The 72,089-nt window shown below is 38.2% G+C and overlaps 1 long non-coding RNA gene across 1 annotated transcript; it reads left to right on the forward strand.

Moving 5' to 3' along the window:
* Nucleotides 1-16,882: 16,882 nt before the first annotated feature.
* Nucleotides 16,883-32,462, forward strand: LOC135295468 (uncharacterized). Its single transcript, XR_010357579.1, has 3 exons — nucleotides 16,883-17,015; nucleotides 30,989-31,060; nucleotides 32,378-32,462. It is a non-coding gene; the product is annotated as an uncharacterized LOC135295468 (long non-coding RNA).
* Nucleotides 32,463-72,089: the final 39,627 nt, after the last annotated feature.

Here is a 72,089-nt window from a genome sequence, read left to right on the forward strand (position 1 = left end):
CAGGAATGAAGATGTTAAATAAGCCTTGATTTACTACCAGCATTGCAACAAATGACTGTGTATCTCCCTTCAACTTGATCCATCAATATTCTTTGTTTATGGCCTTTGAGCTAATCTTCAATCCATGTGACAGTCCACATATTTGTCAATTTGAATTAATTGCATGAGCTTTCATGGATGCTATACCAAATGCTTCACTTAAGTCAAACTAGATTAGGTCAGCCATTTTCCTCTCATTTGCTTATTTGGTAATGCTATCAGAAGAAGTAATCAAATTTGTCTGATAAGATTTATTTTCATAAATCATGCTGCTTATTTTTCATGGTTATTTTATCCTCCATCGGCTGTTCTGTGCCAGTAAGAGCTGGTTCTTCTACACATTGACTCTGACTTTACTATTTACCCCCACAAAAAAGCAAACTCACTGATTAGCATGCTATTCTTGATGCCCAGCACAAGGTTAGAGATCTATTTCAGCATTAATCAGCAACAGCCTTTTATATTTATTTAAGTGAATTTTAGGTTACATCACTGCACCAAAGGTTGGGTTATTTCTCCCATGCACTATGTGGGGTTTATTGTGGGTTAAAGAAAACCAGCAAAGCTAGTAGAACCAAGAGGCAAAGCACAATGTGTCCCTTTTGTAAATTACAGAAAACACATCAGCCATTTCCAGCTAAGACTCCTAGCATTTGAAAGGTTCATTGCCCAGGAAATAAAATCACAATCATTTCAAATACCAAGGGTTGTTCACAGCCACTGCTTTTACAGTTGCCTCCCTTTTACCTGACATAGCAGAGATTAAACAAGAGACCTCCAACATGGAAATAGATTAAACAAGATACTTTATAAAGCCAAACTCTGTAGTTAGAACTGTTAACATAATTACAACTTGTGCATTTTGATTTTCAATACACAGCACACTTACAGGGAGACATCTTTGCTGTTACTTTGGCAATACTACAACTATCCTATTTCTTAGACAACAGAGAAACAGAAAATCACAGCTAATGTCCCAGTAAAATTTTATATTCTCTGTACAAAAGTCATGTGGTCACTGGTCTGGCTGAGTAAGGCATGGGTATTTTGGGTTATTTCTGCTGAATTTCATTTGTTTGTGTCAGAATAGCAGTCACCAGACAGGGCCCTTCAGTCACCCACCAGCTCTATAGGTTCTTAAAACATATCTGCCCCCAGTGTTCCACATCTGCCCCCACTATGTATCTTCCAGCTCTGTCCTTCACAAATATATATTTATTTCTACAGTGAGTTTCCAGTTCTCACTGATTTTCAGTTTTTCTGTTAGGTGAGACAGATGAGAAGAGAGGCAGGTATTCTGGGAATCATCTTATCTAGCTTCAGACATCTAAAGGACAGGTGATGAAGCCCGAATTTCCTCTCTAACTACTCTTATTGCCAAAAGTCCTTCTAGTTTTTAGCAGACAATGTGATCTGTCCCAGAGGTCTATTTTGTACTAAAAAAATCTCTGCCTAGAATTCAACTTATCCAAAAGATCATGTCTATCTATTTCACTATAGTGATGCAAAGGAACTTAGAACAATGAACACAGTGAACTACATTTTATATGCCAAAGTTATGGTGCATGAATCCTACACAATGTGTCATAAAAGCACATAAAAATAATGTCATAAGATAAACTATAAAGGTCTTTGTGTCTCAGAAGAGCTGCTCCGAGTAAATGATCTCAGCTGAGTGGAAGTCTCAAATGACAACATTTGCCAGCTGCACAAATTCTGTGGATATGTCATTAAGGGGTGATGCTATCAAATTATCTATCTTGTGGTATTAGTCATACCTTTATCTGTTCCACTAGGTCTCTATTGATTAATACTTGCTGAGAAGTGATTTGCATGTTTCAAATGTGGTAATGGTCTTTATTAATAACACTACTTCTTGTTAAGGAACACAGGTGTTTCTCTCATTTTTTGTTGAAACAAAATCAATTTCATTATTTACCCTAAAATTGCATTAAATGACAACTTACTTAAAGACTTTTAAAAATAATTTATAAATCTGTGGGTTTTTTCCTCTCTGAAGCCTAAACATACATGCTGAAACAGTTTGCTTCTCCACAATTTATCCTGAAAGTGGGTTTGTGGATCTACAAAATTTCTCACCCTTTCTTTCTCTGTCGCCTTCGTTGGTTTTCATTTCTATCCAAAAGGGACTTATTGTACCTGTCTAGCTTTAGCTCTGAAAATGTATGGGCCAATCTAAAATATATTGCCCTTTCCCCCGAAACAACAATTGACACAATGTAGTCCAGTTCTACTTACACAGAAGTGAGAGTTTCGTAGTGATCCATGACCTTGTAAGGCTCATTATTAGATAGATACCAATTTGTCATGCTGCGCCTAGCTATCAGCTTTTCTAGTCACTCACTTCATGCTTCTTGTGGCAAATTATATTTGACTTTCAATTTAAAATCCGGGGTACTTTAATGTAAAACCTCAGCATAATAATGGTGATGAAGCAGCAGGGCATGCAATTTGACAGAATGGATTTTTCTAGTTTATTGTGGCAGATTCCCCTCCCCCAACCCCGAAGATAAGAAAAGAAGGAAAGAAAGAAGAAAGGGAAGAAGGAAAGAGAAAAAGAAAGCCAGCAACACTCTCTTGAAACGCTCGTGGAAGCTGGGAAGACTGTAGATACAGCAGCAGGGTGTAATTTAAAAATGGAACCTCTACTGTTGCTCCCTGAGCACAACTTAAAATACATTAGGTGCATCATGACAAGCTATAATTCATGAATTCATGAATGAAGATTTAATTCCTTTTTAATGAAAAAAAAAAGTTCCAGCTTCTTTGGCTGAATTACTGAACTTAATATATGTTACACAGTTCCTGTCAGACATAAGTAATGCTGATCTCTTTTGTCTCGATGCCAAGCACCTACTATTAAAGGTGTCATAGGCATGAAAACCCTGATACAAGGGATGCTTTATTTCCGTACTTTTTAATGAGGATTTGCTTTTAAACAATACCTTGTACAGGATACTGGGGAGGGGAAATTTCCCACTTCAAGCAAAATTACTGTGGTTTGGGATTTATATTTTTATTATAGGAAGATATCATGATGTGAATTCTGACTGGACAGTATGGCACATTGTGGAACATGTTTAATCTACAGGATTTTTTCTCTTTTCTTTTTCTACATGTAGCAAAAAACATGCATGCATTTAAAATCTGAGCTTCATTTTGAAAATAATAATCATAAAATTTGGCCACCTAGACATTAAATAATCCTGTAAAGCTAATTCTCTAAACCCATTTGAAGAGTCAACAGAAAAACAATAACTTTAAGAATAACTCAGCCTGTGTATTTTAGAGTGGGATTCATCCCAACCAGTTTCAAGCTTTTAATACTTATGTATTGAAGTTCTAGCAGTACCTTAAAGCATCCTTCTTAGTAAACATAAATAGAAATATGCATTTTTAGAAGATTAATCAATTGAATTACTATACAGACATACTTTAGGATAAAATTAATTGCCCTTTAGGCATATTTCTTGCTCTCTAGCAAGGAAAATATTGAGTGCTTTGATCAGACTTGCACATCCAGCTTCAAGTCACACAGGTTAACATAGGTGTTTCCTCACACTTCAGCTCCCAAAATCCTGATAAACTGACTGATTTTTCAGACATGTGTCTTGTCTTTCCCATGAATATCAATGATTTGCTATGGATTATTAAGTTTGAGAGAAAGATTTTAGACAGCAAGATTTCATTCTAATAACTCACCCATGTAATTTCTGGAAATAAAATGGCATACAGTAATGATTGCCAGGCCTCAGTCTTTAACTGCTAGACTCAAGCGTATTCACACTGAAGTAGTAAAACTTTGGTTTGTCAATGAATTTTTGTTTCTGAGCTACTGTGTAGTGCACCAGATTGAGGTATGTCATTAAGGTTGGAAAGGACCTTAAAGTGCATCCAGTCAGACATAACCTATCACTGCCAAGTCCAACACTAAGCTATCTCCCAAACTACCACATCTATATGACTTTTAAGCACCTCCAGTGATGGTGACTCCACCACTTTCCTAAGCACCCTGTTCCAATACTTTGCAGCCCTTTCTTGTGAGCAAACGCTTGCTAATATCCAGTCTAAATTTCCCTCTATCTAATTTGCTCTGAGTCTGTAATTTGCTGGTAAATTGAAACCTTCAACTTACAGAATATTTCATCAGCCTATTCATTCATGTTGGGTGGGCTATAACAGACTCCCACCAAGATATCTGCCTTTTTGACATTACCCCTGATTGTGACACATAAACTCTTGACCCTATCAACTCTATCATCAAGCCCTAGAGAGTCAAAACACTCCCCCACACACAGGACTCTCTCTCCTTGCCTATCCCTTTTGGAGAATTTACAGCCACTCCAGTTGTCCAAGTGATCCCTCCATGATTCTGTGATTGTGGCTCTATCACAGTTTTCCTGCTCCACAGTGGCTTCCATTTCCTCCTGGTTGCTGTGTGTTTTGGCATAGATATTTCAGTAAAGCTATTGATCCTGCCACAGTTTTTGAAGGAAAAATCCTTAATTCCTACAAGACCATTGTCAGGTGGTTCCACAACTTCTAACAATTGGTAGTAAAAGCATTTCTTTCCTAGAAAATAGTAAAACACTGACACTCCAAAAGAAGAGACAAAATATCTTTATTTTTTAACCAGGCAGCTGCAGCTGAAAGGAAAGGAGACAGTAAAAGCAAAATTCAGAAGGAGCACACTAAATGTGCAATTTAATCATCTAAACAGGGCTATTTTCTGTTGCTTTAAGTTCCAAAAAGCATCATTTCCTCCCTTTAGCTTCCATCAAAGAGATATGGATCTGCCATCTGTGACAAATTTACAGCCTATGTGGATATTCTGGATAATAAAAACTGTCAGTGGTGCTAAGAGCCTACATATAAGCAACTGAATCCCATTCTGTATGTCTACATCTCAGCTAGTTGTCCTATGTTTCCTTTATAGTCATGAGGCACTCATAGAGAATAATTCATCTGATCAATTTTAAGTGTCTAGTGTGGAATGAGTTGCTTCATTCAGTACACAACTAGATATCTTCACTGACTCTAAATGGAGTCCAGGGTTTCTCTTTTTAGCATCTCCACTGTAGATACAGCCATTTAATCAGACAATTCTCATCCTCAATAGAACATAACAAGCTCTTCTGACTTTTCAGAAAATAGTAACACAGGGTGGCAAACATCACAGCTTCAGTCTGTTTTCATAACATAATTCACAAAACACCCCAAACCACCACAGCTAAGGACTTTGAGTAAAAGGGATGAAAAGCCTTGAATCTAGTGTATGCTGCAGGGAGAAAATATAAAGATTACATGTGCCACTAATGTTAAAGGCCGTTTCTATAACAGAGAGTGTAGCAGATGACAATATCCAGATGACAGGTGTGGACGACAGTCCAGCCTACAGAGGAGAATGAAAACCTCCTAAGCTGTGTCTGGAAACAGGATAAATTTTCTTCTCGACTTAAAATTTGACAAAATATTTGACATGAAGGAGATAATAAAAACTTTTAAAATTAAATATGTCTTTCTTGTAATAGGGATAGCCACTATCTGTCTGTAGAAATGTCCAGTTTCTGGTTCTTCCTGAGAAAAAGTGAGAGAAGAGCTATGCATCTCAGTCCTTGCAGGCAGACAGCTGAAGCCTGGATATACCTGCGTTATTTCGCTGCTATACAAATCAGGTACAATATATTTCTGATATTGAAACTAATTTTTCCCCTCCATGTGCATACAACTTAGCTTGGATGAGGATGTTCTCTTTTCTTATTTTCAGTCTGTCCCTTGTCTCTCTGACAGAGTTGGATAGCTATAAATATTGTAGAAAATTCTCTAAACTGAAAGACACTTGCATCATAGTAGTAAAAAACCAACCAATCAAACCAAAACAAACACCCACACCTTAAATTAAATACATAATATAGATTTTAATAAATCACAATAAGTAAATAATAAATTAGAAAGTAGTTGGGTTTCCATATCAAAGACAATGAGGACTGGGATTGTAAATGGGATAAAGCAAAAAAACTTTAATGATAAAAACGCACAGAAACCTGCCATTACCTCATCAGGTATAATCTACTTGCCATGACCAATGCCTAGAAATCTGGGACACAGTCCGGTTGCTGCATATGACAAGCACATGGAGTCACAACTTACTTTGACACATCTACCTCAATATGTAAAAGTTTTCTGAAAGAGAATTTTTGTATATGCCATTCTTACAATATTCTATAATATTTACAGGCAAAGACATCAGAGTCTAAATAATAAAGAGGCAAGTGGGTCCAAGTGCATGCAAATCTATCTGGTGGAGCCAGGAATGCCAATGGATTATGACAATATGAGCAGTCTGAGATAAAGCTCTTCATCAACAACAAAAAAGGTAACTAGAAAAGACTGGAGTTTCTCGGGTTTTGGTGTTTTGGTTTTTTGCAGGTAATAACTCACAAACTTGTGTGACATAGCTCTGTGTAAAAAAACTATGTCACACAAGGGTCTTTAAACTAATTGGTTGTGATCCCAAATTATGCTATTATATTTATACATGTGAGTTGAATAGAAATGCTATTGTGGAAACAAATCAAGTAACAGGCAGTATGACTTGAAAACAGACGTGAGATTTCTAGAGCTAAACTTACTGTTTTAAATAAAATAGACTGTTTGGTGATGTCCAACTAGTAATTCACTTTATAGGCCTCGGTAGTGTTGCCTCACGTCTCTGAGTAGCAGGACTTTACAAAAGTTTAGTCTGAAATTTGTTAGGTATACAGTGTTATTGGATCAAATGCATCTTATGACATAGGGGGTGCTTTCATAAAATTACTTTTCCATTCCAGTACCAGAGAGGCACAGTTTTTCTTGTTCTTTCCCATATGCTATGGGGCAAGACTGCTAAAGATTAGAGACCTAAATATGAATTGATTTTTCTTTCATGTTTATTGTGGATTAGTATGCAAAACATTTTCTGTGTTACATCCTCCCTCCTAGTAGCTCAAAATTCTTCACAATGCCGCCTGGTGAGTTGCCTGGTTACATTTTGTTCCTGTTGTCTTTTTTTCCAAGCATTAGCTGAGCAATTAATGAACAAATCAAATAAATTGGAGCTGCTGTATTTTCCTCTAGATGCAAATGTGAAGGATAATTTTTAAAGTACTTTTATATATCTCCCACATCCTCTGGGGAGGAAGAACAGGCTTCAAGTTCTAAATTACTCATTCCTGCTGGCATCAGATGTATGCCCCAAGGAGTTCATTTTCGGCTCAACAGACAAGAATTTACTTACGTAAATTCATTTCTAAATAGAAAATAATATAATATAACACTTTCCAGACAATCTCTCACAGGTACTTTAGCACCCATAAGGGAAAGAGCTAAAAAGGCTCAAAGAATTGATACCTTCTTTTCCATGCAGATTATCTATGGGGCTGAAATTTTCCCCACTGGCTAAAGACTTTTACTAGTGAAGGATGCTTAATCCTAAATTAGATCAAACAATTTTTGGCATGAATCAAGACATTAATATAAAGTTCTTCTCCAATTAACTTCAAACCTTCCTATCTCCATGTAGCAGTATTGCTTCAAATTCTAGCTAGGCTCATAACAGCAGGTTTCATCATAATATCCAGGGGTCTTAGTTTTGGAACTGAATAGAAAAATGTCATACTTTTAAAGTATATTGCTACCCTATTAGGAGATAACAATTTAGAAAAATAAACCAACTATGCTATTAAAATCAAGTCATTTAAAGTAACTCAGATGTGTTTACATAAACAGTCTCCAGCCCCACATCTCCCAAGCCACACTCTTAATATCAGATTTCCTTTTCTTCCAAAAACAGAACTTGTAAAAGCAGCCCCAGGAGGAGAGCCCCAGGTTGTCTGGGAATTTCTGCTTATCTCATTTGCTGTAATTACCAAATTAGGTGACTATATCATGAGACACATCAGAATACAAACAAACACAAAAATAATCTGTCAACTCCAGTGGGTTTATAAAGACATAATGGAAGAGAAAGGAAAAAGAGAAAAAAAGGTCACACCCACCCTGTACTCCCATGCTCCTGAGACTGTTGTTGAAGAAATGAATAGATGCAGCCAACGAGATGAACCCTGCTGCTCTACACAAAACAGATGTTTAACTATTTTCTTGGTGTTAGAACATGCGCACCCATTTGACTGCAATGATGATTAAATTCCTCCTGAGTTATTCTGTCACAGGAGGACAATTGCATCTTATGATTAGTTTCTAGCTCCATTTAGTGCAGTGAGAAGCTTGTAAACTAATGTGATGGGCCCCAGTCTTGTAATAACCCAGCCATGAGGATAACTGGCTGCAGGTAACCAAGAATGTCAGCTGAAGTGTGAATTCACTCCACATCTACATGATTTCCCTCAGCATGATTTCCTGCAAGCCGGGAAATGTCATTTAGTTAGGATTCTGCAAGCTATAAAATACTGTGTTCTTTGGTTTTGTTACAGGAAACTCAATTTTGCCAATATCATTACCATTTTTAAATCTTTTCAATAAATATTTAGTTCTTCCTCTTACTTTGTAGTTTCTTCCACAAGGAACTACATAAAGACTTCCTGAACAGGACTAATTGAGAAGGAAAAAAAAAAGGATCTTGATTGCAATAATCTTTCACTCGCACTTTGCTAAGCTAAACCAAATTCAACCAAATTCAACATTTCAAAACATTTTATATGATCTGGGTCAAGAACTAATGATGTTTCCCATCTACAAATCCCAGGGAAGAAAAGAAAGATCAGGATTAGACCTAAGCATGAGAGTGAGGAGACTTTTGGTCTTGGGAAAAAGCCAAAAGTGAAATTTTGCAGGTGGTGTATGTACAGCACTGACTGGAGTGGGATTTTAAACATATTGTTGACATATAGATAAAAAATGGGCAACTGAGTCCAGATGACTACCCCTGCAGTGAATCACTCCCTGAAAGCTAGACAAGGTGATTCCCACTTCAAATATTAAATTTAACTGCAATTGATTTCTTCTTTTCTTCTGTATTTAAAGCCAATCTAGCTAATACAAGACTAGTTAATATAAAGCAACTTTCCAGCATTTAAGGCTTTTTTACTGCATTGTATTCAAATTACAGGCTAGCCAATCCTCTTTGGTCTTTCTCAGAATAGTGCATTTCCAGCACTCCTTCAGTTTCTCCAACTGACAGTATTTTCAGTGTCTTTGTCTGACTTCAGGATCAGTTCCAAGAGAGGTTCCGACAGTGGAAGAATTCAACAAATACTATCTCTACTAATTTTATACAGTCCATTGATTGGCTACATGAAACCAAGAGATTTCATTGTTCATATTACCACCATAGGTAATATGGTCAGACTCACAGGACTAGGCAGATATTCCTTACTTGTAGTATTAACATTTACACAAAGACTAATCTGCTATCCAGAGTATTTTAATGACCACAACATGATATTTAAATCCACCCTCAGATCTTAAGCGGAAATCTTTCTGCTGGCATTACTTTTCTGCATGTTGGGCATTGCTACCATAATGTTATTTCAAACATTGGAATAAACAAGTGACCATAATGACTAGTGTTCAGGTCATGTCTCAAAGCCACCTGATTACACTGAAAATATATTCAAAATAAAAGGAAAGTATTAAATAGACTGTGTATTCTGGCAGAAAGGAAGGAAAAAAACTAAAAGCTGCAGCCAAACCTGTCATTCCTGAAAATTTTATTTTCTTATTTCCAAATAAGATATGCAGGTTGGATTAGTTGCAGCTAGTTTTTATCAAAAATTTTGCCTCATGGCTCTTTATATGGATTCACACACTGTTAAACGATTCAGTGTAAAGCAAATGGAAAGATTAATTTTGTGATGTGGCACCAAGACAAACAATTTAGAGCAAGGATTAGGGATTGGACCATCTCAGCAAAACTTCTGGAACAAATCCATTATAACTACAGAACATTTCACAATAACTGTATCAGTGATCACAGGAAAGATGGACTTTTTAGAATTGAAAAAATCAATACAAACAGACTTTCTTCCCCATATTTTTCCAAAAGAAATGAGAATGAGAGAGTTTTCACAGAACTGAAAAAAAAATCTTGGAAAAAGAATAACTGTAAATTCTGAGTCAGACACTACTAATGAGACAACAGACTGGTAGACTGATATGTATACATTAATTTAGAACAAAACTAACAACCCAGTGGTCATAATATAGTAACAAGGGCATGATATTCTGGCAGTAAGCATAGCATTCTATGTACCTCTAAATCTGGTTTATTTTCTTTATTATTAAAACAATTCAGACAGTAAGAAATACATGTTTCCTTTTTCTTCATGCTCATGCATACATTGCAAAGGTTATTTTTACTAAAGCAGAATAGAGCTGAAATATAGTCTAAAAACAACAATGGCAATTTCTACCTCTTTCATATGCCTCTTTCATTCACAGAGAACTTTTTCAACTAATGGCTACTTATGTCCTGTGCCCCCTTATACAGCAGCTGTTAAAAAATCATATTATCCATTGCATAGCTCCATTGCAGTCTTTTTCCTCCCTCCTGTTACTTCTTTTCTGTCTTCCTTAGCTGCCTACCAGTCAGCTAAGATTTGCTCATTCAGACTTAGTGGTATGATCTGAGCAGGAAATCTCCACACAACCAGCCATGATGCAACCAGGTCATGAACCTGGACATCCAGCTCTGAAGATAGTGTTTTGAATTAAAGAAAACCTCTTATAGCTGGCCCCTTTTTCTTTCTAACAAGTGAATACTGGGTAAGACAGCCCTGACCTTAACAGTAAAAATCCCATGCAAATAATTTCACCATCCCATTAGCTCCAGGATGAATTGCTCTCAGATTTTCAGGGTGTGCACCTGATATTGTCTGGTCACTATTATTTTGCTGTCTCATGGCAGAATCTCACCCAAAATAATAGTTTATACATAAAGTCATATTTATCTCATCTAACATCAACACAAGCACCTAAAACAGAAGCATAATTCTCCTAAGTTCCATGTACTCAAAAGATATAAGGAATTCTAAATTATCATTACAGTACAGATCCATGAGATTAAGGTCACCCTCAACTTTTTGAGGTCACCCTCAACTTTTTTTAAGAGAAAATGTGAAAGCCCTCCAAATATTAGACTATATTAACAACTGAAGCACGGAAAGGTCTGAGAGTGATTATTTCATACTATTTCACATTCAATTTCATTCTATTTCTAAAATAAAACAAAAGGATAATAATTTTTAAAAAACAAACATCAAAACTTCGCAAATTAATGCTATGAATTAAAAGTCCTCCTGGTTTTTCACAGCATGCCTTCATATTTTTTGATGACTTAATTTCCATGCCTTCACGATGATTACTCCTAAAACACCTGGTAAACAGGATGTAGCATATTCCATTCCCTTTTGCAAGAACTTAAAGTCTGAGCAATTTAATCTCGGAGTAGAAGAATCACCCCAGTACTGCTCATTTCTGTTGAAGATTAATTTTTACTAGCCACTTAGAGGGCTAAGGAGTGCATTACAACGAACACAATTATTCAAGTTCAGCAGAACAAAATCCATCATTTCTGAGCAGGGGAAAATGGTTTTTATTAGAGCCATTCACACAGCTCCATAATTCAGTGGCATACACCATCTCTACTTATTCATTTTCCATTGTAAATTTTATCTTGCCCAAGAAAAAAGAGTTCATTAGTTTGCTCAAAATGGTTCTTAATAAGTGTGCTAATTGAGAGTGTATAAATGCATTTCAGTGGCTTCCTATATTTGTTTCTTGAGAAGTAACACGAATTTGTTGTCCTTGTATGTTTAATGCTAGTAAGATTTTTACAGCAGAGCAACTCTGGTATCCATTGTGCTCAGAGAGGTTGAAATAGTAAAAACTACATCACTTAAACGTTTTGTGAACAGTATTGAAAAATTAGACTAAAGGGTGTTAACTCTCCCTCTGTCTTTTATGGGTGAATAAGGGGAAGAAGGGTTCAATCCTATTAGGAAACATTCTCAGTTGTGCCACAGACCCAAAAGATACTTAATGGCAACCCACTTTCTCTTTCTTACCCTGATTCAGCTTCTCAAGTACCACCCTCATTCTGAATGTCTGGTTAGTGCCACAGAAGACATATGAAATTATCATCCTAAGGTGGGAGCCTTCATTCATATATAGAATGGCCAAACAAATTTGGCTAAGTTTGAATTTTTAAAGCCATTAACTTCTAAAACCTCCATATTGTTATTCTAATGGTTAAATCTATCTTCATGGACTTATGCAGAAGTTTGTCCATTATTAAATATGAAGAGCTTTGCTTTTCAGTCAGGCAGCCCATACCCTCTCCTTATTAGCAAGTCATTTTAACAAAAGGTTTTTAAATACCAACTTCTCCCTGGAAGTCTACTTTGAAAAGAGAGTCAAAGATGCATGATGAAATGTATGTTGTTTTTCACAGACCCTGCTTGGAAAAACAATGCTTCTTAGATGAGAGGTAGGAATTGAAGGAACCTGAGTCCAGAAGTAAATTACTTCAAATTTTTATGAAAATGTAGCAGAAGAAAGGGGAAAAAAGACCCTTCATGTGATGGAAATGATTTTAGTAAGAACAAAAACAGTGCCTCATGCCCCCTTGATTCAAGAATAAATTTCTCCCCCAGTAAAAATAGCTGATACTAAATTATTCCAACCTTAGATACATCTGACTGATCCCTTAGAAAATTCTCAGTTTAAACAGAATTCTCCGAACACCAAAAAATGTGAAAAATTTATTATCTCTGACATAAATATAGCAGCAGAAAGCAAGGTCCTATTTTCTTTCCATTCAGGATAGCTGATATGTCCAACAAGTGAAAGGAAAGCTGTTTTACACTGGCCTTTAATTCTCGGGGAGTTGTCCCTGTTCAGCATCCAGCTCCAGTCACAGCAGCTGGTAGGGAAAGCCCCTGAGGACAAGGCTTGGAACCAGGAAAATGTTGCTGAGACAAAGTGGCCCAGAACTGTAAACTTTGAAGTTGTACCCATTTATCTTTCAAATCTCTTTAGTTAATCTCCATTCTGTCACGTTGTTTTTAAGTCAATCTTCACTTACATGTCAGGTTCTAAATGTAAAGAATATATATACCAGGCCAGTGCAAGCACTCAAGGAAAGCAGGAGCCAAGGAGGCACAACAGCCTTCTACAACAGATTCTTCTAAATAATTGTGTGTGGAAAATAAAGAAATAAAAAGAAGTATTAACAATCACTTTCCCACCCACTGATTCTATATCAACATTAGTGATTAACAGGCAATTTTCAGTTTCAATCACTCAGTGCTAGATTCTCATTTCTGTCTCATGAACAAAACAGGTCTCTTAAGTTTTACAAATTCATTCTTGAAATGTCATGAAGACCTTCTGACTCCACCTAGATTAGTTTCAGTAGGGCAGATTCTAATAATTTCACTCTCTATTGCTGAGAAATGCTCGACAATAAATCCTGCCAAAATTTGCATTCAATACAAGGAAAACAGATTAAAAATGCAACCTATGCTCTTACAGTCAGCATTAGAAATATGAAAATGCTGGTATTTAAGCTTTATCCCAAATTTAATGGTTTTAATTCATGACAGTAGTTTTTTTGTTGTTGGGGTTGGGGTGGAGTTTTTTGATTTGGAGTTTTTTTGCTTTAGAGCAGAATCTCAAGGTGGGACACACATTCATTATAGTCTAAGGTGATGCAGAAAATATATTCCTAAATATTTTTTATTCCTTCCTGCACTCTACCACATCACACTTTCTATATTTAGAAGTGATTAGACTTATTTACTTTGCACTGCAACTCAACTCAAACAAGTACAGAGCTGAACCTACTCTTGCAAATATCTGTTTACACACCCTGATTTCCATTTAAGTAGTGGCCAATTAAACCTTTGTAAGTAGAAGGAAGCACCCACAGCCTTTGAAATTTGAAGGTAAATATGCAACATACATGAGGATTTCAGATTATTGCTCTCCAATTAGAGCTCAGAGCACACTATCATTGTCCTTTTGCCAATGAGACCTGCCAGTCACATTTGCAAGTACACACATGAATTAAACATACCACCTAAGCATAATGTTTTTGCATCTTAGAATTGGGTCTTAGAGCTGTTCAGTCTAATGCATTATAATCATGACAAGAAGAGCTAACACACTGCTTCAGAACCCACCGGTACTGCAGGCATCATGCAGAGGAATCACCCAAACTGATGGGGCTCCTCCAGTGGCATACAGCTGGGAGATAAGTCCTTGTTGAGTGACATCCAACATCTCCTCATGCACTGGCAATGTCCAGCTGCCCTTGCTGCCCTTGGCATCTTGTTGCAAGTTAGTTAAGGCTGTTTGCCTGCAGACCACTCTCATCTACCCAAGGGTATCAGTCAGGCACTCAACCAACCACAGATCAAGGAAGAGATTAGCTTGATTCCTCTTTCTCAGTCCAAATCCTCAGCTGCACTTTGTGCTTTCTGACAATGGCAGAAGTACTGAGCCAGAAGCTGAAACTCCAGGGCAATGTAAGCACTGTTGTAAGCCTGTGTGTGGGAGTAGCTGACTGTGAGTCAGTGGGAAACAAAGGCAGGGTAAAGGAAAAGGGAACAGAAAAAGGACTGAAAGGACTATGCATAATGCAATATTCTGGGGCAAAAACATGCTGTTGGGTCTCCAAAGCTGCAGCTTTGCTGCTGGAGACAGGGAATACTGTCCTCAGAGCCCCACTGTCAGACTGGCGTTCAGAAGCATCAGTGCTGTTTTGAATGAGAGCACATTGCCTCCTGCTGGGCTGCACACGTCAGCACTGCTTTGAGCCAAAGCAATGACGTTGTGCATTCTCTAGCCCACAGATGTTCTTAATTTGGTTTGATTTCTCTCAGACAGGATTAAAAAGATGGTGTTCAAGACCTCATGCCTCATGTCGACACCACTGTACTTCACCTCCCTCTTACTGCTGTGTCACAAAGGTTGAAGATCTCTCTAGCAATGGGACAAAGAAACAGTAAAACAGGAAGCCCATATGCTTTTCTTTCAAAGCTATCACTTGCAGAAAAAATACATTTCCGACTTCGCCTGCTGTGTTCCAAAGACAGGAAACTTAGTTCACATTTGCAAGTTGTTCAGTGTGGCTTTATAAAAACTTCTCCAGCAGAATGAACTCGCTCAAAATCAGCTCCTCTTTTGAAAATATAATGCTTTTCATCTGGGATGAAACAAGCGTAGGCTACTTTCAGTCAAAAAGCTGATATAATGCAACACATAGAGTGTGCACTGCCTTTCTCTGTAAAGTTGTATTTCTGAGCAATTACAAAGGAGACATGTAAAACCAAATGTGGAAATCTGTCCAACTGCTGAATGGATTGAATTTTTCCCTCACCTTTTGGTGAGGGTCATCACTTCCTGCTATTATTAGGATGCCCACTGGGTGCAGGGTACCTCTATAGAAAATGGTATCTGTTGGAATTAATCAGCGATGCTTCCTTGCCAAAAAATCTTGAATCAACATTGCTGCCCATTTCCAAATGTCTCCCATGTCCTTATTAAATGTGGCTGTGCAGCAGAAAGAATATCTCTCTTAAACAGCATATTGTAGCATTAAAAAGAGCACAGATGTGCTGAGATTGTCAGTCATGAAATTCAGTTTGAACAAAGCAAGTCTTCATAGGGAGAAGCAAGGGCAAGGTCTGGTGGATTCACTGGCAGTTTTGTTATAGCAGGGAAAGATCTCCAGTAGCAGTATCTAAATAAGAAAAAAATCTGTGTTTTTAAATAGCTTTGTAAAACCCATTTGAAAAATAACTCCTGATGAACAGGATAAATAAAATCCTGTAGAAAATATCCTTTAGCAGCACTAAGGCAGGCAAAGAGTTAAAATCTTGCATTTAGGTAACACGACGATAAAGCATTCTTCACTACCTGAGATTACTAATCATTTCAATTAAAATTTTGCCCCATAAAACAAGAAGGATGTTACCAGCATTGATTCCTCAGGTCCAAAGGCTATTTTGCATGCTTATAGCACTCTCATAAACAAAATCTGTGTGAAGGTTGACGACTGGAGCAGAGGCTGCTATGATGTCCTATGCTAGTAGTTATCTTTTCCTGGAGGGGAAGGACATAAGACATCTTGGTTTTGCAACAAGATGTAAGCCATTCTGAATAGTGGTGGTGGTCTGCTAGCTCTTTGCATAGGTCAGCTGAGCCCCAGAAAGCCTGCTGCCTGGCTTAGTAGCTCACTGCTACCTCGAAGTGCAGAACCAGTCTTGGCTTGACACATGTGTAAGACTAACCCATGAAGGCCCCAGTGTGGTGTTGCCCCAGTGGGACTGTGCACATTCAATGCCATGTGTGAACATAAACCATCTAGCAGCATTCAGACAATACAGCAAGGCTCAGTCTCCCCCAGAGCACTCACAGCTGCTGATTCTCAGTTAAGTTCTACCTTGCTAAAGTCAATGCATCTGTCTGCTGGTGCTCTCCTTTCACAGGCTGTGTCCACACATTGTGAGCAATTTTGAGCAGCCAGGACTGGGCAGCAGCTGAGCCCAGGCTGCAGGTGAAGGGTCCCAGGAGAGTCATTACTAGGTCACTCCTTGATCTCACCACCCAGAGGAAAGCCGGTCCTGCAGCCTGGGTGGAGATGCCCATAATTATCATCGTTCATCAAACATGATACAGCCACCAGTTCTTCACCATGCCAGGGAAACCCATAGGGATAACAGTGGAGAAATTGTTAGAAGTTGGGTGTAGAGAAATCTAAACTGCTTTAACTTACAAGCATATTTTAGGCCTCTTTTTTTCTTTTTGCTTTCAGGTTTTCCTAGCCTTGTTCCCTCTAAGGCTTTCATGCAGGCCTTGCTGTACTTCTTTGCTGAAGGCATGTCTCCAACAAGATGCAAGATGTAGCCTGAATCTGTCTTTAATTTATGGTGTTGGACCTTATTTCCCCAAAGGTACCAGTTTAAACACACTGTCAAATTCATCTTTACATTTCACCTCTTGTGCAATGTATTCCACCTTTAACACAGCTCTGATAGCTGTGTATTTGGGATATGGAAATATCTCGGAGGAAACCAAATGTTTACAGAAGTTCACTTGGCTACTGCATAAAATAACTCTCATTTCTCTCTGCCAAATAATCTGTGAGGTGAGAACAGAGTTGTTTATTGTATAAATGCAAACCCATGCAACCCAAAGAGGAAATAATGGTGGAAGAAAATTTCGACCTGAGCACTGCTTGAAGTTGCACAGTGGTATATAAGCAAGTTAATAAAATTTGTTGTCTAAAGGAAAGAAAACTCTTTTTAGTGACTTGTAAATGTAGAAAATAAAACAGCAGATGCTTATTCCAGAACACTTTTTCTCTGTATCTGTGCCCTGTGCAAGAACTCTGCCAAAGGTTTTATTTGAGACATTGGCAGATTAGTAAAACTGTAGTGAGTGTTAGTGCTGCAGATCCCTGGCACCATCGGAAATTGTTTCCAGTTCATATGCACAATATGTCATGCTGTGATGCATGCACATGGAGAATATAGGGCATATTTTGGGGTCTTCACTTCCATCAATCTTCACTCTTGAGCACACACAGATAAGTTGTTCTATTGTGAAAATATTACGTACTTAATTACCTATTTGAATTTTACTAAGGTGTCTTGGGGATTTGTAATTAATTTTAATTCAAAGAATTCTAATTTTAAAGCAATTCTAGGCAATATTTCAGTCATTCTCTACAGACAGATTCTGTATGGATGGCAGATGTGAGATCATTCATGTGCTCAAATCTAGATCTCAGCAGGTCAAAAGTGGAGGGAAATCAAAAATTTTAATATTCATTATTATGCTCAGTACAGTTTTATCCTGTTTTCAAATGTAAAAATAATTTACATACATAGCAGGAGCTTAAAGTGCTGCTGGTATAATGATGCTCCACAATTTCTTTTTTTATTACCACTGTAAGAGCTCATGTTATTCATTGGTCCCTTGCCTATCAATAGGTTTACTAAGTTTCAGAAGTGTTCCTTGGAGGTTACCAGATGGTAATGGCACTGAGTGGATCAGAACAGCAAATATCGTATCATCATTGATGAGAAGCCAGTAAAAGCATAGACATATCACTGTTGAACTGTCAAATAAAAAAAACAGAGGTAGACTTGAACATGAGGTAAATGCTGAATCTTAAACAGAAGCAGCTTACTTTGCTTCCTACTTCTAAGTTAAGAGAATACTGGTTTTGCAGTATTAGTTTTAGGAATACTTAAGAAAATTAATTTTGAAATTTAGTCAAAAAATTCTAGATGAGCTTCATTTTTAGACAGCTAGGCCTTTGATTATAAAATGGAATGAAACTTCTGTATCAGATATACATTGGAGGTCACATTTCAGTTTCAATTCTGGAATGACTATGGTTGTCCATGTTTTATTTCCCCTACCAATCCATAAAATGAGTCAATCATCTGCGTATAAGATAGTGCCAATTATATCAATAGATAACACAGTATGTAAGAGAAAATTTCATTGAATCACTTTGTGAACTCCACGAAGGATATGTGTATGCTCATAACAGTGGTCAGTTTATGCTAGGGTACATGGTGAACTTCAAAGTGAAGTTTCACTGCAAAAGGAAGTTTCAGAAGATAAATTGTATAACTAGTTCTTTGCATGCACATGAACAACTAAACAGTCAATTCATACTAGGGCTCATCACATTTGCAATCCATCCTGTAGGGGGTCAGTGCTAAAATTAAATTATACCTGCCTACCATTCTCAATCAAATCAGGCTGTGAACTGAAAAATAAAACAATTAAAATTAGAGAAAGGACAGCCTCCCACTGTTTATGATCTCATTCTATTTGTGGAGAGTAGGTGGAAATTCACCCATGGTGAGCATTTGGTTTATGTCAATTTTTTCTTGTTATTACAGCTGGGGCTTATTTTATGAACTGTTGGCAGCTATTTCTGCTAAAAATAGGTGGATACCAATTTAAACTTCCTGGCGATATTTCAAGCCAAAGTATCATTAGTAGATAGTTATTATGCTGCACTTTATTGTAAGAGACCCTGCCATGAAGCCAATCTATACAAATATAAATAAAGACAGTTAGAATTACCTTCCAAATGACTCTATTGGAGGTTATTCATGTCTGGTTTAGCAAAACAAGCTAAGCTATTTGCAAGAAAATTTAGTAGTTGTAGGAATGCTGAGTTAATGAGACTTTCTACAACTCCTTATCAGGTTAGACTGTGACACTTAAAGAGAGATTTGGGATCAATTTTGTCTTTTTGCCTCAGTCCTAAGTAAGGGAAACCTGTAGTCCTCCCTTGGTTTCCAAGGAATATAATTTCTTCTTATCACTACTCTCTCCTCTGCTATGCAGTTTTGTAACAAAATAAGCTTCTCAAAACACATTCCCTTACAAACAAACAAACAAACAAACAAATAAAGTGACAATTAGATACAAAATTCCTTGTCTTCTACTGACAGCACTAGCTGATATGTGAGGTCACATAATGATGATTTGGTCATCTTTCTCCATAACTCTCCTAGTTACCAATCACAGGGTTTTTATCTCAGCCTGTGAAAACTGTCAGACCCAGCTGCCACAAAAGTTTTCAACAGGAATCCCAGAGTCTCAGGGAAAATGCTTATACCATTTCCTTTATCTCCATCTCAAACTTATGAGCTGATAGTGTGGCTGCAGCTGTTACACAGTTGATATTTCATTCCTGTATTAGGAAAGATTTCAACACTGATATTGTTGTCAAGCTCTGGAACAGGCTGCCCAGGGAAGTGGTTGAGTCACCAGCCTTGGAGGTATTTAAAAGATAATGTTAATGTGGCACTTAGGGACTCTGTTTCAGCTCTGGAGAAATGGCTTAGTGGTGGATTTGGCAGTTGCTGGATTCAACTGGATGATCTTAGAGATCTTTTGCAACCTAAACTATTCTGTTATAGGTTTATGATCCTATCTGCTGTAATGTTATGTGACTTTTGACACCAGTATGGAATATCAAGATCTTGTATTGGCTGTGAATCTCAATGCTAAACATGTCTATCTATTGTCAAAGCCAGTAACATGTTCAGGAGTGCCCAGCAGTGAAATTTTACAAGGTTACTAAAGTGTGACCACTGAATGTTGTGCTGCGAAGGGTTAGTTAGGGTAGCCCCGGAGTTCAAGATATATCATTAAGGAAATTACATCCAGCCACATCTTCTGGTCCCAAACAGAAGATACAGCAGTGTCTGAAAGAGCAACTCCCTCTTTGGCCCTAAGCCAAACCTGATAAACAGTATAGACAATCATTTGCTAGGGCTTGTGCCTTGTGCACTGGTTCAGTCTAGTCTGCTGGCAAAGCCACAGCTAGAAAGTTTCTATATGGATGACACAAGGCATAGCAGCATTAGTCCAAGGTTCATTGACCCCATGAAGAATAAAAGTGCATTAGCAGAGTTGTAAGTTATGTTACCATAATAATAGAGTTTCAATTCTTCTTGTTTGTAGTTTTTTAGGCAATATCCTGTTGAAATAATTGTAATGCCCCATAATGATGTCTTTCTAATTCATTTGACTAACTAGACAGCTACCTGTCTAAAATACAGGGGTTTGGTCCAAACTAATTGTCAAGTTTACTTTGTCGCTCTGTCAATTCTTCCTGCCTGATTTAACTACTACTTTGTAGTCTGGAAAGCATCTCTAGATGTCTTTGTCCATCTCTGGTCACTATCTAGATGCTGACTTTCAGATAATTAAAAGTAGCTGAAATGGGAAGAGACATGGGGAAAGAAATGGTTCTGAAAAGATGAGAGGAAGAGAATGGAACCACTCTGGTTCCACAGCTTCAAAATCTAGCCTGTTAGGCTGGTATCCAAGAAAGTCTTTTAAAAGTAAAAATGTTTCTTTCTAAAGATCTGAAGGTTAGGAATGCAAATCTAGCACAATTAACTCAGACATTTAAGCAGAATGGTTCAGATATCTTTTTTCTGGCAGTGTAACACATAAAACCAAATTAGATGCCTGGAGATTAAATACATAAATGAAGGAAATTTACTTATCCAGTTGGGAATTACTGGATTAATTCAATAAGAAAACTTACTGAAGTAGAGTAAGAAAACTGCTGTTTACTCCTTTAGTTTAATTTGCTCCTTTAGTCTTTACTACCTGTTTTTTAAAAAAAACACCTCTGCAAAAATGACACTTAAAATGTATCTTATTCTCTCAGTGCTTGCTTGCTTTCTTTCATCAGGTGCTCACACCACCCACCCTTAACCTGGAAGACGTGGGTGCTAGGACCTCAGCTACACATGCAAAGCTAATATTCCTGTAGACAAAGAATTTACTCATTCTCCACCATTCACGAAAAAGCTGTGATGAGATTAGATTCAGGAAGGATTAGGAGAATAGACATCTGAAGCAGGCAGAGAAGCAGAGAAGCAATTATGTGAGTCAATAGGAGCTAAATAAAGAAAATTGTTGGGGGAAATGTTGTGATTACACAATTCACAGAAAAAAAAAGTTATAGAATTCCTAAGGAATATAGCAAGAAAGATATAACAAGAGCCCAAACTGTTTAATGTGTGTGAATGTAGGTGTAAAACAGTGGTATCAATATACAGACAAAAATGCTCTCTCATGTGCAAAGCAAAAGCAAGAGAAAAGGAGGGTCTAAAACGACCTCCACAGTTACAGACTCCATCAATGAGTTTTATTAGCACTAGTGAGGACTTAGCAGCTCACAGGGCTTCAGAAAAAGAGTAAGTAATTTGCTTTTATTTCTATTACATTTTGAGGGGGAGGAACATAACAGAAAATCTTATGGAAGACAATGCAGGCAAGTTTGATGAAAGGAGAGACGGCAATGGAGATGTTGATATGAGAGGGAATGATATAAAAACAGTAAATGAAATTTTGTCTTCAGCTGGTTTCTTAAAGAGGTGTTAGACCTTAACAAAATCCTGCATCTAACAAAGGAAGGAATGGTGTGTTCTTTTCACTAAGATAGTGGAGAAGCAGCAAGAGAAAGTAAGCAGGAAACCAACAGTGAATAATAAAATATCCTACTAAAGGATATAATACCACAAAGGAAAATGTGATCTGAAATGTAATGAAGCTTTAGAAAGAGAGTGAGGAATGGGGACAAAGAAGAGAGGTCAAAGCAGTCATACTTAATCTTCTTTTTTGAAAGAGTAATTAAGATATTCCATGGAGAAGGTGAAAGGCTGGAAAACAGGAGTGTTTTAAGAAGGTGTCAAATGCTGTAATTAAGCTAAGGACAAAGGCAGGCGTATAACTTGATTTCATGATATTCTGGTTGCAGGAAGTGGCAAGGTGATTGAATTTTTTTTTTTATTACCTTACTAGCAACACAATTTACTTTTTAAATTTAAGAAGTAGTAGTAGCTCCATTAAATTTATTCTGCTCATTCTAGTGCAGAGCACATCATATTTACATAAATATGTTCAGATGATTTAGCCAAATCTGTCAGGCAGGTGATATGCTAATACTTCAGTCTTCTAAAACTTTGTATGGATGTGATGTTTTAGCTTACATGCCTACAGTTATAATTTAAAACTGATAAAATGGAGTATAGGAACTACCAAACTGGAATTTTTACTCCTTTTACTTTACTAAGTAACCATGTACAATTGAAAGTTACTATAAAAGGTGAGAAACAGAAGAAATCTCATTTGTACCAAAATGAGATTTCAAAAAACAAATGATGTATGAGTCAATACAGTCAGGTGGCCAGAACAACCCTAAACCCATGGCTGAAATGCAAAGAATAAATTTATTTCATTGTCTTGCTAACTGGAGGACCCCCAAAGGAACACCTGGGCAGCAAGGACACATGAGGGGGAGCACAAGCAACACCAGGCTCATGGCATACTCTAGGGCTGCTGTTTGCACCCATTTACCAAGGACCTGCACACACATAGTTTACCATCATTCTCTGATCTCCTCTATGCTTTTTATGATCTTTGATGCCTCTCCCAAAAGGGAGCTCAAACATGCCCGTGAGAGTGCCTCCAAGTCTCTGTAAATACCTGTGTTATCTCTAGACTCTACTTCACAAAACAGACAGAGGATTAACAGCAGTAGGTATAATACATGGGGTTTCCCACACTCTTACTCTCCGGGCTTCAGCATTCCCAAGGTCACTTGAGCTAATCCACCATCTTCCTCACCATTCTTCCACATTTGACCATTTCCTCCCAACAGATGATGTTTTTTTAAGAGGATGGAAAGGCCTGAAGAATACTAAAAATGTATGTAATTTTGCAGATGATTGACATAAGTCAAAAGAATGAATACCATAATTAAGGATGTCCCCAGACATTCTGCTATGAGCAAATCACACTCTTGGAAGGGGTTGCAAGAGAAACTTAGTTGTTCAGCTCCATCCTGATTCTCATAGACTTCAGTCATCAGAAAGAGATTCCATCTGACAGCTTTGAAGATGTGACAGCTGTGCCTTGGGTATTCTTTACACATTACCTGCCTGAACCCTTGGAAGTCTAGTATGAAGAGGACAAATTTTGCAAGACACTAAAGCAAAACAAAAACATGACACTCTCTAACTTAAACACCCTGATCATTTCAGAGTGATGTTACACCTTAACAATTTCCAAATACTTTTTGTCTTAGAGTTTCAATAGCTGGATGATCGTCCCTCCAAGAATACTGCTTGCTATCACTCAGTTTTGTCAAGATTAAACCACCCAGATTAACACCTTTTTTCCCTTTTTCTTTTCTTTCTGCAAGCAGCTGTTAATGACTTTTTTCTCTTGACAATGTTGATAAGTAAGTTACTTTTAAGGAACTGCAGATCTGCATGTGGTTATTTGGCAACATAATCAAGTTGCGTTTATATTTTAGAAAGCAAAATAATGGGCAATGAATTCCACTGCTGCCGGCAGTCAAAACTTCTCTAATACACTTCTATTTCTGCACTAGTTTAAGGTGAAACATGACCAAATCTCTTCCAAACAAAAGGTGTTTCTGTCAGTGGACTGTTTCACTGAGATAAGAATAAAGGAAAAATAAGTCTTTATGCTTTTAGCACAGATTGTTTGCCTTGTGATAGATGTAGGCAAGTCTGTCATTGGAGAAAGTTGCATTTCAGTTGACATGATTGAAAATATATTAAATTTCTTATTTTCTTTTTTTTTTCCTTTTTTTTTAAAGCAAATTATGATCAGAATTAACTCTTTCAGTTAAGAACTGTTTTAATGCATTGGCCTGGCTGTTTCTGTTGTTTGGTTGGGTTTTTACAAAAAAAAAAAAAAAAAAAAAAAAAAAAAAAAAAAAAATATCTATAGCTGTAAAATGCAGTCTCTTTGCTACCAGCTTAGTATCAGATTTTAGCAATTACACAGTCATTTCTCTTCACTGACAGTTAAAGTTACAGGGCATAGCTGCCATTTACTTTACTGAGACCAGGATATGAACTGCTTTGTCTGGACTGATCCAGCCTGGAGTGTTCTGTGTTGTCTCTGTTATTCACCTTTCACAACCACAATTCCTTCCAAAGCATGCCAGCACACTCCTAGGAAGCTTCTGTTATTCCTAAGTACAAGCAGTAGGTTTAGAACCACTTCTGCAGAAAATAAGGATAATCCATGCTTGGAAGATCATGAAACTCTTAGGCTTCCAAATTTAGAGATCTCGGACTTAAAGTTTAGTGCTAAATCCTGCAAACGTTCTTAGAATTTTACATCCGTCAGTTCTGTTGGCTTCAGTGGCTTTACCGTTCTTAAGTTAAGCATATCAATGTGGCTTTACACAGTCAGGGTTTGAAAAGATGAAGTGAAATTGAAAAATTTCGGAAGATGAAAGGAAGCGTAGGTTCTTACTAAATTGTGTAAGTACATAGGTGTCCATTCGGATTTTTTTGAGAGAGCATGCACAAGTGTACCAGTGGTGGATGAAATATGTCACTCCATGATCCAACCAGAATAGCCAGCCTGCCTCATCTAACTGCTAACAAGAGCAGATTCAGGAAAAATCCTCTGTGTCTCCTGACCAGTAATGCTCACAAGGTGGGGACACTTCAGGGAATGTACCTTTCCAACTCTACCAAGCTGCTCTTGATTTTTCTTAGGGATGTCGAATCAAGCAGATGGAATGTTCCCAACACATAGGTTAGTCCACTGCTTAAATTCAAATATGTGCTCAAATATAGCACTAGAATTCACCTGATAAACTCTAGGAGAATTTGTAAATAATAGGACAATGTATTTTCCTAGCCCCTTGCAGAGGTTAAATATTGCTGATGATGATTCCTGAAAAACAACAGTCTGACATACACACTGGTAATAGAAATACTGGGGTCAAGCAGTAAGAATGTGGTGAACTTGCAAGGAAAGGATAACTTAGCGTTTCAAAAAGTATCGGAATATGTTCATCATATAAAAATGTTACATTTCTCTTTGGTTTCACAGAAGACTGCAACAGCTTTAAGAAAATTCCTGTCTTTTATAGGGCATTTGACAAAGCATGGATTAATGAAGCTAGGAACCCATCCAGTGATTTACAACTACAGCTAGAACAGAGATAAAGAGAAGAAAGACAAAAGGTTTACATCAAAACCTTTATTATCAAACTGAAAGCAAGTCTGGAAGTTTTAGTAATACAAGGAGTTATTTTCTCTCTGTAGTCAAATTCACTATTATGATTTTGAGAGCAGTTTGCAAAGTCAACACACAAAGTCAATTCAGCTTTCTATTTCCAGGTTTTATCTGAAGTACATATTCAATAAGGCAAAACTTCCACTGACTTTTACAGACAGTTTTTCTTGACTAAGGCACTAGAAATTGTGTTATGCTAATTACTTGGAGCCTAAATTATCATCCCACTATGCACTACAGCTACTATATCTCTAGACTTGTTTTGTGGCTCTCTGACACCACTGCATGACAGATTGATTCATTTTCATGTGGCTTTGATATTATGTCATATTTAATACAATTTAATGCATTGTAGTTCACTTTAAATATGTTTAACGTCATTAAAGATGAAAGGGAGGGAGTTTGCCACAGAGGTTTCTCATGTTTTGTGGCCTGCCAGGACACTTCTTCCAGTATCTTGCAGTTGTCCATATTGTGGTGTCTATGTGGTGCATGTTATACACTATATATATTTCTTCAGCAGAACATGGGCCAGAGAAAATCCTGTCTCTAATAAAATATCTGGTCCCCATGCAAAGTGACGGAAGAGTAAGCTTCTGTGCATAGAGAAAATATTGGCTTCCCAATCAACCATCTGGTGTATAGTGGGAATGGTCTGAGTATCTTTCTCAGTTGGAACATTTGGAAAATGAATATACTGTTGCTAGAGCTCAGGCTGTTGGCCATGATGTTTGTGATAATGTTGTTGATTTACCAGATGTCCTGCAAATTCCTGGTGTGGTAGTGTTTCCTGCTCCTACTGAAGTCTTCATTACATGATGGGTTTATGATTGCAGTCATTTCTCACAGAGTAGGAGGGAGCTGGGAACTGTGTCCAAGCACAGCATGGAATCCATCATCCACTCAACATTCAGTTTGAAAATCAAAATCTATACCAACATGTTGCTTCTAGATCTCAAAAATTACATGGAAATATATGTAAAGACATGAGTAATACAACTGCCATATTTTGCCATTTTTCTAAATCACTTAATGCCTAATACAGATGTGTGCTTCCACATCTGTCTTCATGAATGCAAGCCCATTACTTTTCCCTACTTTCCAACTAGCAGACAGGAATACAAATAAGAGTACTGGCTTGCTGTGTTCACTCATTATGCTCAAGAAGTGCATCTGAGGTTTGAAAAAGGATGCTTCACCACTCTGCTCCTGCTCTGTTACAGTAGATTAATGAAGATAATATATGATGTACAGCTGAGCACCTATGCTTTGACTTCAGCAATTAACTAATCTCTTTTACTTTCAGAATGAATAAACACATGTGCTGCTTTCTCTATTCTGTTTCATGTTGCCAATTCATAGATAAGATACCTATTGGCATTACCTATCTGTTAATGGGGCTCTGAGTAACCTAGTCTAATGGAAGGTGTTAGAGCTAGATGATCTGTGGCTTAAGGTCCTCTGTAAACCAAACCATTCTGTGATTCTATATAGGTACCTGTAGGGGAAAAGCATAATGGAGGCCAAGACAGATACACACAGGAAAAAAATTCTATTTCACAAGATTAGAAAATGTATCAGTCTATTTTTATCATAATAACCTCACCATTCTTGTTTTCCTGGTGTGAACACTGCTTAGTCAGCATACTTTGGACATAATGACACCTTAAAGGCCTGAAGTAAAAGTGGTGGTCACTGGTTGAGAAAAAGTCAGAAAATGCACAAAGTCTTATAAATCCCATGCTGACTCTGTAACAAGAAATAAACAAGAAAATTAAACATGTATGAAAAAAATAAAAACACTATTTTCAAGTTCAAATAGAAAGCACTTTCTTCATCATTTCCCTTATTTTGTATGAATGTTTACAAGTTAATTTACTCATTCCAATTCAAGGAGTCCATATTGCCTAATTATTGAGATCCCTAAACTACCTAATGGATATTGAAAAGATGGATGTACCTTTCTCACGGGCTTCTCAAGGTATACAACACTTAGCTTGGCTGAGTATCAAAATAAGCAGTACTTTTTGGTGGCAGTGTGTAAGGAACCAAAGAGCTGCTGCTGTGAAATGCAGTTCAGGCAGCATAGTCCTGTGCACACCACAGAATTGTGTTCCATCACAAGTGCAGATAAGTCTTGTTTCAGTGGATATTTATGGAAATTAATAGAGAAAATTCCAACATATCTATGATTAGGTAGATCCAAAGTCCACAAAATCTGATACGGGAGTCTTGATATTCCAGACTTATTATGGCACAGCAATAATAAAAAATTTCCTTCACAGCTCAATTTCTTGGTACAGCTAGGAAGGGGAATTCTGTGGCAGAAAAAATCTCAATAAGAAGCAATATTTTTCATGCCTCATGCTTCATGCAAGGGGGCATCATTTTCTGTGTGTGAAAATAGGTCCTAGACTATACATTGACTGTGGGCTATTAATCTCAAACCAGGAAATGGCATAGTATATATTATTTGTGTTATTTCTACATTCAGAAGCAGGCAGTCTTTCTGAGATATATACAAATTCCTTATAAAGGAGCATATGTTTTCTCATGAAAGTTTCACCAGTGCTTTATTCAGACAGATTGGAAAATCTCCTTTCTTTCATATAATGTTTATCTCCAGGCTATCCAGATCCAGCTACAGTGAGAAGCTATAAACCAAGTTCTGTCAGTGAGAGGAAATTTTACAAAGCCTCTCTTGTAAAGGAAAATGAAGATAGAAAATATTCAATTTGTACTGAAAAGATGGTGATTCCACATGGCTGATCCCACTGACTTTGCCCTGTGTGAGATCTCTCATTCCTCATCTAATTGCCAAGAGCTGTCTTTTAGCACACATAATTTCCCCCAATATTCTGGCTTCTTCCCAGGTGAGCTTCACACAAAAATAGGAGAGGCATGGTACAGCTGGTCCCTGATTAGGTAACTAGCAACATTAAGGTAGGAAACCTGAAAACAATTATGTGTCTTATTAAGATTCATTTTATGTATCACTCTTGAAGGTTGTTGCTTCAGCTCAGAGAATCAGTGGTAGCACAAAGAAATGGTTATTTGAAGACCTGTCCCAGGTGATTTGCACAAGCATTCACACCAGCACACAACTCTCAGAAGTAATGTTTAAAAGACTGTTATGAGCAGCAATTTCCAAGTCGTTTCCAATTGTGACTACACTTCCAGTTGAGATAAACTTGCAGAAACCGTTTAATTTCTTTCAGATGAATGCTCCTTCTCACAATGATTATCTACAGAATTTCTGCCTCTGCTGCATCCCACTCCACAACATTGTCAGTAGGCAAGACTAAGGCAAAAATTTAAAAAAAAACAAAAACAACAAAAAAAGCTCAGGGTTGTTATGTGCTACCTCTTATAAGTCTGGCTGTGTTTAAAATGTTGTTGACTCAAATAACTCCAACACCTACATCTCTGCTGGCAGATATCACCTCAGTAATAAAGTCTTCAAAGGGCACAGCTTAAGTATCTTAGCCAGACTAGTTTGAGCTCTCTCTGCTGGTGAAGGTGGATTTAACTAACATGCCAGAATGTAAAGCCGTGTAGGTGGACTGCTGGCAATTCCTTTTGCCAACTCCCATGAGGGCAGTATCTTCTGGAAAGAGACAGGACAGAAAATTGAAGACTGTAACATCTTAGGTTATCCCAGCAAGACTTGCCAGAGATTTTGTGCCACGGTTCATACACGACAACAGTTTCTGTTCAAAAACAATACCGTCTAAATTTAAATATGCATATTCTAAGGGGTGAATCTGTTAACCCTTAACCTATCTCTGGAGGTAAAAAAAAAAAGAGGAAATGAAAATTTCAGCAGGCACTGAAATTGGATTTCAGCCAGTTTTATAAACTGAAGTCGCCCCCTTAATCAGTTCCTGTTTGCCAAAAATTTTGAGTCAGGTCCTTTTATTTCAGAATTAACACTGCTACTCCTAATATTTTCTTCGAAAATAGTGAATTTCATGCTTATTTCCAAAAGGAATTTCTTTTCCCCCGGAATCTGTGTGTACAGCAAATGGAGTTTAATACATTTATGAAATCTGTCCTTTGTAGGTCTTGAATAAGTAAAGTGTTTAAAAGCATTAAGACTAATCATTTCATTCTGGGTAACTGTAGGTCATATATTGCCTGTTGGGACTGTGAAACTTCAGATATACAGCAAATCTTTCTTTGGATACTGTAGCTGGTTGTCTTCCTCTTCTTCATTAAGTGATGGGGCTGATGGAGGTCAGCTGCTTCCCTTTGTAAGCGGTTAGCATCCTCTCACCTGCTCTGCATGGCTACTGAACTGATGCATGTTGTGACAGTCTGCCCACTCTTCCCTGTTCACATTAATGAATACAGCTTTAACTGTTAATTCAAAGGCAGTCAAGCTTATATCCAACAATTAGAGTACAACTCTCTATTCAGATAGTGAATATGTAATTTGGCACAGCCTTTTGTACCAGTTTGGGGTTAAAAAAGTGTGTTTCTGTGCTGAAAACTGACTTTGTAAAAACAACTTCTGGGGGCTCTGTGCTTATTCTCCCTCAGAGGCATCCAAGGTAGATTTCCTGTTTCCTCACACAAGGATGTTTTTTTTCCAACTGACAGTATGCAGATTCAACCTGTGCTACCAAAAAAAAAAAAGTTCTTTTCACAACATGCATAATTTCCAGATATAAAAATACCGCAGCCCAATTTTTGCCCTTGGTTACATCTGAGCAATGCAACTGAAAGCAAGACAAAAAATATATTGTCCTGTGAGGGATGCACAGGTAGATCCCAAGAGAGAGCACAAGCTCAGCCCTTGACCAATCAGTGCTGCCTGAAATGAAGCTCTCACAAACCTCTTCTTCCCCATCCTGAGCACATGTAGGAAACTGCTCATTTCTCCATATGCTATGATACAAATACACTTCTCAACATTTGCCTAAAATGTAAATTCATTCATTCATGACAGCATTTGAGTCAGATACAGGTTCCACAAATGTCAGAGGTAAACTCTTCCAGTTAATATGACATGTTTTTTCTCTTGCTCTTCCCACTTCTTTATCACACATTCATGCTGAAATGTGGAATCTGACTTTGAAATATCAAGTCTTTTAAGGCTCTCAGGAAACTTGTGCATCAACTGTAAAGTGCCTATTTTTACTTCTGAACAGGATTATTTCTGCAAAGCAAAACTCCAAAGATGTGAATTCAGTGCCTAGTTCTAACTTCCATGCACTTAGCATTTTGCCATGAAATGGTAACCATAACACCTGAGTTTCATAAAAAAGCTTTAATAATTAAAATTTGTCTCTTCCAACAGATACATAGATAAGCTGTCACTGCAGATCCTTAATTCAGATGATGTCTCCAGGGGGCAATATAAATATTAAAGGTAACAAGTGAGTACTTTGTAATAGGCCTATCTCCAAAGCTCCATTGAACTACTCCAAAATGTACAGTGGGAAATATAATCCTCATAAAATGTGATTAAATGGTGGCAAATTTGAGACCCCTTTTAAATTCCAGAGACACCATCTAAAAGAGCAAGTGATAGTTAAACAAGAAAGAAAAGTTAATACCGATATAAATATCTGAAAAGCCAGGAACTTTGCTATGTGACTGTCACCTTCTGCCATCTCTTACTTGGTGGACCTTAGATCAGGAGGAGGGCTTGGGTCAGAGACCTATGAGAACACTTCTATGACAGAAAAAATAATCAAAATTTTTTTCTTCAAATTTTTCTACACTTTTAAATCGCACTCAGAGTATTTCATTCAGGTTATGTTTCAGATGCTAGGAAACTTTGTGTTTCAAAATACGTGTCCCAAACAAGCAGAGTGGACCTCAGGGTTTGGCATGTGAGTCAAAATTGCTGTTCAGAAGTGCCACCAGAGACAGATGTTTAAAGTCTGATGAAGTTTGCACTTTTTGAATTAGGAAGTCCAAAACAAATCCAGTGTTTTTAGGATGACTTTTCTTTGGTCATTAATGCTCCCTCAATCTCCCTCTTGGCAGACATTAAAGCTTGAATCAGTACAATGAAATATCTAAGAAATGGCAAAGGAAGGGACCATTTCGGGACCCAGTCCTATGAACTCTTCAGGCTTTTGCCAAACTTCAGAAATGTTTACCCAAGCAAAATACAAATGCACAAACGTTAAAATGCAATCAGTGACAAGCACTTATTAGAAGAACAAGCAACCCCAGACTATGATTTAAGCAGTCCCAGACTGAGTGTGCTAAAAGTTCAAGTCCTTGTAGCATTGATGTTTCCTAATTAGCCACATGCCATTTTCATAAACAGCCAAAAGAAAAATATTTTATGCCAAAATCTCAGCACATTCATCTGGATATGTTTCAGAAACGTCCTTTTTTCTCCCTCCCCACTTGCTAGCCCACAAAACTATACTTGCAATATAGGTGTCTGAGTGAGAGGAGTCCCTACAACGTTAGCATCAAAAGGTGGAGAAGGACAGAGAGCGGCAGCTGCCAACTCCAGGGGGAGGGCTGCACTCACAGCACAACACCCTGACCTGAGACCTCACCAAGCCTCCCCTGCTCGCTCCCGCTTTCTCTGACACTCACAGGTTTAATACCATGTCTCTGTAGCTTTCCCAAAGAAAGAATAAAAAGGCTGTATTAGAACTTAATAGTCCACTTTCACAGCTACACCGCAACTGAATGTAATCTTTCTCCTCTTGCGTGACAGCCTTTTTGAGCATGAGATTGGAATAGACTGTTGCTGCCTCTGTCCAACACCACGCTGACTTCAATGGCTCTGTAAAGGCAGCCAGGACATCAGCAGGGCAGGGCACGCCGGTGCGCGGGGCAGCGCGCAGGGCGCGTGTTGTTGGTAGCGGGGCGGTGCCAGGGTTTAATCGGGTCAGGTCTCCCTCTATTTCATCCCTGAACTGCTGCAATAGATCTGAGTTAGGCAGCAGGCCATTCACGACAGGAATATCTCCCAAATAGCTTCCATTTCACACCTCCAGACGAGTCTCTGAAAGGACCTGTCGTTTTCACCTGAAATGGCCATAACACTGCCAGTCTATTTGCTCTGACTTTGTCTTTAATAAGGTCTTAAAAACTCCTGTCTTTGAGGCTCCACAGAAAAAGCAACCTTAGAAGAGAGCACAGCTGTTTTTCAGGGGAAAATCCCCTTGAAACCCATGATTTGGTAAATTGTAGGAGCTGGGAGGAGTGGGGGATGGAAGAGATATACACATTTTTAATACGACAACATGTTTCCAATCAAGCTTTACAAGATCCTACACAGCATGGTTTGCAGGGGAGTGCTGTGTGTTGCTGCCTGAAAAGAAACATGCTTTTTGATCATTATTTATTCTTCCCTTTCTTTCTCTTTTCCCTTTCAGAGAGTAACAAGATTTGTGCAGAGAGGAAGAGAAGACAGTCTGAAAAATATATTCCCCCAAACACACCAGCTAGTTAAAGCCTACGAATGTGTCGACAATAAAGTTCACACTAGACAGTTAATGAAGCTGGGGAAAAAAATGTGAATTGGAACGTAATGAAAAATTCATACTTTCAGTGCATGAAAAATAAGTGAATGCCCTTTAATTGTTCAGTTTACTTTCAGAGAGGACAGCTTGAATAAATTGAAAAATTATTCCAGGTTGTTAAAAGCAATAATGCTCAGCTCTCTGCACCTTGTGCTAAATCCTTCAACCCTTCTTGACATGTGAATACGTGAGGATGTGAGTCACTGTAGTCCATTTGGTAGCCCACAGGCCCAGGGACCAAATGAGGAAAAGCTGTGTAAGCATCAAACTGGACTCATCCTTCTCCACCCACTCATGGGCTGCAACAGAAAGTGAGGTGGCTTCTGGAGACATGGGGAGCAAGATACAGGGTTTTGCAGCCAGAGGGAGGAAAGGAAAGTTGTCACTGCCACTGGAGGGACAAGACAGGAAAGGTTGTAACTGAGGAGAGGTCTCTTGCTCCATTTTCCAGTAGCATAGCACTTCTATGCCTGTTCTCCCTGCTCTTTGGCCAAAAGCATGAATCTCTGTCAGAATGCTTTTCCAAACAGGCTGGAGAAAGAGGTATGGAATTATGGAGGAGTCAAGGCCAGCTGTAAGCCTGGAGTCTGAGAAAAGCTGCAGCTGTACTGCTTAGCAGGACCCTGGTTAACACAGAGGGCGAGGTGGGAGGAAAGGGATAGGAGGGAGGTGGGAAAGTTTGATGAGATTCTGAGACCAAATGGGAAACTGAGAGTAGCAGCTTAAGGGATCTGTCCTTAGTGTCTTTGTGTACAGATGGCTCCCAAATGGCTCCTTGTACTGCAGATTTCAGCACCTATGCTACTGTTCCTGTCTTACATCAGTATCCTTAAGGACTGTTTGCTTGTTAAATGTTTGCTTCTGTGGATCTGCACTCACTTCAGAAGGCATTTATATTGTCTTTCATCAATAAAGCACTTGACAAATGCTTGATTAAGCCCCAAAATAGCATCACTTATGCTGAAAAGAGAAAATTTACAAGTGTAAATTAATTACATTTAAAAGCAAAAAAGAACAAAGGAGGAAGAAGAAAGAAAATGTATGCAGGAGAAATTACCTTTAAAAGCTCACAAATGAAACCAATGTCAGGTCAGGACCTGCAGCTCCTTCCTCTACTGCTGTGTTCAGCACCCCAAGCATACCTTCCAACACAAGACACTCCAGTGATATTCAATGTTCACATTGCATCAGTTGAGATTCTCACTGTGGGAACTGTCAATTCACAATGTTTTAAAGAAATGTGACAGGGGCACTATGAGGTCAAGTATAATCCCCTTGAACAAGAAACCTCCAATGATGTTAAGGTTAAATATTTTGTCTTATATTCTCAAAACCAACTAATCATGGAGTGGCTGAAATGAATTTACCTTGGTTTTGTTCTCCGAGTACAATAACTTGCTGCAAGAGGGCTTTATGGGCTTTTCACTGTGAACAGTGCAGCAAAGCAACTCTTAATCAGATTTCAGTGACATAAATGGGCAAGAAAGTTGTCCATTCTGGCATTCTTGGGCATTTTTTTTTAATGACAGTCTAAAATGCCAAGTGAATTGTTTCAATTTCACAACCATTTGCAGAAGAAAAGACCAAGTAGGTCGAGACTGTCACGTTAGAACTACTTAAATAAATAACAGTAATAGTCTGACACCTGACTAAAGGAGGATTTCTCCCTTTAGCACATCTGCTAGTTCTTTCATGAGTCTGGTCTGAATGTGTTATAATTAAAACAGTGCAGCCTGAAGTCACAGAAGTTACAGCAAAGGAAATTTGCCCATTATTTTCCTAGCAGATAATCATCAGTAATCATTAGTCAACCTATTCAGGCATCAGGCAATATAGATGGATTACTTGCAGATCATGTACATACATTTGATCTTTTTATTTCTACAGAAGTGAAAAAGAAATTAAATTCTATGAACTGCTAGAATCAAATTTCATTTGTGTACATGACAGCAAACAGAGCTTTGTAAAAGCTGATATGTTGGCATTGGGGGACTTTCTTCCAGAAAAATCTCCACTTTTCGATGATAACAACATAACAGTGCCTCCTTAATTTCACTCAAGCCTCTACAGGAACTAAAACTACACAGGCTCATCAAGAGAATATGCAAGATACACTAAGCTAGCAATAAAAAGCAAAATGTGACTCCACATATAAGCTTTTTCACACACTATTATATCTTTCAAGTGTCATCATTAACTGCAATTCTAGAAATGTCTTGTTCTGTTGCCTTTGAAAAATAGATACAGTGATTACAATAGATTTTACTCAGATATACTGAAAAAAATTCCCTGACAGGAATATGCTGCTTTTAGTATGTTTCTTCAACACATGCTCATCATTATAACGATTGAATTTGAAAATTTACACATTCCTAGAGGGAAAAAAAAAAAAACTAAAATCTGTAAATTGTTTTCCTGTGGCAATTAGAATGAAAGTCAAAGCTGGAAGACTAGTGGCAACAGAGCTTTACATATTTGTATAAAAGATGAGCTCTTCTGTCTGTTCACTGTTTATCAGAAAAGGAAAGAGAGAGATACAGCACTGCAGCCTAAGAAAGTTGATAATGAGTTTTGCTTTGTGATATCTGGTGGTTCTTGTACAAATAACAACAGTAACAACAAAACCTAAGCAGGACATCATGGCAACAGCAACCTGTACAGTAGAAATAGGATATATTGTTGGTACTAAAGGATAGCTATCCTTTGCAAACTGACTGATGTAACTGTGTCAAAGGAAAGCCAACTTTGTACTGATTTCCTTGTCATATAAAAGGCAATGACTCAGTGACTGTCACTTAATGTGCATCTGTTTTGAATGAATAGTCACATTCATCCACTTCATAATAAGATTCCCGTTGTGAATAATATAATAAGCATGTGCAAGATAAAACCTATCAGAAGTGAACATGTCAGTCAGAGTGATAAATATGCTGATTTGTTGATTCCTCCTCACCTCCATCCAAAACAAGATAAAGCAAATGCAGAAAAATGAAAATGTTCCCACACAAGGTAACAAATTTTGAGATCACAACAAAATGTACAGGAAGAGTTTCCAGCTGGAAACGAAAAACCTTTTTCTGTATTATATATACAATCTGGCATCAGTGTTAATTGGCTGAACTTTGTAGTGGGATGTCATAAGAAGTCATGACAACTACAAAGTGCTTGTCAAAACCAAAATGGCATGAACCTATTCATTGGAAGGAAATTCCACCTGAAATATGTATTGGAACAATTTTATTTTCTTTTTGTTGAAATCTCATTTTTTTAATGCAGTCTGTAACTAACATTGGTAGCACTGAGATGATGTATGCCATATGTAAATGTTTCGGAAAAAGAGAGATTAGTGACCTGTAAATTGAATAGAAGGGATTCAGTTGTATAGTCAGCCAACGCCCTCTGAAACATCCTAACACCATCTAGCATGCATTCAAGGCTGGCAGACAAGACTGGCAGATCAATGCTCTCCTGAACTTTTAACTGCCTCTCTGGAAGGGCACATGTCCCTCAATGCGCTTGCAACATATCTGGTAGCCCAGGCTCAGACAAAGAATTTCAAATGGAAGTAGATGTCTGTGTTTAGGCAGCTGACTCCCTCTTTGCTGATTAAAATTGTCCTGTAACTGTAAACTCTCAGAAAGCTACTGAGTCCCAAGCCAATGAATTTCTTTCAAATTTATCTCATTTGAGCTTTTTGGATACCGCATGTAAGACATATTATGGTGATATGATGGGACTAATGCTTCTGACCCAGCTGAAGTTCTAAAGTAGTTTTGCTATTTATAACCTTTCTTTGTAAAATAACTCTGACAAGAGGTACAGCTCACTAAAAGAGATTATATAATGTCTCCTATCCCTTAGTCAGTTCTATCCATAATCAACAGGAATGAATGTGTTTATTCACATGAACTTAATGAATCCATTTTCTTCCTGTTCTAATAGCTGTCAGAATACAGGCCTATGCACAAGTATTATGCTCCCCTGTGCTACTTTCCTTTTTCTTTCCAGGGATTACATGATGAAGTCACCGTGAGAAATCATCCATTGTATTTAAGAAGATTGAATAGCAGCAAGCACCTGACTCTTCATCACTGGATGGTAGCAAAAACCAGGTGCTTTTTCAAGGGCTGACACGGTTTCTTTTGCTCCCCACAGCAATTTGGGGAGATTATATTTGCTCCCGTCCTTTGCAGAAGTAATTACTTTCAAGCAATGCTGCTTGTATGTTGTACTTCCCACCTGCTGCCCCACTGTTTCACCTGTGAAAGCCTTAATTTGGTTCTTTAAGCATTTATATACCGCTTTACGTCTTCAAAGCAGTGTACGTGTGTTAATTAAATTACATGACTAGGAGATAACAAAGTACAAGATACAAAGGCATTTTAAGCACACAGACAGACTATCAAGTTCTAGCACAACAGGAATAAATTAATAATGACCTTTTATAATGACTGAATTGCATAGCTTTGTTTTTCTTGCAAACAATAAGTCAAATAAAGCCATTAGGAATGAAAATATAACAGCTTTAATGTCAAAAGTCTGATGGACCTGCAGACCTTGAAACCAAGCTATATGTCACTGGGGGAAAAAAGTGTGGGGGGGGAATCCTAAGATCCCAAATGAATAATTATTTAATTAATGTGCTTGGTTCCACAGGAAAGACTTTACGGAAAAGAGCTATTTGTCACAGATGACTATATTTACTCTACATGAAAATACAGATGGAAAGAACAGTATTTTCACATATGAAGGTGCCTTTCTATAGTGTCTTGGGGTAATTTTTGACCAGGTAGTAAGTTCACAAAAAAATTTTGAAAATATAAAATCATGTCATGGCCATTGGCTTGTTTCTTGTCCAAATACAAGTCCTCCAGCCTTTACCTAGTTGGTACATAAACAGGGATGTACACACAGTCATCAGGCTTTTGAACCATCCATGATTTCACACACAAAGCTCCTTTGACACATGCAGTTCTGCTTTTAAACAAGCGCAGCATAACTTGGCCTCAACCACACTGAAGAGCATCCTGCCTATCAGTGACGAGGAGAGACAGGGAAGACTTTGAGGTGGTCAAAGAATACAAATTTATTGTGGAATACAACTCCTTATATACTTATATAAGAAGACTAGTAATGTTTTACAACAATGATTGGGTTAAAGATCACATAAACAAACTTACACATTCTAAACATCTCTTGCTTGCAGAAGTCTTGATGTCATTTTCCGGTAAGACAGTGTGATTGAACCTTCTTGCAATCTTGATTTAATCCTCAAAGTTCTGTTTGCTATTGCCAAGGCATCCTGTCATCAAATCCCTTATACTAACCAGGTCCAAAGTCCAGCCCCTGTCTTGTGTCCCAATATCCCAATACTGCCTGCCTGCCTTCCCAACTTTATAAGGATCTACCAGTTCTACCAGGAGCACTCCTTCAAATATTGGAGATTTAATTCAATTTCTGCCCCTATCTAAGAAAACCTGAAACTATTCCAAAAGTTTATTAGGATGGTCATACTGTCCTTTTGGAACATAGAAATGAAATGGCATCTCTTTCTTTTCCTGCATTGAAGTGGTAAAGGCCTGAATTACTTTCGGTCCTTCAAAGACATGCTGTCAAACTCACAAGCAGGATAAAGACCTGGCCATCCTCCACAGTAGGAAAGAGGTTTGAGAGGGTCAGAGAAGCTTGGTAAATGCAAGCAAAACTGTTTGGCTGGGTTGTTTTTGTTTGGGTTTGTTTTATTTTTTTTTTTCCTGGGTGAACCTAATGAAACTGTAATAACTATGTGAGTTTTCTAGTAATTAACTGTCTGAGTTTTCTAGTAAGTCATGCTGTCTTTGGTGCAGCCCATGCTTAATTGATCATTCTTCTTCATTGTCTAAGTGACCTAACATTGATGTTGCAAATTCTACTAGGTGGATGAATAAGTACAGGTTAGTGACGTCAACATTCAAGATTCAGCCATTTTAGTAGCAAGGAAACAGCTCCATTAGAGATCTCTTACAAAATAATTGCAAGTTACATTTCCTCTCTCTGATGTCTGAAAATAGGACCTTCAGTAGCTAAGACATCTGGTTTTGCTGAGGCTGACCTATATAATTCATACATTGCCACATACAAACACCCAAACTATGTCATTAAAATCTTTCCAACACACCACACTATTCACTGTGTAGAACTCTTTCATTCATATCAGAAAATTAGTTTATACTCATGGGAGAACAGTCTGTTGTTAGTCTTTTAAAATTGATTTCATTCTCCTCACAAAAATGGAAAATGAGGAGCTGAGAGATTATTTGCAGTGATGTCCATATTCATTTGTTTGCAAAACTAATGTGTGTCTCTGTGTATCATGTATGAGAGAAAGAAAAAAGTAAAGAAAGAGGCATTTCTAATTCTTGCTTTAATGGCCTCCTTCCCATTTAGAAATATGTATTAGTTGTGTAAAGTCAAACATACATAAAGCAAAAATAAATGCTTACAGGTTACCAGTGATTTCTTAGCATCTTTTCCAGATTTTGAGTAGGAAGTCTAATCTCTTTAAAATGAACTAAGTCTAACTTTTCTCTTACCTTGAAAAGAAGTATGGGCAGGAGATAAAAGGTGAAAAAAAAAAGGACAATGTTATGGGCTGAGCTGTGTCATTCTTTCCTTGTACTGATCAATATGTGAAGCCTATTGTAGTGCTCTTACAACTTTGCCTTTGAAACACAGATCAAGCTGGGTCAATGAGACAATCTTTTTGTATTAAAACTTCTTTTTTACGCAGTCTACGGACAACTTGTGAACTGAGTCTTCTGCTGGATAACTACAACAGCACCTGCTTTCAAATGAGGCTTGCTCATAATCAGTTCTTTGTGTCCTTTTTTTTTGTGTGTGTGCTACTTGACTTCCATCGATGACTTAACAAGCACAGAATATTTTAAAGGCTTTGATCCTAAGAGCTCTTACTCATGCAAGTTGTCCTCAGTCACTCCACAAATCTCACTGAAGCACTGGGTAAGAAAAATTAAATAGCATTTTGTATAGAAATGTCTGGAATAGTCAAGAATGTAGCATATTGCAATCAGAATCTCTTTCTTTCATGGAGAACTGCATTTTGGGAAAGGAATATTGCATAATAATATTACAAAAATGTAATTCAGTAATATTTCATAGGCAAACACTTCATATTCAGTTTCAGAGACAGGGATTTAGAGGAAAATTTTTGTATAATCCCAGAAGATATGGGGTTAATGTGTATGTCCCAAACATGTATAGCTGGATGTCTGTGGGGCCAACTAAGGGATGTTGCTAATAACAATTAGCAACAGGAATTTTTGGTAATAACCAAGGATTATTTGTAATAACAGGCAATGGAAAGGAACAATATATGACTGGAGAAGGGAGCCATGAAGAAATAGGGCAGCAGTCTTCCAGAACAAACATCTTTGTTTTTGTTCCTGGAGGTAAACACAGCACAGCACAAGTGCAGGAATGCGGCCAGGAAGTGGGCATGGACTGTAGGGAGGTAACAAGACCACCCAAGACCCCTGAAGCTCTCCAACCCATTTCCAGAAAGATCTGAAAGAACAGATACTTCATGAGAACTGCTTCACACAGAAGGTGAGAAACCTGTATTCAGCGTGGGGAACCCCATTTATAAAAAGGTACCCCCACCAGGCCCAGGTGGTACCCCAGGACCCTGGACATCCCATCAGCTGGATGGATACTGGAATCAGGACTGCCGATCTCTTTTTTTCTTCTTCTTTCTTTCCTTCTTCCTTAGGTCAGGGACTAACATCAAATTCCCATAATTTGCTAATAAAACTTTGCGATTTTTTGCAGACCCTCTGACTTTTGTTGCTTCTTTCAGCTATGAGTATTTATTAATGTTGAGTACTTCCTTCCTTTAAGAGTGGGATGTCACACCTTTGCTCTGGAATAGCATAATCCCTCTATAGCAAAGTCTCTGAAAAAAGTCACGAATTCTGGTATTGCCCTTAATCCAACTGTCTGCACTTGCACTCTATATCCAGTATAATCAGAAAGGCAATGCAGGTTTCACAGCTCACTTGTGATGTGCCTACATGACACTCAAAGACCAGTTTAACACCAGTGACAACTCTCTTCTTCCAGCAGTGCCACTGGCTGTAGCACACCAGAGAGGGGTGAAGCTTTTTACTGTCTGTCTCTATTGGTAGAAGCAAGCCAGGTACAATCTCATACAGGGAAACAGATTTACAGCTTTGCCAAATAACAACACAGGAAATAATATAAAACCCAAATTATTACAAAAGAATCACTGGAAAAAAAAAAAGAATTATATTTATAATTCCTCCCATTTTATATTAAGCTACTTCAGTTCTTTTTTTTTTCCCCTAAAAATCTACACAACTAAAAGTGTATACAAGCAGCTGACTCTTTGGAATGGATCTGTTTTGGGGGTTCAAAGATTCATCATTTAATAGCACCCTAAAACAGACTGATACTGATAAAGCATGTCTGGATAGACATCCCTAGAAATGCTGCTGTCAGGGATATTATGCTGACATGTATTATGAATTTTCATTTCATATCTACTGAAAATATCTATCAGAAGGTAAGAAACAGTTCTACTGCAGTGAATACGAAAGCCCTTGAAAACAAGATGAAGAGTAATAAAATTAATTATAAAAATATAATTTCAAAATTAAATGGGTTTTCTGTTTACTAGTACAGCTTAAGTTGTGGGTACATTTATTTTTTTAATGTATTCGACAATACCAACACTCTCTTGAAGAAATTCATAGAACTATTTTTTTTCTCAGTTATAAAAAGCAATATTCCAAAGGCAGGCATTTAAAACTCTTTTTCAGAAGCAAGCCTTATCTAAGCCCTATAAAGAGTAGATTACCTGCGGAAAGATCCAAGCTTTGCTGGGTAGAATTGAATTATTGGGGGGATAGGTAGATGGAGTTCTGGCTCCCACCAAGAGATGCCTACATCTCCAATCAAATACCTGCTTGATATAAAATGTCAAATTCAAACTTTTGCTATGTGAAAAATACTCTGAGAACATCAATAGTCAGACACCATTTTTTAATTCTCAAATAGCACCTTGGGTAAGTGGGGAAAAATGTAAGCAAACTATAATTAAGAAAGACTGAGCTGGCAGAGTCCTAAACTTATGTGAGAATTTAATTTTTGTACTAGGTTAAAATTTGTGACGGTTAATGTGGGACCAACATAAGGTTCACAAGTTTTCTCAAATATGTCTTAAATTAATCAATTTCAGCCCACAACTGCTGTCAATAACAGAGGGGTTTCATGCTGCTAGAAAGTAATTAAAAGCTTTAAACCAACACTTCTGTTCTACAAGCAAATTATTATTTCAGATACTAACATGATGTTTCAATGTCCTCATGCTATAGAACATCAAACCCAGAAAATATAACTTTTGCTTTAAATAGAAATTCTGTGTGTACCCTCAGCTCAAGTTGTGCAATGGAGTTTCTACTTAAGCACGTGCCATCTGCAAACACAGGATATAACAATGGACACAAAACACAATGGCCTTTTAAAAACCTTTAATAGCACCCACAGAGTCACTACTGTATCTAAAATTCATACACATCCCAAAAACTATGCCATACCCCTGCTCTGTGAAAATTTATCTTGAAATTGAAATGGCGTTATTTCTTGATTGAAGCAAGATTAAAAAAGCTTAAGACTCTGTTATAGCTAAAATGGGCTGCAATTCCTCATGAAATGCCTGTTGTAACCAAAAGGGCAATAAGGAGAGAGCCAGAGGAATTATCAGAGTTTCAGGGCTACAGGGGGTGCAGCAAGGAAATATCTGAAGTGACAATAGGTGTCTGTGTTTAGGCATTCCAGTTGAGCCTAGCTACCACAGAAAATACATGCTGTTAAAAAATTCTAATTTTTTTCCCTTCTTCTTTTAAAGATGCAGCACTCCAACTTTGAAGCAAATTAATTTGTATTGAATTCTGTATTGTTACCAAGAACAAGCATGACTCCCATCATATTCTCCCTTCTCTGTGTGACTTGGTACTGCTGTCTCTGCCTTGCTTCTCCTCTGGATGCCAGGTTATTAATTTAGTGTCCTTGCTACATAAAAGAACACAACAAAAGCAGTGTAAGGCACAACAACAGAACCCAAAATTTAGTGCAGTGATGGTAATTGTAATGTGTCCTTTCTAGTATATATGGCTTCCTCTTGTTCTCCCTTTCTTTGTTCTTCTCATAATTGTGCTTATTAATGTCATGGTATAACAATGTCAATTCTTCTAAAAATTCAGGCAAAAGAAACTCATTCACACATGTGTTTGTAAACAAAATGCAGAAATCCCCCAAGATTTTAGACAGTTTGGCAATATCTATATATATAGATGTGTGTAATCATGTGTATATATTGCTGGACAGCAGAATAACTATTGTGCAGTTTCCCTGTTGTGTGTTTTATCCACTAGCATTACAAAAATTGATGAGCTGAAGAAACAAAGGCAGATTAACCAGCAATACTGGCAGCAAAAGCATTGTCTACAAGGATTCAAAGCGAAGAGAGGAAAAATGCTGTAACTACAAGTAACACAGTCCTCGGAGATTCCAGCAATGTTAAAAATCAAGTGATTGCCATTTAACTCCTTTCAATCAACTTTGATGTAATAACATAGCATGAAAGACTCAGAAAAACAGAAGCTAAGAAAAGCAGAGAATTATGTGAATAATAACCCTTCGTTAGAAGAGTGGTTTTTATGACGGAAATGTATGATTGACAGCCTCAAATGAAGTCCTCTGTGTAGCAGCAGAGAAAGTTCACTCTGGCCAGCAGTGAAACAAATACTCTCCCTGTGACACCAGTGCCTTAGATTAGGTTGCAAGGTTGTCTGTAGGCAGGCTGGATGCACAGGTTTTCCAGTGGGGAAGCTCTATGGCAGGTGAAAATAGGCAAATCCTAACAGATGGTGGTGGTAGGAATATTAGTTTACTTGAAATTTAAATTAAATGAGTTTAAAAATAAATCTAATTTGTTTAATTAAAACATAATTTATTTATAGTAATATGATCTTATAATAAAATTTTCACTATCATAATGTTTATTACCACCTTTATAATAATATTTATTCACCATTGATCAACCTACACCAAATAGGATATGGAACACAAACACTTAAAAGGGAAAAAAGTCCTAGGAAATCCTTGGCTTGTCCCAATCTAACAATCATCTTTATTTGCAAGCCCAGTAAAGCAATGTGTCAATAGATCAGTGCATGCTAAGGCAGCAGAAGAGGCTTGGCCCATCGTAAGACACTTGCTTTACAGACTTACCAAGGAAAAGCTGGCATGTCACAGACTAAGTTTCTCTCTTGTCCATGGGAGTTTTGTAATTCTTTAGTATAAACACCAGCCTGCATTTTGAAATCTTTGTTGTAGGAACAGTTGGGGACTTCCTGATTTGCATGAATAGACTGGAGGGGCTGGATAATGCAAACACCAATGACCTTAATTTCATGTGGATTGATGAATTGCACAGCACTCTTCCAAATCCAGGTCAAAGGATGCATGTTTCACAGTAGCATTGCCTTGGCAGACACCTTGCAAATGCCAGCAGACACAAGCACTGCACAAACTGGAGGACACCTCTACAGAATCACAGCTGGGGCATTTTCTCAGCTTCAGATATTTGGATGTGGTGCTTAGGGACATGGTTTAATGGTGGACTTGGCAGTGTCAGGGTTATGGTTTGACTCAGTGAGTTCCAGGTCTCTCCCAGCCCAAATTATTTTACATTCCTATGATCCTATGTAATGAGCTATGCACTTAACTAACCCTCATATCACTGCTTTGCAGGACACTCGGATTTCTGGTCCCTCATATGGCTTTCAGGCTGTGGAGACTGCAAATATCACTAAGTTGCCAAACAGCTGAAGGCAGCCCAGAGCCTGTGCAGGGCACCCAGCTGGTGTGATTGCAGACTTGTGTCCTATATGTAACTGGATCTATACGCACAGACTTAGCAAATGGAAAGAAAGATTTGATCATCACAGCACTGAGAAAAAACAGAATGTGATATTATTATTTTCCTGCTATTATTTATTATTAATGACTTGATTCCTCTGAGAGGGGTCGACATCAATGTCAGTTGCCAGATCTTGACACTTCTAAGGAAGAGGCCCATTATTAATTAATTATTATTATTATTGTATTACTGCACCAGCTGTGTGATAGGTGATTTACAGACATATTCAGGCAGGGTCCCTACATGAAATGTTTAAAATCTAAAACGTGAAAATTACAAACAGCATTACAGACAAACAAGCGTGGGAGAGAGACAAAATGACAGAAGTGATTATGTTTGTTGCAGGGTCACTGAGTAAAACCCTGGGCTCAGTGGAGTCCACAGGAACTTTGCTATTGAGCCCACAGGCTGAGGAGTCTGTTACTTGGTTTTGCTTCTCTTGTTGATGATTCGGGGGGAGAGTTGAGGGTTTCAAGTCTATCTTCAGGTGCCACTGCAGCCATCAGCTCAGTTATCTGTCAGTGAAATGAGATTAAATGTATCAAGGCATTGGGGTTCCAGGCATAAAGTTCTGTAGAAATAAAGTACTGGAAGGACAAAGATGAGCTTGAGGAAGTAGTTGGCAGTTAATTAGTGGAAAACCAAACTATTATGTCCATTTTTCCCCTCTGTCCAACCCCTAGTACTTTAAAGGAGCACTTTATTCACTGTTATGTCCACTTCCTAAAATAGATGGAACTATTTTTCTCTCACTTGCATGTATTTTAACTCAGTGCAAACTCAGTGACTTTAGAGAACCTACTTATTTCACTACATGAGAAAAATGCTGTCTCTGGTTTAATCCATCTTGAGCTCCCTAACAGAAGGGCATCTATGCCCAAAGAGCTCTCTGCAGTAAATACAGAGAGACAACTACCTCCAGAGAATAATTCTGCCCACTTAGGAGCTGCATTGCCTTTTGGAGGTTTCTGTCTGTCTCCATTCACTACAGAGTTTAGAGTGACCAAATTCCTAACTCTTGCAATCTCAGGGAGATGCCTAAATTGAGTAGAATGAACCCATGCTTCTATGCCTATGCATAATTTAAATCTACACCTCCTTGTAGCTCTGCTGAAGACCAAGTAATTGCTGAGATATGTGACAGCAAGAGATAGTCAATAGATAGGAGGACCATTAAGGTCTGCTTGGATTACTTGTACTTTGCCGGGCTCTTCAAGAGTGCTTTCTGCCCATTAACACTTCAGTTCTGCTGCTCTTGAATGTCAAAACCTGACTGGACTATTTTTTTTTTATGAGAGGCATATAGGCAAGGTTTTTACCCTGCACCGTATTTATTTATTTACAGCCTATTTTGAAAAAAAGATTAGTTCAGTCAATCAAGGATTTTAATACATTTATATGACACAATGGTGTATAAGTTTATTGACTGTGGTTTCATGATGTGGAATAGGGAGAAAGCTGTCTTGGAAAAATGTATTGTTATTTTATATGAAATTCATGATGCTATTAAGTTTTTGGTCTCTTATATTGTGGAGTGCAGCATTTCAGAGATAAACTATCTTGATGTTTTCATTTCAAAGACAGGTAATAAGTGGAATACAACAATTTCCTGGAAACCCCAGACAGGCATAATCTGCTTTATGCAACCAGTCACCATCCTGAGGCTCTTAAAAAAGTTTTACTTTATAGCCATTTTGAGAACCTGTAGGATTTGCAATCATGCACTGGCTATAGGGTAAAGATGGATTATCTGGTTAATAAATACAAGGAGTGGGACTAAACCCAGGAATATATCATGAAAGCAAACGGCACTTGCATTAAGGAAGACAGTACAAAATTGCTGTAAATTGAAGCAGATAAATATGAGAAATTTTGCTTTTTGATGATACTTTATGGATCATTCATAATGACACCACTCAGTCTTCCTTCTCTACAAGCATGATTCCTTTCTCCCAGTCTCACAGAGGTGGGGAGCATTTTTTTATCTTCTGTGCTGAGTGTTTTTCACTGTTGTGCCTGCCTCTTATTGATAGGTACATAGATCCAGTTTCTTTTGCCCATGCTCCAAACTGGCAGGATGCCATATGAGACACAAGCAGGTTCGAACAGCACTCTGTCCAAAGAACTATCTCCATCAATACATCCCCAGACAGAGTGTCATCTTTGCATTGTTATGTATTTCTGAGACAGTTACATTAAACCAAATGATGAAAAGAGAAAATCATGTCTACCTGTGGCTAACTTCTACAGACACAGAGATTTCACCAATATTTTGTCTCAAGCAATATATTTTTCACAGAAGCAGATCTGTGTACTTGTAGAGTGTGTAGCACTGGACGCTCTATAAAGCAATCTTCTGGAAAATAATCTCATGCTAATTACAATAAAGACTAAATTAGTCAGTAAAAAATGGTTTAAGCAAAGGGAATGTGATATCAAAGTCTAAATACATGGTCATTCAATCCCCAACATAGATATGACTTTTTCATCTTTCTTTATTTAAAATGTACATATAACGTCAGTTCCTGAAACACAGGCTCAAGTTAATCTCAACTAAACTATCAGCATTAATGCCAGAAAAATCACTATCAAAACCCTTCTGATTTACTCTGGCATAACAGGAAGCAGAAGTAGACTGTAATCTCATTAGGAAACACTGTGATTGATTATCACCATTTCATTTTTCAGTTACAATAACATAAAATTAAATTCAGTGTAAATGAGCTCAGAATTAGGCTTTTTGACGTGTTTTTTTGCATGGTGAAGGAAGGAGGATAACGTCAGGGAAGAATTTAACTCAGAAGTGAACTTAATGAACCTGAAGGGACACTTACCTACCTTTACTAACTATGCAGTTTTTTGGGAGTAACTTCATCTTCATATTGTAAAACTTCCTCAAAAGTCCTTCCTCTTACTATAACCTACAATCACAGCAGAAATCTGTAGTGAATCTCTCTAGAAATAGGTCTGGACAATATTTTGAATGAGAGGTTTAGATAGGTAGTTCAGAGACCATCAATCTTCCATGTGCAGAAAATGCCATTTCAAGGAATACTAACAGGATCTGCAAATGCAAATTGTAGGGGATAGCAAAAGATGGATTTCAAACACACTAGAAAAGAAATTATGTAGTTAAAAAAAAAATAAAACAAGAACCAAAAAGACTGTCTTTCAAAACTTGCACATTGGATTCTGCTAAGCATCTTTCCCTCTCTCCCGTTTTTACAGGGACCAGGCATGTCAGCATTCATCACAGTCCAGTTCTGCTCTAATCCTAGAACAACTGCTTATTTCCTCCTGAACTGGACATCTCCATCTAGTTTGCAGATGCGATGAAGCTGAGCAGTGCATTTGACATGACAGAAGGAAGTTATACCATCCAGAGGAACCCAGATATGCTTGAGAAGTGAGCCCAGGAGAATCTTGCAAAGTTCAGCAAACCCAAATGTGAGGTGCTGCATTCAGTCAGGAGCACAGATATGAATGCCAACTGAGAGAAGGGTTCGGAGCTCTCATGGATGAAAAACTCAACTTGAGCCAACATTGAGCACCCACAGCCCAGAACTGATGGGCTGTATCAAAAACTGTGTGGCAAATAGGTCAAGGGAAGTGATCCTCCTCCTCTACTCTGCCAAGAGATCTCATCTGGATTGCTCTCCTGGTTTAGGAATGGCACTTCTCAGTTTAATGTCTCCTTTTCTGGCACCAAGAGTCTCTCAAACCAGACACTGTTCATTCTCTCCCCCCAAAATTCCACTCCCTCTTTCTGCTTGAGGGATGAATTTGAGAACTGGAGGCCCAAAAGGTGAAAATTACAGGTTGAAATAAGAAAAATTCACTGTGAACAGCAATGAGATAAGAAAGTGAACAGTTACAACAAAAATATTAATAACAAAAGTATACAAAAAGAGACAATGATTGACAGGCAAAAATGTTCACTGCAGAGCCTGACTAGACCAAAGCCTTTTTTTCTGACCAGGAAAAGGATCTCCTTTCTTCCTGGAAACAAGAGAAAAAGTCCCTTCCCCCCATGCCCTGGCAATGACCCAAGATGGTATCAAATAACACTGGGGGCACTGGGCAGCCCAGAACTCCTGGGCCCAAATGATCCTAAAGACTCAGCTTCCCACAAAGGTGGGACTACAGGTGTGTGCCACTGCACCCTGCTCCTCTAAAAAATAACTCTGTCCTGGCCACAGCTAGGACCAGTGCCGAGTCCAGGTCTGGGGCCCTCCAGCACAAGAAAGATGTTGATTCATTAGAGGGGATCCAGAGGAAGACCACAAGGATGAGCAGAGGGATGGTGCACATCTCCTGCAAAGAGAGAGACATGGGGTTTTTCAGCATGTAGAAGTGAAGGCTCCAGGGAGACTATAGCAGTCTTTCAGTACCTTAGGGTGTCTTATGAAAAGGAGTAGGATGAACTTTTTATACAGGCAGAGTGACAAGACAAGGGCAATAGCTCTAAACTGAAAGAGGGCAGGTTTAGATTAGATATCAGGATGAAATTTTTTACTGTGAGGGTGGTGAAGCACTGGAACAGGTTGCCCAGAGAAGCTGTGGGTGTCCAATACCTGGAAGTGTTGAAGGACAGCTTGGATGAAACTTTGAGCAGCCTGGTCTATAGAAAGTGTTCCTGCCCACAGCAGCAGGCTGGGAACTAGTGATTTTTAAAATCCCTTCCAAGCCAAACCATTTTGTGTTTCTATCTCACCAAGTGATCTAGTAGACAGAGGTGGCTTTTGATTTTCAAAAATTCATACAAACTTCAGTGGTAAAAGTTCCCACATGTATTTTCCACTCAGATAAAATACAAGTTAGACTTTTTTTATTCCCCCTAGAAACTGTTCCGACAACCTTTCTGCAGTAAGATGAACTTACAATTCTCAGTATGGCAAACATGTTTCAAACCATCTGTTCCATATTTATAATTCTTTAGTTTATATTAAAGAAAACAGTAAACTACAGGGATATTTTGCATGCAGTTGAGGATTTTATAAGGTTCAATAAATTCCCTCTTAACAATCATAGTTAAGCCCACATAAATTCTAATCTTTCTCCTGCTCTACATTTTACCTTCTCAGTTCCTCAATCAGTTTTGTTGCTCTGTTCTCTACTTTAAGATGAGACATCAACTTTACAACAGGATAACAGGCTAAACTCTCTTTTTGAAGAGACTCTGTGTGGAAGAATTGTAACATCTAACTAAAACTAAAGTAATGGAAATCACTGATTTTTCAATTTGTGTGGCAATTTCAAGAGTTGGAAGGAACAGTCCAAAAGAAACAGACTTAAAATGCTATGTTTTTTCTGGACCGTTTGTTGATGACACCATGCATTTCATTCCAAGAGCTGAAAGAAACTAGATTTAGAAAATTATCAGAAAATATCACCATCTCTCTTCTACCCAAAACTTAAGTTTTGAGAGCATGAGTCAAGAGTGTGGGTGATTCAGATTTAGCTCCTTTCTAGATGGACTGGAAACACCATAATCCACCATCTATGAGACTGGACAAATGCTGGGCTACCTTGGTACCCTTACAGATCCAAGTAAGTAGGGAGTAGAGACTGTTGCCCCACACCCATCAGGTGAGTGTTTTCCTATCCTGACTAGAAAGTTATACAAAATAACTGGTGATGTATTTTATAGAGTTATGTCTTCAGTACCCAGCAATAAAGACAGCCCTTTGATCAAGAATCTCTTCCTGAGCAGAGAAGTTCCAGGTCAGGCTTTTCCATGGGACTGCTAGAATGAACTGCTCTTTGAAAAAAAGGTTTCAGCTCTCTCTTTATTGGAGCTTTTCTGCTTCATATACCACATATAGACACTTACTAAGAGAAAGAGCAGAACAATGAGTCTGGATCTGTAGCCAGAGAGCAGCTCACAGCACAGGAGACAGAGTTCAATTTTTACTCCACTTGTATCTAAATATTTTTATAGAATAAAACAGTATCAGGAAATCCCTAGTAGAGTGGCATTTATGAACTTCTGGTAAGGATTTAAACACTCCAGATAGAACAAGGAAGAGATAGAACTTTTTTCTACATTTTAGCCAACTACTCTGCTTTCTGCTGTCCTGGCAAATGAGAATTTGTAATTCATTTTTCAATTTGAAACATGAAGTCAAAACAATTTCACAAGTTATCTGTGCCATTAGGACAATGATGTTCTGTTGCATTGGGCTCTTTTTGAAATGTGGGTGTTTGTTTCATCAGGTTGTATACCATTTTCCTCACTTCTGTGCACACTGTAAATCTAAAATAAATTTCTGTTCTTGATCTCCTTTTGAAGAATCTCTCTGACTTCACTCATTGTTTCTCAGATTTATGACAGATTATGACTCACTGTTCTTCCTGTCATCTAGAAAGACAAGTGAAAAGGGTTAGTTTCAAATTAACATATGAAGTCTTTCAGTTTCATTATATTTCTTGTGACACATTCCTTGTCCTCTGGAAATTATACTGAGATTCCCCATGAAAAAGAATTGGTATCCAAGGAAAGCCCCATTGACATTAACAATTATGTCCTTTGGCACAGTCTTAAGCATGCACTGTTTGTGATGCAGTCTTAAAGCCTCAGTCAGCAGTATGTTCATTGCAGCAAATGGAGAAGCTTGGGGTTTACCTCATCACATTGAGAGCAGGATTGGTTCTTAGACATTTTTATGTTCTCATTTCCCCTGGTAGCTGTGCTGTCATATTGCCTGATTCATTTGAGCACACAAATGAAAAGCCAAAAGGAGTAGTGTCTATACTGCACAAGAAAACTTCTGCAGAAGGAATGTAGGCAAAGAGCAGGCAAGAGGTACACATTTTCTTACAGATTATCAAAGCACCTTGGAGCTTTAATATATGTCTTCAGAAAATAAATAATGATTTTACAGAGAGATTGCTGGTTTATAAAAAGAGCTAGATATTGCTTACAACTAGTGAATACTCTCAAAAATTTTAGACAGTGATAAAAATACTGTTTCTAAGTAAGTCAAAGATACTGCAATTATTACAGATCAAAGATAGCTCACAACTAGCATGTATTTTAAAGACACATAAGTTTCTAATTGAAGAGAAATTTCTGCAAGTGGCTGAAAGCACAACACAGACCTTTGTTTCTTTGGAATTTCTAGAAATAAAATCTATGAGAATATTAATGTATGTTATCCTAAGACTTTTTTAGTAAATAAAAGAATATATTTCTTCATTTTTCTTTAAAATGAGGAGATTTGAATGTTTAGATTTGAGACATTAATTAATGATCTAGGTTAACTGTCTCTGTAAACACAAAGGAGATGATCCTGCAAAGGCAAAATTAGTGTTTTGGTGAGGGCTTTGGAGAGAACAAGGGGATGAGAGAGAGCAAATGATAGTTCTGCTAATATCTACCCAAAACAAGACCAGTGAGCTAAGAGGTTAATTTGTGTTCATTTGTGTGCCCTCTTGGGCCTCTCATGTGCTGGATGTCACATTACGCCATGCTGACCATCACTACTGGACCAGGTCAGCTGACTGCAAGAGGAAGGAAGTGGAATTCCCTCTTTCAGGTGTGGAAACCTTCTCATGAGCTATAACATAGGGGCCAAATAATTTCTGAGTTTTGTTCACATGGATACCTGCAGTTTCTAAATCTGTTCTAATCCTAAGTCTCTTTTGTACATTAGGCAACCTAAACTCTGAGTGCCTCTCACAAGGAGGGAATACAGGAAAATGAGCATGCACTTCATCCACCTTGATAAAAACAAGGACAGGTTTCCGTCCTTTACTTGCCTTGGGTAAACAACACCCTCAAAAATTCTCCATAAGTGTTGTGAGAGCTCCCTCTCCTGTTAAAAATGGCTTTGTCAGCGGATTTAAACTCTCAGTTCTGGTTTACAGGGCTGAATCACAGCTGAGACAGGGCTGAATCACAGCTAAGCTGTCAGAGAAGAAGGCAGACAGACAAGGAGATGGTGCTAGGATCAGCTACAGAAATCATCTCCCAGAAAAGTGTCAAGTAAAGGAATGTCCTTTTGTCTTTTCAGAAAATGCTCTGGATGCAAGAATGAACTCATATTGTTAGATACTTGATCCATTTTAAGGTGTAGCTGGTGGCAGGACCATATTTAAAGAGCTTGAGTAGAGATTTAGCCTATTTACTGCCTTTTATTCAATAATCTGGTATTGGTTATTTGATTTAATTACTTCATACCAAATAGCAAGGAAAAATAGGTCCCTTTCCACACTAGGTGACATTCAAATGATTCAAAAAGATGAACAACCATACAGCCAAGTGAGGGGGAAATACATCTTCCATCTGGTCCAGCCATTTTTTGTTGGCCTCACAAGAAAAGCAAGCAGGAAGCCCACAGCTAAATAGCCCTTTTCTCCCTGGAACACATGCCTGTTATAGTCAACCCAAAAGTGGAGTTTTTTAGTGTCAGCTTTTCTAACACACACAGATAGAGCCATGAGTCCACTACTAAGATATCCACTCCAAAAGGTCTCCATTATCTTGATAGAGAGAACTTGAAGTCAAAGGCACCTGGAGTAATATGGCACTACTACAAGAAGTAGGATCTTTCATACAGGCTTTTTTAAATGGCCTCTGAAAATTAATTAGGCAGCAAATGCAAATAAACATTATCAGTCATCCCTCTCCATATATTATTAATTTAAAATTTCAGCCCTACTAAAAAATAAGAATTTGGTATCTTAAATGGGCTTTCAGATATATCTGAGGGCTGGAGATAAGACACCAAGAAGTCTTTTAGGGGTGAGGGAAGAAGGTGAGCTTGAACTGCCTTAGCTGGGGAAGTGAGTTGAATCTGTCTCCCACAGCTATGTGAATACTCAGACGTGAGGCCACTCTGTGCACATTTTCAAGGAAAGCAGCAGCCAGAGCTGCACATTTGTCACAGATATCTCTGAGGTATGCCATAAGCAGTTTCTAAGAATGCCTGATCAGGCTGAGCCTCTTGGCAGGAGGGACTGTCTGTGAGGACTTCGGTGAGAATGAAGCACTTTTCATCTGTCCTCCCCTGGCTGAGCACTTCTGGGTAGGCACAGAAGCAGAACAGGAGGTTCTCAGGGATTTAAAGGTTAAAAACTGAGGCATCTCTAGAGGCAGTTTGTGAGGCTTTTCAAGGTTTGGATGAGAGCTGAGCAGGGATTTTCAGGTTGCACATTTTGATGTCAGAATTCTTCATAGTTCTCCTTGGAGGTACCAGCATCTTTTTGATTTGCAGGATGTAAGAGCAGGGAGCTTCACTGCCCATGGTGGGACTTCACACCTAAACACCTGACTAAATACTTTAGAAAATGTGATTTATAGGTCATGACAGGACTCTTCCACACATTTCTTCTCTCCTACACAAAGCTTGCAATTGAGTAGCAGATAATGAATATTATAAAACCTGTTTCTGCTGTTTCTTAAGAATTTTTTTTAGATGCCGTCCCTCAGTAAAGAGCATTACTGTAATCTAATCCATATGTTGGTGGAGAGAAAATAAACAAGCACATTTGAAAGAGGTAGGCTACCTTTGCCTCATGATTACTTTGTGGGGGAAAAAAAACAATAAAAATACTTTTTTGCCTCTTTTTTATGGGTAATTGGTTAAACTGAGGCTGTTCTGTTAACTGAGATTAAACTGTGGCTCTTCTGTGTTTTCCAGATAGTTAAAATAATGGCACAGTTCCTTACCACAGCAGTTAATTATCAAACACAACAAGTTGCAAAGCTATTAAATAATTATAACGCATTTTACAACTGATGAAAATGTATATGAATTTTAGATGGTGATATTATCATATCCCTTGTTAATATTCCTCAGCAGTTTAATAGAATGACTTATGACAATTAAGTGCAGTAAACACCTTTTATTACAGTTTTAACATAATTTTTCACTATATTTTCTACACACTAAATCACAGCTTCAAAGGAATCAAAGTGAAACACAAAAATGTCAATTATCTCAGGATCCTGAAGGGGTAAAGGTAAGAAGTCTACTTAGTACAAGTAAAACTGGACTGATTGACCTTTGGGGATGGTCCCTCCTTAGCTCAGGATGAGTTTGAAACAACCCTTGAAGTTCTGGGGATAAATTCTTGGTGCAAGCAAATTGAGTGTGCTGTGGAAGATACTAACATGGATCAAAATCACTGCTTTAAAGTCACTCTTACAGAACAGAATCTGATCTTCCCATTTTATACTGCAGCAACAATTCCTCCAGTGTCATGGGCTCTCCGGAGCATGCAGGTAGATTTTAATATTTTGGAATTTTTTCCCTTATTTGTGCTGTGCTTTCTGAACTGCAGAACATCAACCTCAAGTTCCAGATTTCTGTAACCTTTTTATTCTGCAAGCCATGAAACTTGTCAGCAGGTTGTTGACATCAGCAAGTCTTGTTCTGAGGGCTTGCAGCAGTTATCATGATTTGGTGCTAGTTAGCAGAGCTGTTCACATAAGTCCATGAGCTTTAATTTACTGTTTCAGAAACAGATGAATCCTCTGTTCCAAAAACAAACAAAAAAAACTTTGAACGGCTTTTGCACATTCAATGCAAATAAATAGTCAAGCTGCATGTACAACCTTTTAAAAATAAAAAAGGTTCAAATACGTGAATCAAAAGTGTCCAAATAGTACCAACAGGAGCAGCTGATTAGGAGCACCAAGAGTAAGTCAGAAAAGGACAGTGCAATTTGCAGGGATGAGTCACCAGGCATGTATTTTCTGCCCATTCCAGTGACTAAGGAAAATAAAGAATTTACAGAGGAACTCCAGGAGAACAGACCCTAGAGGGAATCCAGGTAAAAGAAGTGACTTCTGGGGGTAATCCTGGGGGTAACACAATCCAGGTCCAGGACTATGTACCATACAGTTGCACTGTTGCACTGACCTACCTCTCATTTGTCCCAGCCCACTTCATTGCTGCCATGAAGCAGGGAAGCCATGCAACTCATAAAAATGCATATATCTGTGCTTTAATAGTCTCCATGCTGTCATTTGGTCTATAAATGTGCCAGGGGTCATTGGAAAAATGTGTGTAACAGTGCAGAAGGTCTACAAACTACTGGTTAAAACCACACTTATATAAAATTCCACTGTAGAAACATCCAAGAGTTCCAAGAACCCAAAAGACAGGGTAGGTATAATGAGAAATTTATAAAAATTAGCAACTAGTATTCAGTCATACGCTGTAAACGGAGAGGTATGGGTACATGAAAAAGGAGAAATCTACTGTCTTGTCAAATCATGAAAAATGTATTATTCAGGTCCTAAATGCAAGAGTCTGAGATCCTTGACCACAGTGGCCACTATTAGTTAAGGAGTTGAACAGTGATGGGAAAAAGAGGAAAGGAGCAGCAATTAAAATAATAAGATTGTCTAGAAAATGTAATAAGATTCTACAGGAGCTGTCCTGGAAACATCTATCATTTAACAATGATAACCAATAATTAAATGAATAGTTCCTTATTGTGAAATGACCATTTCAGGGACATACTCATCTGTTAAATGCCACTGTATGATTTAAAAACAATAATAATATTTTTTTTGCTTTTGTTTCAAGAAACAGCTAGATGATTCTTTACCCATCTTGCAAAGAGAAACCAGAAAGGCAGTTGCAGGAGCCCCTGTGAACTACAGCTTTGTGCTACTAAACAACAGAAGTCCACTGGCACATAGAAAAATACTTAAACAGATGATTCTGCGTTTGATCATATATGCCGCAGAAACAGGTGTCTGCATGACAAAGTGTTGAAATAAACCAGTGTAGATCATGGCTACAATGCCTGTAGAGGCTGAATTTCTCTTAGAAGTTCAAGCCATCCTCCAGCTTGTAACATTAGTTGTTCTCAATTTCCAGGAAAATATTTGGGCTTGATAGAAAGAGATGGATTTCAGTAGGATTCAGTAGGATTCAGCTTAAAACTGTTACAAACTAGACTGGGATGCAGACTGAGCACTGGCTCTGTGGTCACTCCCAAGCTGTTAGAGTGTCCCTCCAGTTGATTTTGTAGCTCTCCACCAGGGCTTTCCAAGGAGGCTGTGTAGGGCATTAGTGATGAGCAGTGGCACTGGGAAGCAGTCAGTGTCAGCTGGTCTCAGGGCCTGGCTTCCTTCCACTCACAGTATTGTCATAGGCCAAGAGTCCTTATTTGTTCGTGAATTTTCTACATATCCCACTTTGACTCAACCACCAGGGAAGTGGCTGAGTCACCATCACCATCAATGGTCTTAGAGGTCTATTTCAACCTAAATGATTCTATGATTCTGTGCTTAGCTTCTTCATTTTCAATACCAACAAGAAACAGCATATGCTGAGCTCACTTTCACTAGCTATACCTGCAAAGCTGTACTGACCTCTCTAGATGTCCTGGTTAGACAACCAAATCACATTTTCCATATGCAAGATGCTCACACAGTTGTTCTAAGGCTGATGGGTACATCCCCACAGACACTTCCACAAACATCCTAGCACAGACACTTAAAATGCCAGCATGCTGACTGCCAGCTTCCAAAAGATGATTCCTTGCAGATTTGCCTGAGGAAATAGCAGGAAATAAAGCTGTTCAGACAACCAGCAAAGCTCAGCAGAAGGGCATCTCCTGCTCTGCCTCTGGGTGGCCCAGCAGTTACAGTCACAGTCTACCCCCACTACATGCTAGAGGATTGCAAAGATATGTCCTAAAACTGGCAGTCAGCTCCCCACGGTGGACAAGTTGGCCCAATCTGTCAAATGACTGATATGTATCTATTAAACTGTCTTTTGTAAGTCCCAGTAACACAGAGTAACAAGATAACATTTTGAATAATGCATCTCAGGATAGGGAAACTATAAAACGCAGATGCCTCACTGTCTTACAGTCATATGTCATTCTTCTGTCCTTCCTACTGCCTTTGGTAAATCAACTGGTATGATACTTATATGGGTTCTTTGTTTCCTCATCTGCTTCTTCTCAAACCCAAGACTGAAAATTAACATGACTTTCAATCAGTTTTGCAAGTTTACCCCTACAGCAGGTACATGCCAAAAAGTGGTGGATCCACCAAACCTAGCTCTTCTACTGAGAAATTGGTATACCTGTGGTATGTTGCAGGATCCTTTTCAAGGATAGTCTTGACATCTGATCTTGATGTAATTAGCACAATTGCAAATTTTCACAAGGGATTCTCTGTTCTTGTCAAAATCTTTACCATAACACCTTTGAATTACAATACAGCAGTAAGTGTACTACAGCATTCAGCAAAGGAAAAGATACAGTAGGAACAACTCTAAATGAAATTAATTAGAATGGTTAATGTTCGTGAAGCACTCTGAAGATGGAAAGAGCTATAGTAGTGTTAAATTATAATCATTAGCATGCCAGATCCTGAAGGTCTTACTCATTTATCACCCATTTGTTACACAGACTAAACTTACATTCACTTCAGCTGAGGATTTATCTGAATGAGAGACAAATACAGATTTTAAAATTCATAAATTATAATAGTAAATATGGATTAATAAACCAGTCAATTTGTAAAAAGTCTGTTTTCATAGCCCCTGGTACTTGAGTCTGCTTAGGAAAGACTCACTTAGCAATGTCCTCGGGCCAAAAAGATCCATTGGTCATTTAGTTTGAAAACAATTATATAAGCAAAACAATAAAAAAGTTTTCTTCATTGGATTAAATAGAAGCTCTCTACTGGGGAAAGGGAAAAGGAAAGGGAAAGGGAAAGGGAAAGGGAAAGGGAAAGGGAAAGGGAAAGGGAAAGGGAAAGGGAAAGGGAAAGGGAAAGGGAAAGGGAAAGGGAAAGGGAAAGGGAAAGGGAAAACGAGTGCTCCCAGGTACCAGAAAATTTCAAATTGCACATTGAGATGTGCAAAAGGAGGATCCAGGGAGTTAAAGACCAGTCAGCCTGGCCTCAATTCTTGTTGAGGTGATGGAGCAAATAATCCCAGAAACCATTTCCAAAAAATATCAAGGTGATTTGAAGTAATCTCCATTGATTTATGAAGGGTAATTCATGTCTGACCAGCCCGATAGCCTTGTGCAAAGAAATGATTAATCTGGTGCATGAGTGGAAAGCAAAAGTAGACTTTAGCAAGGCATTTAAGTCTTTCATAATATCATCAATGACAAACTGATAATGCATGGACAAGATAAATAGACAGTGAGGCAGACTAAAAACTGGCTGATCCTTCCCCTTTGCTCAGCATTGATCAGACACATCTGGATTGCTGGATACAGTCCTGGGTTCCCCACTACAAAAGAGACATAGAGATAGAGAGAGCCCAGAAAAGAGTTGCAAATATGACTAAGGGTCTGACCATCTCTAATATAAGGAGAGACTGAGAGAGATCAGACAGTTCAACCTGGAGAAAAGAAGGCTCTGGAGGAATCTTATCAATGTCTGTAAGTACCTGAAGGGCAGGTGTAAAGAAGACAGAGCCAGGCTTTTCTCTGTGGTGCCCTGTAACAGGACTAGTGGCAATGGGGACAAACTGAAATACAGGAAAGTCCATCAGAACACAAGAAGATAATTTTGTTTTGTGAGGGTGGTCAAATACTGGCACATAGTATTCAGAGAGGTTTTGAAGTCTCTATTCTCAGAAAAAGAGGAGGAATAAGTGGGAAGAAAATGCCCTTTTCAGTTAGCTGTGATATTGTATAAGATTTCACACATTTGAGTTTAAAAAAATAAAATACTTTGTACAAGATTACCAAACTGACAGGCATGGAAGGTGTGAATGTACCTGTACCTCAGTCCCCAAGCACAGTCATTTACTAACCCTCTCTTAATTCTTGTGCGTCTCCTTATTTTCATCAGTGCTTCAGACTATTCTGGGCAAAGGATTGTGACAGAATCCAAGCAGTAATGTACATCACATATTGTCTCCCAAAACCCTCATTCAATGGTGAAGAAAGTTCTTGTATGAGTGAGATGAGTTAATCTATGTTGGTTCACTGCAAAATGTTCCATGTTTCTTTTCACTGCAAAAGTAGATCCCATTCCTGGTAGTTATTTGAAAATTATTTACTTTAGAAAAAAAAATCCACATTTAGTAATGCAATTAATTCCTAGCAAAGCTAAGAAAATGTCTTTGTAAAGATAATCAGAGATATTTTAATTCAAATCTTCTAAATCTCTTTTTTTTTCTTAATGGCATGGTTTCTGCAAATAGTACATATCTCGCCCAAACTTTATCTGATGATCAGCCACCCACAAGAAGCACACATTAAGTTCTGAATTGCAACAATGTCCAACTTTTCTAGCTCTTGCTGGAGAACTCAGCAACTCCTTTACTACTCCAAGGGTTCGTCAAGCAGTAAACAGAAGCAACAGCTGATCAGGATTCTAGGAGAAGCAAACATAAATTTGAAATAAGTTTTTGGTTTTTGTTTGGGTTTTTTTGTTCTTGTTAAAAGCCTTATTACCAGAGAAGATGCATGTGACAAGGATGGGAGTGCCTGTGAGAAAATACATGCAGACATCTAACTGAGAATTTAAAATATTGGTTAGCAGTATCAATGTATTTTGGCTGCATGCAAAATACATTGCATATTAGCGTAGTGCCAGGAAAGTACACAGCACCTCTGAGTCATATAAAAGTTCTGCACATAATTTGCATTTAGGCAGAAAGTAATAACTCGTAGAATGGAGAAGAGCAGATAATAGTTCCCCCAATAGTATCACATGACAACTTGAGCTGATTTTAACTCTGTTGTCACTCTGTATATATATATATAGAGAGCAAAACTGTCTTGTAAGCACATTGCAACCCCAAATTCCTGTAGAATTGTATAACTTCAGCACAGCATGCCCCTTTTGAATCCTGGTAGGACAAATAAGTGCTTTGATCACACAGGTATCCACATGAAATGTGGGCATTTAAATTACACTGTCTCATGTAGAAGCTTACATGAGAATGGTGAAGTCTCCACACAGCTGAAGGAGAGACACCACCTCCTAACACTGGCTCTTGCCTCCTGCCTCCTCATTGTGCAGCAAGCCTGAGATCCTACAGTGGGATTTATCTCACCTAATTTTAACAAACCAAATGCTTAGCTTTTGGCTAAGCTAATCTCCAAGCTCTTCTACATTCAATGTGGAGATGGGTATTTCCAGTTAAATGTTAGTGTTCTTAGACATCTTGGGGTGGGATAGCTTGCTTTCTTTCAAGGAATCCTTCACAATACATTATAGCAGTGGCCTATGTGAACAGCTCAGAACAGATGCCTGTAATCTATATATTATATGACATAAAGTGATCCAGAAAAATTTAAAAACATGGCAATCATTAAGCAGTGTGAAAATTGATTTGTAACCCCCAAGCTGCAGCACACTTCTAACTATCTTCAGCAGCAGGGAAGAATCATAAGTAATGGAATTAGATGTCTATTTTATTCTAATACACTATTAAAGCTCTTGGAGGTTTAAACATTCTGAAAATTATGGTAGTGTTGAATTCAGTGGTATAATACAGATGAAGGTTCAAAGATATTTCAAAGATGATTAGCAACTTCTCTTATCTGTTTCCAACACTCAGTACTTTATTAAATTAAGAAGGAAGTTTCATTTAAGAGAGGAAGAGTAGCAAATCAGAGGCTCTGACCAATGCTAATTTACTGAGGGCAAAACATGGCAAATTGTAACATTTGTGAAATATTGTGAAAATAGTTTGTTGAGAAATGTTAAACTTTTCCAATAAGATAAACTAGCAAAAAGAGACTGAAAATACACAGATTGATATATCTTTCTTTAATAATTTAATATAAAAAGAGAATACAATGAAATGAACTGTCAAGTATAAAAATCCTTTTAGTATTCTCTTTTCATGTTCAAAATCTTTGTTGTGTTTGAGCATCCATAATTGCTTTGCGTCAAGTTCCCTAAGACATTTCCATCTGTCTTTCAGCAAACTTGAAAACGTTTTTTCTGCTTTTGGCTTTAGTAAAAATCAGATGTTTGTTTCAGCCAGCAAGGTTACTTCTGGTGGATGTTTATCCTCTGCCATTCTGTTGTGATCACTGGGGCCATCTTTCACTCTGCCATGATACATGTATATTACTGTTTGCACCATCACTCACAGCTCATAACTTGGGATAATCCAGAAGGGCATTGCATGCATCATTCCTTCTGTTCAGCCATTGAAATAACTTTACTCGGAATCAAAATCAGAATGAAACAGCTGAGCCCAGCAAACAGAGCAGCTAACATGGGAGTTTCTGAAGGGTTAGCTGCAGACCGTGTGCTCAGCAGCAGAGCAGTTGCAGAAGGTGAGTTGGAAGAGTATTTGCATGTGTGCGTGCATGTGTGTGTGTGTGTGTGTGTGTGTGCGCATTATCAATTCAAGTTTTGTCCTTTAAGAAAGCTGTGGGGACAGTCTTGCAATCCCCTATCAGGCCGTACTGCTCAGCCTGTCAGAGTTTCTGTGAGACCCATCTGGACGTGACTAGCAGGTCTTTGATCAGAATCAGTGCTTGAAATCATCAAATAGCTAATCCCTCCCAGATTACTGGGGGAATGAGACTCTGTAGAGAGAATTTATATATAAATCATTTGCCTGGTGTCCTTTGGAACCAAGCAGATGAAGGAAGAATGAAAAGAAAGTGACTTCACATACAGGAGGGATATTTGGAAAAAACACATCTGGAAAGCATCTCTGTTGAAGATTTAAGGCAGTAGGGACCCATCACTAAGGAACAAGCTATATGACAAATCAGGGTTTGTAGAACAAGGGACAAGAGTACCATTTTATATACCTGCTCAAGTTCCACAAAATATTCATGTCTGAGCCACTAACACAGCCCTGTGCAAGTGATCTTGAAGGTTTATGGATTAATTTTCTAGGCAATATAGTGCAAGCTGGGGCACAAGCCACCAGCAGCTCCTACCATCGTATCACATTTCAGAACAGCATCAACAGCTCCTTAAAACTTGCATGTCCTATATTAAGGAAAAAAAGCTGAGAAGCTGACATCTTGACGTGAGTGATATATATCAGACATCTGTCAGTACAAAAACTACCTTGGAATCTCTGAAAAAAAAGTACTGACAATTTCATAACTCAAGAAATAGTGTCATGGAACGATAAATTTGATTTCATCTTGGCAGATAAAAGGGCACTGATCTAAGAACTAAAAACAAAGATTTTTTAGGAGCAAGTCATGATGACTTAATTGCATTCATTATGTGCAGACTGAAAAAAAAAAGTTCAAATCAGTAATAAATATGGTTGGTGATTTAAAAGAGACAGGTTCATAAAGCAGAAAACAACTATGGGCTGATAGACCTGGAAGAAGGCATGAATAATTTGGGAGAACTGATTAAATATTTTATTTGATGGTCAAAACACTACCATCCCACAGCTGAAAAATTAGGTGACATTAACTATAAAACAACTTGACTTTAGAAGAAAGAACAAAAGCAACTCCAAAAGCTAAAATATATTTTTGATCTGTATGTATAAGTTCATCAGTGGGGAGGGCTGAGGTGTGGAATAATGAAAAAAAGGGCATGACAGAAATGTATATAAATTTAGAAGCTGGAAAGTTTGGGGAACTGAGTAAGGAAACAAAAAAATAATAAAGTAAAAAACAAGGCATGATCCAGTTGTATGTAATAAAACATCCAAATGTAAGGAATTCTGACAGAATTTTTTTCTTAAATTAATGAAGTAGGGCTGTCAGTAATAATACAGGAAAGTATAAAGTATACAGTCTAAAATATTCTTGGTTTTATTTGGAAAAAAGGCTATATACTCGAATTACATGAAAATGATGAGTACATTAATAAGAAATTTTTCAGAGACTTTCTTTATGTTCAAAGAACTATGACAAAGAACAATACAATCTTTGTTATTTTTGCTTAGAAATAAAGAGGGGTTTGAATGATATTTAATCCAAGTTACCTGAATCTATATTTAGATCTATATTTAGAAATGTTATAAACAAGTAATTTGTTAGCCACAGGGTTCCAGAAGAAACATTAATCTGGGAGTCTGTATTTTTTAAGGAAGTCACTTTAAACTCCTAAAGTAGCTTCAAACTCCTAAAGCACTGAACAGATTTACTTCTTCATCTTGAAATGCTCATGCTTTCTTCAGTAGAATGACTGCTATTTGTTAGGCGCTTCACAAAGTCTCATAAATTCTTTCTGAGCATCTGATGAGATGTTGTGTTTCTGGCAAGACAGGATGTCAGTGCCTGCTGCTTTTGAAGGCAGATTTTTTTGTGGAAGGTTGTATATAAATACGTATTAAGGAAGAATGTTTTAACATAACATTTGAGACATAAATATTCATTTCCTGCTGCAAACTATAGATGAACAAGGTATAATAATTCCTTCTGATTCTTGAGCATTTTTTTTTGGAATGTTTGCTACTTCTCTCATCTGTTGCTTCTTGATCCCACGTTTTCTGTACAAAGTAAAATACCTCACTGTAGACTTCCTGGATTTCAGGAAGAAAAATATGCAATGGTGAAGCTGACTAGAAGAGTGACTACTGCTCTCCGATTCCTGTATATGAAAGATGCTGAGAATATGATATTCCAATGGTGGTTCTCCCTGCCAGCCTGAAATTCTTCCTGAATTCCTGTAGTTTATAAAAGCCAATAAGCAAAGGCCATCACTGGACAAGGACCAATTCTCCTAAGGGTTTATTTGTGCAGGGTGGGCAGTGTACCAGGGCTCTCACCTGAAGTGTTGCACACAAATGACACCGTGGTACTGATGCTGCCAGGCAAGCCCAACCTGAGGCCATACAATCTGACAAAAGGCTGAGCTCTATGCACAAGCACAAGCTGCTGCATCAATTTGAGGTAAATATCAAGGTCTCTGTTCCCTGCAGCTGGAAGGAAAATGGTATTTTCTGTGGGAGTATTTTATGTCTCACATCAAACCCACATGGGTATTTTCGTTTTCATCTAATTAAAAAAATCAAAATTGAAACATTTTCCTCCTATTTTTAGTATTTGAAACACAGACAAAAATCTGTTTTCTCACACATAAGCAGAGGAGCAAATATTTGCCTCCAAACTTTCCATCTAAAAGAAAAACTGCAGAAGCATTTACATGTTAATAAAAGCAACTCCTTCTACTGGTTATTATCCTCCTTTCTCACTCATGCATATTACAGTGATCCAAGCATAGAATGAGCAGGCTTTCAGACCTTCCTTAGCATGCAAATGAAGCATTGGCTTATGCATCACCCCTTGCATCTGAAAGCAACTTGTGTGTCGCTGCATAATATCGTTCAGAAATTTGGGGAATCTTCCTCTATTCCTTCAGTCCAGCCAGGAAATATTTTCCATGTCTAATGTGTAGGACTAAACCTATTCCAAACAGCAATAAAACTGAGATGGAAGAGCAGGTGAAGATAAGGAAGGAAATTAAAATAGATGGGGGTTTTATGGAAACGTTTCAAAAAGGAGGAATTGCAGCAATTCCCTCCAGCTGTACACTCAAAATCAGATATGAAGGACTATCTGATTACTTCCTAAAGTGTTGCCTGGGAGGATTAAGCACAGACCATGGAGCAGATCCTCTGCATAGGCAAATCACTTTTACACCAGCAGAAAGACTGGTCCTTCTGCACCTCATCCGCCAAATACACATAGATGCAGAATGAGTGACTGCAGTCCTCCAGAGCAGGTACATCCCCTTTCTACCAGTTTTTTGTTGGATTTTTTTTTTCTGTACACAGTGAATTTCAGTACTCGCTTTAGCTCTTTTCCAACTTCATTTCATAGAGAACAGGAGACGGTTTTTGGCAGTGACACTTAGCTGAACTCTGCTTTGTGTGCAGTTAGATTTACTTCTAACACTTCTGAATGTCGTTACCCGCATTGTTGCTTTTGTCCCAAACTCTTTTTGTTGGATGGTTTTGTATTGAAATCACAGTTAAGCCATTCAGCATGGTATTTTCTCTACGGAGTGAAAAGTGTGTGAAAGCAGTTGAAGGTCACATGCATTATAACAAAACAAAAGAGAGAAATAATAGGGCATCCATTCTGAAGTCCTCAGACATCCAACATATTATTGCCCTGGTGATTTCAGTGTGGATAAGAAGAGTTGCAAAGGGAAGGAGGCATCTTAATCCAGCTGCTCCTTTCAGCATACAATGAGAAGGATGCAGGGGTCTTGTTCCTTAGCCTCTTCCTGCCACTTTGTGTCCTGTGCCTGGAGTGGTCTCCAGAGAATATGCCTCTGTGCCAGGGTAACAGCGGAAAATGTCCAGTTTGTGGGTATCTGCAGTAGCACCCCTGAATTCCTCAGCTCATCTGTTTCCCAGGCCAGGCTCTGGGCACTGTACTCCCCGAAGTCCCATTTCAATTATGCAAATATTCCTACATGGGACCCGTGACCAGACACATATTAATTGGCTGAACAATGAGATTTCTCCAGTAAATATACAGCTTTTTCCTCCACTCCAGAAAGTGAGGTGCCTGGGAATATGGTATAAAACAAAAAAAAAAAAGAGAGTAGGCATGTGTTTTGTTACAGTTCCTTCCCCTCTCCAAGTCCCCAGCATCTGAGTCAGGAAGAACTTCCTGCACTATCTGAAGTGTAATTAATTTATTTCTGTGAGGCTCTTGCCAGTCTGCCAATGTACCCAAATCCTTCTCTTTTTAGCAGATACTAGCTCTTCTTACTTTAATAGTATAGGAAAAGGACTAATGATTTTAAACTAAGAAAGTGTAGAATTTGACTAGGTAGAAGGAAGAAAGTTTCTACAATGCAGGTGGTAAGACACTGGAATAGGTTACCCAGAGAAGTGGTGGATGTCCCATCCCTGGAATCACTTAAAGTCAGGCTGGATAGGGCTCTGAGAAACCTGACTAGTTGAGGGATGTCCCTGCTCATTGGAGCAGGGCTGGACTTGATGAGCTTTAAAGAAGCTCTTTCCAACTTAAGCTATTCTATTATTTTTGTTGTTGTTGTTTATTTGTTTTTTGTCTTTACTTCTTTTTTCTAATTATGGTGGTTTCTATTCCACACCAAGTCACTGCTGCTGGCACAGTCAAGCAAAGAGGAACCTGATGAGGTCTGGTTGTTTGGGCTGGTAGGTAGCCTATCCAAAGCAGCTGTGCACATTTCTAGACATCTCTAAAGACACTGGGGTCTCAAGCTCTAACTGATGAGATGTTCTCTCACAGTTCAGTGACCTTGCTGCACCATATTCCTACAGTTCCAAACAGAAGGGGAAGGGAAGGTTGAGTTCATCTTTGCTCCAGCTGACACAGGGAGGGGGCACAGTATTTGTCAGTCACTAAAGCTATGTTAGGATCAATGAGTTCCCAAAACATCCCTTGCTTTCTGAGTCCTTGTCTGTCTCCATTTCTCATGGACACCAGTTTTGTCCTCTGTCTGAAAGTCTGAAAACTTGGCGACAAAGCCCTGACTCAACATCCAAACAGTTGAGCAAAGCCATTAGTCCCAGAGCCCTTTTTCCCCCAGGCCAGATGTTCCCTCAGATGAAGAATATAATTCTCTTAGAGTATAAAACACAATGCAGAGCCGTGTGCTGGCTTGCAGACCAAAAGAATTAAAGACACTTCCCCATCTATACAGCATCATATATATTACATCAGCACAGTACCATACCCAGGCTAATAAAACCAGTTCTGCATTGGAGGTAATAAAACTGCTGGTAGGACTGCAGCCAGTCTCTTATTGTAGCTAACCTACAAGAGCTACCAAAGCTAACTAGTGACACACCAGATGAAGTATTTGAGTGCTTAGCCTCTATTGAACTCTGTGCTGTAGGAGTTCCATTGCTCTCAGCACCTGAGCTAGAGAGTTTAAAGCTTGCTCGGATATGTATTACCAGCTGCTTGGGGGAAATATTAAGTGGTGACCCAGTGCAAAGCAGGAGAGAAGATTCTCCTCCTTTTGCCCCCCAGAAGTGGAGTTATATATGAGACCATATGTCAAAGTATATATGGTCTTGTCAGGGCTGGCTAGAGGAGTGACTTTGTGCTTCCACACAGAACCCCAAATCATCAATCCTGGGTCCATGCAACAAGGGTATTTCAAAGAGGGAGTGTCAATATTAATATCTCATTTCATTGTTTCTAATCAGCTAAAATTATTCAGTCAGGGGAAACTCTGCTCTCTATTATCCTGGTGCAATTCATTGATTTCCACAATGGCCAAGTGTAATTGTGTGCAGAATTTGGCTATTAATGCAATTTTAATAAAAGTTTCTTCATGTATATTTCATAAATCTATTATTTTGCAGTGAGGACTTTCTAATCAGCAAGAAGGTATCTCTAGATACTGTTGCTCATTTGGTAAGGTAGGCAATAAGTAATAAATACCTCTGCATTAGAAATGTAAGTGAAAGAGAAAATTGGAAGTTGCTTTCTGATGAAAGTAGATTAAATATAGTACATTTGCTTAAATATCTTTATAATGTGGCTTGGCTTTTCATCTTGATCTTTGGTTAAAATTACTTTCTCTGAATTTAACTTTTCGTACATGCTAGAACACCTCTGCACTACTGGAATAAACAAGACTGTTAAATTAAATGCATATTGTGCCAAAACCTTCCCTCAGCAATATATGTGCATAGGAATTTATAACAGGATTTAAAATCAGAGCTGAAGGTCACCTCTTCTGTATCACAGGCCATTACATTTCTCCCCTGTAAGGAAATCCAGTAACTTTCACTCAAATTAAAACATTTCAGCTCCCTTGAGACCTTACTGTTAAGTGCTTCAGACAGACATCAGCTGAAACAGAGCCACCACAAATGCCCACGGCCTTTGCAATACCAGATAACAAAGAGGCACAATACTCTTTTATAGCAGGACAGAAACAGAGTCCCTGATGCTGTGAGTCAGGAGGAAACACACTCTGAACATGTGAACCGGGCACAACAGGCAAGTACCAAACCAGAAAGTCCCCTGTACCACACAGGAGCAGTGCCTAGGTCTGCCCTGGGGGAGAGTTTTCCTGATCTTGAAGACAAAAATCTGTCTGCTTATCAACTCTGTCCTAATGGGAACACCCAGCTTCTTCCAAAGCCTCAGCAGTGAAGGAATGACTGGGGAATTTGTTTGCTTTGTGGTATTCGTCCAGCTTGGTGTTCTCTCCAAGTGCCAGCAATCTGTGGAACTAGTCCAGTAGTCCTGATTCCCTGTGTTTAGTCAGAAATTTGCAGAATCTTATTTAAAACTCATTGCTACAAAGTTACATTTTCTTATTTATGGATGGCTTTTCTACCTTTGGCATTCAGATACAGCGCTTCATTTAGTGTGGGTCAACAAGTTGGAGCCCTTCTTTATGTCTCCTACATGTTAGAACTCCTCCCTTTAAAGAGCTAACTAAATCCAGTGAAAAGTAAAGCCCAGTGACTGCCCTTCACCCACTTCTTCCGCAGATAGAGGGTATGTTCTGATCTTATCCCTGTTAGATTTTCCATATTCTCCTGGAGATGAGGGCATCTTTTCATAGTACCCCTGACAATGTTGTGTATAGAGGAAAGATCACTCCACCACTTCTGCTCAATTATCCCTTTTGCATGTGGAAACCCATCTTTTTTTACCCCACAGCAACCCCTTGCATCCAACACTGGTGACTTAGGCTCATGTACCCCCAATGTAATTTATTTTTCAGGAGCCAGTGTTTCTCATCTGATAGATTTTGCTTGCATTCTGAAAGGCAGGAGTCTAAATCCAGATGTGAAAGCAAGGAAAATGGCTTTGAGGACTGAAATCCTCAAAGGCTTTGAGACTGAATCTTTGACTGAAAGGTTGCAATTACTTTCCGGGAGTTGCTGAGAACTGCAGGGATGACCTTGCTTAGTATAATTTGGGATTTGAGCGCAGTTCCTTAGCTCAGAAGAGTTTGCATTCTCTTCAGCTGCTTATTGTTGCCTAAGGGTTACAAAAAAGGGCTCAGGGAAAAAAAATACTGTTTGAATACTCACAGCTGCATTGCTGAGACATTTAGGGCATCTGCAACCTAGGTACTTTACATCATCCATGTGATAGATATTCAGGACTCTTCTCAGGTATCATCTAGAAAAGCCTGTGGTTTTGTGTCCTAGGAAAATAGTGACAGTTTACCTTATCAAATTGTCATACAAATAGATCAATTAGGAAAACAGAACTTGCATGCTTAGAAAGTGAAGGATATGTGAGCACAAGAAAAACCTTGAAAAAAGGGCATTTGTACTGGATCTAGCAGCATGACTTATCACAATTAGTTCAGCACAGTAGCATGTATCATACAAAATGCCATACTGATAGGAAAAAATACTCAAATGTGTCATGTACCACACAAAAAGGGTGGAACCAAACTGTGAAGTTCTGTGAGATAAAATGTTCAAGGTGCAATACAAGATGAGCCAGAATAGAAAAAGATGACAGCAACCAGACAGCAGACCAAAATAAAATAAAATAAAAAAAATGACACGCTGCCTTTGATCCTGTTTACAGGAGGAAAGCAGCAGCACAGTAAAGCTTTCATACTATCACAGAATCTGAAAGTGTAGCAGAGATTGCTTCTGAGAGAGGGCTTGAACCTGGAAGTTTGCATGCAGCTCTGCCATTAACTTCAACAAGAGCTCAGTGTGCAGGGTGACAGGAAGATTAGAGTCCAGATAACTCCATTAATGTCTTAAGGACAAGAAAAACTTATGCAAAGAAAAATACCATTGATCAATATCACTCTGCACTGTCCTTCTTTACACTGTATTAGCTCACAAGCTTCAGAGTTAAAGTGCATTTTTAATGAAGCTTCAGTATTATATAAGGCTTTACCACCCTTCAAAAGTAGCCACATCTTTGCAAAAGGGTTTTAGCACTGCTAGGGAAGCATCAGTCCAGGTGTCTGCAAGAGGCAGAAGAAGGAAAGCAGTAATTTTATATGTGTAAAGAAAGTTTTAGAGGGATCAGCACTGCTATTTGCTTGTTGAAAGAGAAACTCTTTCAAAAACTAAGTGGTATTAAACAACACATTATCTCTCAAAGTCTTTTACTAGTCAAAGGCTTTGCAGCATTGATACAGGGGCAGGGAAGGAGAAAGAAGTACAAGCATTAAAATACATGTCTTCTGATATTTTGCAGCCTCTTCTGCAGCTAAGCTAGTGACCCACATTGTTGATAGTGCTGCTATAAAGGAATAATTCTGTCCAACAAAGTCAAAACAAAAACAAAACAAAACAAAAAATAAATAAAGGCAAGCATTGTACTGAAAACTTATGAGCATTATATGTAAAGGTAAACCTCATACTCTGCTTAGCACCAGGTAAAGAAAGCCTCAATGTAATGTCATGTCAGCCACCAGACATTCATAGCTCAAGACAACAGCTGACTAACATGAAAGACTCCAGAAAAAAAAAATAAAAAAGACCAGAGTTCTAAAAATCACAGTCCAGCTGGAAAGATGGGAAGAACTGGCTCAAGTTACTCATGGGACTAAAAGGCTACCATTTTCAAACACGCAAAATTTTGCTGCCAAAACTGAAAGGGATTCATTGATCTTTCTATTTAATAGGTAAGAGAAGAAGTTAAAAGTTTAAGCTATTTCAAATAAGCTTTAGAGAAGACATTAGGAGAATTCTCTTAATGTTAAGGATTGGATAGTGTGTATGGAGTAGTCTTACAGCTTTTTAAAAGGGATGCATGAAAGACAGAAATGTTTACTCATAGCTATTTTGTTTTCAGACTAAGGATGGCCAAAATTGACTGTCAAAATCATTTGAGTCTAGATCTATGAGCCAAGCTGCTGCCTCTGAAATGAATTACAATCTATTTATTTTAAAATCAAACTGGAAAGTTAAGGAGAAAAACTTGACTTTAATTAAAATAGCGGGAGCAGCATGAACAGGAAACATATTTGGAGATTTGGCCTATGTTAAAACAATTTGTCTAGTGCAGCCTTTGAGGGGCATATTAATGTTTATCAGCAGTAAATATTTTGGCCACTGTCT

The sequence above is a fragment of the Passer domesticus genome, chromosome 2 (genome assembly GCF_036417665.1).
Source record: "Passer domesticus isolate bPasDom1 chromosome 2, bPasDom1.hap1, whole genome shotgun sequence".
In the NCBI taxonomy this organism is placed as follows: Eukaryota; Metazoa; Chordata; class Aves; order Passeriformes; family Passeridae; genus Passer; species Passer domesticus.